A 60948-nucleotide genomic window follows, 5' to 3' on the forward strand; every position below is an offset into this window, starting at 1 on the left:
TAGAGCTCTGGTGTATAGTGACGACTGTTTTCATTGTGGCATTCATTGGCTTGATCGTCCTTAAATTCTTCAATGGAAAATTCAGAACTTGCATTATTGGAGAACGAAATCACTCCCCCTTCCTTCACATGTTTGCTGTAACGCTTGGAGAAACCATACCAACCGTTCCCAGTCGCAGCTTTGCGAGAATAACGCTTATGTTTTGGATTCTGGCAACGGCTGTTTTGAGGACATCCTACGAAGGCGTGCTTTTCACATTCCTTCAAAAGAAGGAGTATAGACATTCACCAAGTACTATTAAGGGTATGATTGACTCAGGATACATCCCCTATGTACCCCCTTCGATTGATTACTACATACCCTCGATTGCACCAAACAGCAAGTAAGTAAGACTATGTGATTACTTTGTATGTTTTGAAAAAAAGCATTATTTTTCCAGGTACCAACTCATGTATGACAGCATCTATAAATACTACGATCGCCTGTATGACCCGAACTTCAATGGAATAATCCTTTACCCGCAGGTAGCGCTACAATATTACAACAGCGTCAACTGGTCAAGACCGGCGTTACGAACTTTGCCAGAAAAAGTCGCCAACCAGCCAATAAGTATACTCTTCAAGAAGAATTCATTTCTGAAGTCACCATTCGACGCTATTATATGGAAGATCAGGGACAGTGGCCTGGTTGAGTTTTGGGCCTCGAAAATGCTAAACCGCACTATGAAAAGTACTCGCTTTGATATGAACACCACCCCGAAGATTGAAAGCAGTGACTTAGAGGGTTGCTTCCGCTTCTGGGTGGTCTTGCTTCTAACTAGCGTTCTGATTTTCATAGTTGAGAAGTTGTCCGTGAGAATTCCTAGATTGAGGAACCTATTGGAGTTTTATTTGGATTAAGATGTAAGAAGAATGAAAGAGTTTGTTCAACATTTGCAATTTGAAGAGCTTGATGTGCACTGCCATCTGGTAACCACAAAATACAGTTTGTTTTATGGAGAAAGCGTTCTAGTTATTCCCTATCTTCTAACGTGATCCTGTAATGTCCTTACGATTCAAACATCAGCTTCTTCATCTCGTTCCCAGCGTTTGAATCAGTCAAGTCTGATTACAAAGAATTACCAGTAAGGAAAAAAAGTAGCAAGACTTATATATTTCTTCTAACTTAAATTAATTGTGTTTTGACATTACCATAACTATGGCCATGAAATAATCAATAATCTATTTTAGATCCTTTTCATAAAATTAGATTTTTCAGAAGGGACGACTTGCAGTTTCTTCCAGGGCTGAAGCAATACATCAGATGCTGCCTCTGCCCTGAGAACAGTGGAACCCAAGCGGTTATCAGAAGTTTTTCACTCCTTTATATAAATTTGCAAACATGTGATGGGTGGGAATAATTTTTTCGGACGAAAATCGGTTCAGACTTAAGCCAGCAGAAGCAGAATTTAATTCGTTCGAGAATTGAAGCAATCCTGAAACCGCTATCCACTTCATGGCAGACCGGACCAATTGGGGAATAGCTTACTCCCACTGCTTATGGTCGCATATGAGGCCAGCTGTCCGGCCAAGACAGTCAAGTCATCAAGGGATGTACCATGGTGGAACAGGAACCTAGCCAGAATGAGAACGGAGGTACGAAAACTCTTCAACCGGGCAAAACAAAGCGAAACGGAACAGCTTTAGGGAATTCTGTGAAGGGATTGAACAGATCACAGAAGCAACCAGGCTGTACAAGGCTGTAGCCAAAGACGGGGGAATATCCTCTGTCTGCTTGAAAAAGGCAGATGGGACATTCACCGAGAATGAGGAGGACAGTGTACACCCGCTTCTCAGAACTCATTTCCCGGGGTCCTACCCCACGGTGGCAGGCGACAACAATCTGCCTGACACCCCAACAACGAATAAAAGGGGAAAGAAAGAGAGCTGGAAACTAGCAAAAGAGGTATGCTCAGAAGCTAGGCTAAGATGGGCAGTGGGAACTTTTCAACCAATGAAATCTCCCGGAGTAGACGGCATTTTCCCAGTACTTATCCAGAGAGGCCTGGGAATTATCTTAGAGTCTCTTCTGAGGGTGGTAAGGGGGAGCATAGCACTGGGTTACATACCAAGGGCATGGAGACGGGCAAAAGTGGTCTTTATTCCAAAGGCGGGTAAGAAGGATCCTTTTCACCCTAAATCTTTCAGACCAATCTGCCTAACATCGTTCATACTCAAAACGGGGGAGAAGGTCATAGACAACTATATTAGAACTAACGTTCTAAAGCGTAATCCCTTACATCACTGTCAACACGCTTACCGGGCAGGAAGGTCAACTGAAACTGCTCTGTATCAGCTGACAGACGTACTACGGGACGCCATAGAAACAAAAAAGAAATTGCACTGTGCACGTTTTTGGATATCGAAGGAGCATTCGACAACACATCGCACACAGAGATACAGGATGCCCTGAGCCGCAAAGGAAACACCCTGGCACTCTGGATGGGCAAAATGCTAGAAAGCAGACAAATAGAGGTACAAACAGGTACCAATTCTATTATCATGAACACCACTCAAGGCTGTGAACCAGAGGTCAAATATTTGGAAATCACGCTAGACCAAAAATTACTCTGGAAGATACATGTCGGAAACATTTGTCGAAAAGCCACGAGGGCTCTGATGACTTGCAGATCCATAGCAGGAAAAAAATGGGGTTGCAGCCCGAAGATACTACTTTGGATATATACTGCAATAGTAAGACCAATGATTACCTATGGAGTGGTAATCTGGGCAGAAAGAACCCAACTCAGCACACAAGCCAGCGAATTACATAAGCTCCAAAGGCTGGCTTGCGTGTGTATCATCGGGGCAATGAGGACATGTCCAACGGCATCCCTGAAGGTCCTTCTGGGATTAACCCCTCTCCATCTGCAAGGAGATCAATATTCAGGATGGCCGGGAATATGAGTGAGGCGGAGAGCTGCCTAAATCGAAGGAAGATTGATATCCTTTCTAGGCGGTATCCCGAATTACTGATACCGAGGAACAACATGACAACGAGGTTTCACTTCGATAAGAAGTTTGAAACACGTTGGAGTAACAAGGCAAACTGGGAGAGCGTGGCTGCGACATACGGCTTAAACCAGCAATTGATTACTTGGTACACTGACGGATCCCTCACAGCAGAGGGAGCGGGTGCCGATGTCATTGGTCCAAGGAAAATGTACTTTGAGCCAATGGGCAGGTACACTACCATATTCCAGGCGGAAATTTACGCCATAGACAAATGTGCCTCCTTTAATCTGCAAAGGAACTACAGGGGGCAGAACATAGCTATTCTCACCGATAGCCAAGCAGCGATCAAGGCACTTAGGTCCAACCAGGTGAACTCTAAACTGGTATGGGAATACCTTGAGAGACTGAATACACTCGGCTCGTCCAGCAAGATCTGGATACTTTGGATTCCAGACCATGCTGGGTTGGAAGGCAACGAGGCAGCGGATGAACTTGCCAAGAAGGGAGCAGGGATGCCTTTACACGGGCCAGAACTCTTCTGTGGAATCGGAAACGGTTTCATGGCTATGAATCTAAGAAACGAAGAGAAACGGTTGAGGGAACTATATTGCGCGGGCCTAACAGGGATGGAGCAGTCCAGGGTGCTTATTGGGGGATACGAACCCATGCGTACAAAGGATTGCTTAAACCTCACCAAAAAGAACCTCCGAATCATAGTGGGAATTCTCACTGGTCATTGTCGGCTGAACTATCACCTAGGGAAGCTAGGGATATCTACGAACACTGCCTGCAGGTTCTGTGAGGAGGAGGACGAAACCTCTATGCACGTCCTGGGACAGTGTCCGGCACTTGCGCAAAGTAGGTCGATACATCTGGGAGAACACTTAATACCAGATGCAAAGCTGAAACTTCTGGAAGTGGGGAACATACTAAAGTTCCTAACGGTTACAGGCGTGCTTGAGATACTATGATCAACAGGTACACTATAACCAGTAAAAGGTGCACAATAGTTCTTCAAGGACGCGGTGCGACTTTCCCTTAACAGAATAATAATAATATGGTCCCCTCAGATTCGGGCCACCACAGGTCGTCTCTTTCAATTTTTGTTGCTGTAACTCCAAACAAAACTTCTGCGTCTGTGACCAAAGAACATATATATATGTTCTTTGTTATTATATGTATGTTACTATTATGTAGTAAGTGAGAGACCAATCGCCCCTAGGTCCCGCACTTGTCCATTCCCTGAAACGTCCTTCATATTCCTTCAAGTCTCCAAGAAGCTTGTATTCCTCCTTAACTTTTCTGCAGTCTTCGGGGCGAGTCTCTTACGTATAGTGTACGGTTCAAATGACTATGGGATGGGTCCAACCCCACCGTTCATATGAGTTCCCTTTATATGATCATGACGTCATTCGTCTTAGATTGCGATAAATTCACATGAAATACAAAACTTTGATTTTCTACAACCTCGTTCGTTCGTGCATTACATCATTAGCTACCAAGTTTTGTATATCGCAAATGAACCTAAGGGGGGTTTTCGGGTAAATTTCTAAAATATGGTAATACACTGTTATTAATTTTACTTGAGCTGGTAACTGAATGGGATGTATTTTGAAGTCTAAATTTTGTGTATTTTGTCAGATTTTTCAGTAGTATAAGTTCTGAGAACGAGACCTATTGCAGTTGTCAGGCATACATTTTGAGCCCTCACTCCTCTAGGTTTCACCTAATATCAGAAATAAGTTTCGAAAAGTACTATGGGAAGCCCCCTCCTTAAACTCAACACAAAATTGCGCCAACACGGAGGGGGGGGGCGGATTCACAGACCATAGGTCCTTACTATGTGACAATAGCCTTAACCATTTCCAAATAAATCGGGTATAACAAACAGACAACATTGACCTATTTCTAATAAGGTTTTCTTTTGCACAAAACCTTAAAAATGTGCGGTAGCTTGGTATTCCTGTCCCGACAATTTTTGGCAGCGCAAAAGCGGATTCCCAGACATTAATATTGCTTGATCAGATAGTTTTGGCTGTGGATAATTTGACCGGCGGGGTGTTCATTGCTCCTCTGCAGACCCATTTAGGAGTGGTCATTCAGATTTGAAATCTCTACGGATGTCAAGAGTAACAAAACTTTCAGACTAGGCTAGATCCCTTTGACAGGTAGCTACTAAAAAATGAAAAAAACGTCAGTCCTATGCGAATAACTTGTTAGAAACAAAATTTGTATACCCATAAATCACCACTTGGTGTATTAAGGACAAGTTTGTTAAAGGCAACTGCAACGTACACCAAACCATAACAAATATAATCGTATATGAATTTGAGGAAGATTTTACGTTTCGTCTAAATATTTTTTTATTAGATTATCAGGCAGGTACAGTATCTCGGGGACCACTTCTCCCCTTTTTCCTTTTGTTTTAAAAACTGTACGGCCATCTTCAACAAATCACGGAAGGAAAGCGGAAATCTAAAGAAAAGCCGGGTGTGCTCTCTTAACTGTGAGACAAAACAATGAACCGGCTTCCCCTTGGGAAAAAAAGTGAGAAAAAAATGCGAATGTGTGCGAAGGTGGGCGAACAAGTTGCAGCGGCAATTAATATATTTCGGGGTCGGGATCCAAGTCGAAAATAAAAAAGAAAATAAAAACGAGGAAGAGATACTAATATGTCGGAAAACGGTTGCATAACAACAAAGGGGTCTAAGGTATAATCGCGAAAATTGAAATTTGAAATGAGCTATAGTGAGTGGAAACAGTCACAAGGCCACCCCCATTGTTGTTGTCTGGCACTAGGACAGAGTTGTACCCCCATAAGAAATTGGCGAGTAGCGATTGTACAGGTTCGCACGTACCTAAGAACATCACCTCATTATACCAAAAATTCAAAAGTCTACCTGTTACCAATCGAATTTGGAATGGCGGCAATGCTACACGGTGCAGCACCTTTGTTCACCCTCAACTGTCTTTTCTCGATTAGGCCACCAAAACCTAGAAGCATTGTCCTATCTGCAGTCTCAAAGTATGCAATTTCTTGTATTTGGTCTTTTCTGGGACGCGAACTGTTGGGGAAATCCTTTTGATTGCATGCAACAGTTTCCCGCGATTCATATTAAGATTCGAAAGCTCCAGTGGACAGATTATGTAGAGCGTATAGATGGCAAAAGAATTCCTAGGCGCCTACTCAAAATCAAAGTGGAAGGTATACATACGTCCACCTTGAGGAGTTCGAAACGCCAAGGATCGACATTGGATTGTAGCACCATAAGAAGAAGAGAATTCGCCTTTTACCTACTGCATAGCATTGTTTATCATTTCCATCATCCTATTTCAACCTTAATAAAAAAATGTCGGAATACCAGAAACTGCATGCTTCGGGTATAAAGTCTTTCAGTTCATCTTGTGTGAAAAACTTTCTATACAATTTTGCCACTAGATCACAGCTAAAAATTCAAAATATTTTTTGATATGTCTCCAAACTCCAAATCTGCTGTTGACATCAGTTCACTTTATATGATGATATCGATATATATCATAGACTGCAATAAATTCACGTGAAATACAAAATTTTGACCTTAAATAGTTGAATTTCCTTCAAACTTTTCAGAATTATGTCAAATATTATCGATTATGCTGATGCCAAATTATGCACTTTTAGAAAGAACTTAAGGCAAATTTCGGAATGAATTTTGAAGTCTAGATTTTATATAGGTGCACTATTGTGATTTTTTTAGATTTTTTAGTTGAATAGGTTCTGAGAGCAAGACCTTTTTTACTTTTTAGAACATACCTTTTGAAACCTCGCTCCCCTGCATTTCACCCAATCTAAGAAATAAAATCATTTCCTAAAAGTACTAATTGAGACCTTTCATTTGATACTCCACATGACTATCTTCTGTTGAAAAAAAATATTGCCCCACCCCCCCTGGAACTCAATGCAAAATGATGAAAGATCAAGTCCTGAATTATCCCGAAGCAATTAAAACCAATCGCCGGTGTTCAGTTTTCGGAAAAGATAGTTGCATCCCAAGAAGCTGACTGGTTCGCAGAAAATTTAAAAACTCTATTAATATACTATTATCGCTTCGGAACCAGAGATAGCAAGATAGAGGTATCATCCTGATTTAGCTTCTGAAAATGGCCTCTCAATTTAAGTGACCCCTTAATCCCCCGTTTCGTAATCGGCTTAAAAACCAAGACTTGATTTGGAAAGTACTAATCGAAACCTCTCATTTACCCCACGTAATTATATTCGAAGAAAAAATTGTATACCCCTTTCCGGATATATGGGGACCGCCCCTCTTAAATTCCACATAGAACGATGTAACTCACAGCATGCATAGGCATTCATAGTTTCCACCTTACCGCCAAATTTGGTATCAATTCGTACAACAATTTCTGAGAAAAGTACGTGTGACTGACACACAGATAGTAAACCGATTTTAATAAGGCTTTGGTTCGAACAAAACCTTTAAAGGGGAAGCTAGAAGCAATTTGGGTAGCGTGACATCAAATGCTACAAGTGATTTATATTTCGAGAAAGAGGTGTACAGGCGAAGCAAGACCTTGCTAAGAACACCAATAACAACAATAATGATGGGCTGAAGAAAGGAAATCGCTGGGCCGCGAAGGCGGTTTCAACACCCGCATCTGTCCAAGAAAGACTGCTGCAAGAGAAATTCCAATATCAAGGGATTCACCCATTCAGGAGGAGCTGATCAATTCTCCGATCTCCACCAATGCCAAGGACAATCTGTCGCACGCGGAGAAACTAAAAAGGTCAAAGCTGACCCCGGCTTAAAGGATCTAGGCGGAAATGTCAGCAAAATCTAAAGGATCCAGAAAGGCGATATCATGTTTGAACTGAAAAAATCCGGCTGGGGCAAAACTTTCGTAACCAACTCAAGAATCTCACGGTACGCAGGAATTTCGATGAAGTAACATCCAGAGATGATATTTTCTCTGCTTTGAAAGAGCAGTTTAAATTGGACGAACTGGGTGAAGAATCTATTGTGAGTGTGAGGACCTATGGTAGTACTCAAACTGCCACAATGCGACTACCAGTGGAGGCTACGCAGAAGCTTTTATCGGCAATTAACGTTCGAATCGGATGGGTTGTCTGCGCCTGCGAGAACGAATTTCATTAAAGAGGTACTTCAAGTGCCTCATGTAAAGACACTTTGCGAAGGCATGCACCAACGGCATCGAACTGTCCGATCGATGCACAAGGTGCCGTGAAAAAGGCCATATTGCCAAGGAATGCAATAGGCACCCCAAATGCGTATTGTTCGAAGAAAAGAAGGGACGGAATAATCGCCATATTAGCGAAAGTAGTAAATGCGCGCAATTCAGGAAAGCGTTGAATGCAGTGAAGAAATGAGGTTCATCCAAATTATCCTCAATCATTGCAGGGTCGCTCAGAATTTATTTGAGCAGACCACCCACTAGTCTGAGATAGAAGCTGCCATTGTAAGTAAACCATAATATAAATAAATAATACAGGAACTGCCACAGGGGCGCGTGGGTCACTGACTCGACTGGTCGAGTGGTGATATGGGCTGGTAGTAGACAAGCTAAACATTACACCATGAGTCAGTCAGCCAATGGCTTTGTGTGGGGAAGCATGTGTATGTGTACAGCTGCTGCGGCGCACCCAGTCTGACATTGTCTGAGTTTGAGGACATGTCCGGCGGTGATTGCCAATGATTTTAATAAGTGGGCTCTATAATGGGTAAGCAGGGAGAATAACACAAAGGACTGAAGAATATTAGAGGCTTTTGAACCGTAAGATATTGTTCAACAAAGGTAACGCAAATACCTTTCGGAAAGGAGGGTTTCACCTTTGTTAGCCCCGCATTGACGCGTTATATTTGCTGGTACGTTAGCGAGGACTATATCCACAGCAAACTCCAGGCAATTATTTTCGAACTATGGAGGCAGCCACACGGTGGGCAAATAACATACCCAAAGCCGAGAGGAAGATCAGGCTGGTCCGCAAAAGCACTTGATGAGCAGACCTTCATCAAACTGGCCTGCCTTCGATCCGCCTGCCACTAAGCCAACGGCCAGAACGGCTTAAAGAGCGGTAGATAGGATCAATCAGATGCAAAAAGAGCATGCACGTAAGGAAGCTTACACAAATCTCAAGCTAACTATCCAGCGGAGCAAAAGGAAATGTTTAAAGGAGCTCTGCTCTGAGGAGGATTAGAGTTGTGATGGGACAATTCAGAGGCCTGTCATCTCCACAGGTCATGTATCCTATTCTCTTGTTGGAAATCATCCAGGAGTTATTCCCTCAGCAAGGTAAGGACACTGACACTATTCAGAGAACTGTGCATGCGGCGGCAATTCTGACAGTAACCACAGACGAGTAGTTGGAGATCTACAGCAGAATAGCCGCGGCCTAGACGGAGTACCTAATAAAACCCTTCAGCTCGCCGTGAAATTCATACCGAGCATGTTCGCCGAGTTATTTTAAGCATCCGAGGGGATATTCCCTACAGTGCAGCAGAAGTTAGTATTGTTGCCTAAGGCTTACAAACCTGCAGGTGAGCCATGCTCCTATAAACTTACATGTATGTCTCCTGGACACTATAGGAAAAATGCTGGAGTGGGTAATCTATAGTAAATTGCTCCCGATCTTGGAGAGCCAAGGAGGACCCTCAGATCGACAGAAGCCAGATCAGTCATTGATATAATCACATACCGGCGTGTCCGGCCAGTGTCTTTTAAAGATTTCCACCCCTTAAAAAAAAAGTCGGACAAACAAACAGCAAACCGAACTCAGGTCTTATTAAGAATTGTTTTACACAAAACTTGAAAAAGGAACACCAACTTGAATAAATAAAAGGAACACCAATTTGAATAAATACCAGGCATGATGAAAGCTTCACGGTCTCGATGGAAAGAAGATAAATCATTTCAAGTGATCAATCAAATCGTTCGTTTGCTAACAAAGTAGTATCCAAGTCTCTTTTGTGGGCCTGCAGTTAGTTGAGTAGAGGATGACCAGTTTTACATACAATCAGATATTCCTCTGGCTTCGTAGTTAATAATGTCGCATTGAGCCTTTCACTCATTCAATCTGCTATTTCCTATATTTAACGTTAGCTACTCCAAAGTAAGATATTTTTTCGTTCGTTCCGCACTGTATTATTCCACATGCTGAAATGATGACAGTAATAACTAAATGGACAATACTGTTCATCCTATCAAATGAATACTCCAGATAATCCGCAGACATCATACACAAGTTCATTGGTCTGCACGGGTGATTGTGAAAAGGATACTATACTACAACGTTACTATCACCTAATAATTTATAGCAACATATCCTAGAAGCATAACTCCAAACAAAAAATACTAATCATTCGCTGTTATAACTAAATTGTCCATAAAATTCTTTCCACCCCGACAAATTCTACTCAAACCGGCCCCAAAATGCCAAGTGGATAGTTAGTATCTTACAGTGACACTATGTCGCCATTTGTAACAACCAATTAATGGCAAAGTCTTCCAATGAAATTAATCCAATCGAGTCCGAAATGAGTGTTTCTTGCCAGATAATCGTCTTCTTTTAAGAGCCCCGAGTTATAAGGTTTTAATTGCTATTTGCTCCGTCTTTTTGCAGGACTTAGGTCATACTATCGCTCCGTAGCCAGCGTCTGTTTCAGTGTCTTCGGTTCGTGTCTTAAACCCTTTTAATGAAAAGTTTTTTTTCGTATCGATAACGACAACCGAAAGGAAATAGTGGAAATGTCCGCCCTGGTCGAGGTTGTAGCTTGGAGTAAATTTTATAGTTGAAAAGCTGGGGTCGACGATAATAATGGTAATTGAATTGGCAATATGTCACCGCTCCAATGCATTCCAAGGAAGACTTAATTTAATTAAATTTCGATTTTGCAATAAAGCGGCAAAATTGAATAGTTAACTATAAAATTGAGCAGAATTTGATGAAATGTTTCAGGAAGTGGGCCATCAAATGACAATTTGGGAGGGCGAATACTCTAACTCAATGGAGACACATGACCTCTATCCTTTATCTGCAGGAAATTTGTATTATAAAACAGAATTTCTACGTCTATCGAACAGGTCAGAAAGGTCTATAAATCGGAGAAGTTAATTTTAATTGTAGGGGGCCATATATATTCTTCTAAGTAATTACTCAATCAATATCTAAGATAATTTTGCTAATTGGATAAAAATGATAAAAATAAGAGGCTAAGGACTGGCAAAAGGAGTAGGCAGGTAGGTAGGTACCTTTGTAAAAATGCAATTTTTCATGTAGAATGCAGAAGCTTTTATTATTTAACAATACTAAAACCATTAAGTGTATGGCTGTCCCAGGACTCAGTTTCATTCGGTCAACTAGACAGTTTATCCTATGAATATAATTCGCAGCTATGACGTGCTTGCGGATTAATATAAGGGAGCTAACCACATCTAATAATCACTTCAATCACACTGCTCCCAGGGCAGAGGCGAGATAGCGCCTAATAAGTTATCTGCCTCATAGACGTGACATTAGCACACCGCACCCCTTAGGCGGTCGCAGCTCTCCAACCGTTCCGGAAGTGACAGACGCAAAACGCAAGCGAACGTAAGCTGCCATCAGATGGTGATCCCTTTGGAGGCCTTGTTACGCACATCTTGGAGATAAATCCTAAATGTATTGCTGATAACAAAGTAGTCAATCTAATATCTCGTACAGTGTCGGTCATATGGCAGGCTCTAAGCCCGAACAATATGCCGTTAACGAGGGGGCGATGGAAGCTGCAGAAATCCGCAAATCTCCCACCATTATTGTTACGGTCGACAAGACCGTGTTTCTCCATCACATGCCCCAGCCAAATGTTGTCAGATCCCACCTTGGCATTCAGACCACCCATTACTACCACCATGTCACCTTTAGAAAACCGCCCCTGAACTGCACGCAATCACTCGTGCATAGCACTGTATGTTCCTTAGCCTGGACCAGAATTTTGTGGTCAGATGTCTCTCAGAAACCAGCAATAGGGTCCAAAAATATCGACAACGGATGCACGTTTGCTACCATTTGGCTTTCCAAAGTGCAAAAGCACATTGTCATAAATGTAGAAAGAAAGAGGAATACTCTCCAGAGTTCCAGCATTTGACTTTGCTAAGGTGCAGCTGGAATTCTTGCTAGATACCATTATCAAAGTGCAGAGAAAAGTGCCAGAAACCAACCATAGTCCGTTTTCCAAAACCCAAGTGATTTGGCGTGAGGTCAGTTCCAATCCGAGTCGTTGTTGAACTTTCGATAGCAATAAAATATCAAAATTTGCAGGTTGCTTGCCCACAAATTTATATCCCTTTTAGTCGCCTCTTCCGACAAGCCAGGAAGACTTTGAGTATATTTTTAAGCCCCAACTCACAGAGCAAAATAATAGAGTTGCCCGAATTCATAAAAGGTAAACACAGTGTGCTCCAGGCTGTTAAAAACATAGTATCATGGTAACATGGTTCATGGAGACAGAAAATGTCACCCCCACACAAATAACGTATTCTCACAATTCAAAAGAAGATAACTTCATAAACTTCGCGGGACTTTAAAAGGGTTCTTAATAGAAAAAGGAAACCCAAACATAGAGGTCATAATAACAGAAACAACGGCGAAGGCTATAATGTGTACGAGAGGGTAAAATTGGTCCAAAGAGAATAGTGACACCCAAAAGCCCTAAACGAGGGGTCCGTGGACCAAAAAATGACGGAGTAAGTCCCCATTTGGTCCGGTCCGGCATCAAGTTGAAGCGAACTTAAGACCCCGCAATTCCCAAAAAAGATATTTTCAGCTCTGGCCGAGCTCTGATCAATAGTACGGGCGGATTTGCGCTCAATAGATTTCGTAGTCATGTTGTGTTCTGCGAATTATATAAAGGAGCACTTAACATCTGCGAGCCCCTTCGGTCACGCTGCTCCCAGGGCAGAGGTGAGGCAGCGTCTGACGATTTGCTTCTGCCCTGATAAGAAACCGTAAAGCCGTCATCGCCTAACATTGTTAAAGTTTGGGTGCTAAGCCCTAAACGAGGGGTCCGTGGACCAAAAAATAAGGAAGTAAGTTGCTCCCCATTTGGTCCGGTCCGCCATCAAGTTGATGAGGACTTAGGACCCCGAAATTCTCAAAAAAAAATATATATAAAAAACTGTCTCACAGTCGGGCCAAAGCTCTTACTGTATAAGGCAATGATCTTTCCAGCCCTCATTTATTCCTCGGAGACTTGGGTTCTTAACAAGAAAAATTGCGAACTCTTGGCCGCGTTCGAGAGAAGAATCCTCCGAAGAATTTTTAGCCCTACATGAGGATGGATGATTCCATAACCTACATAGCGACGAAATCTATGAGTGATACCACGACCGTCTGGCTGTGGATAAAATCCGGGTTGCGTAGGCGGGTCACTTAATCCGCATGGATGAGGATGATCCAGCCCGGAAAGTCTATAAGAGCAATATCTGTGGTAGAAAAAGAAGACGAGGCCGACCCTGCCTGAGATGGAGGGATGGGGTAGATCAGGACGCCAGATAGCTTTTAGGGATATCGAATTGGTGGACCTCGGCGCAAAACCGGGGTGTTTGGAGTTCCTTATTAAGGCAGGCCTATACGGGATTCCGGTTGTTGCACCGTTGATGATAATAATACAATGTCAATTATTTCCCGACATATTGATTGGTATCTCGAGTATATTTTACAATTTGTTCAGCTCAAAATCGTCGCTCATTGCTGAACTGCACGGCAACTTATTCGCCCATTTTCAAGAAAGGTGTTTTTTCGGTTGCGACGATAGCGGGTTGAAACAAAAGAAGTAAGAGGGTAAACTAGTCATTGAACAAGGATGTTGCATCGGCAGTGCAATTGTCGCCAAACCCATTCCGTAGACGTGAAAGCATGTCTTCAGGCATAATATTCTAACTCTTCGCATTGAGGCGTGGATTCAGTGACAACATGGCGAAATTAACTAAGGCCTCCCAAAATTTCTGATAGGCTAGTATGGTCACAGGTAGTAGTAATATCTGTAAGAATAGCAAGTTCGACGATTCTCTCTTTGGAGTAGGTAGGGAAATTGAAATCAGGGAACCCATTATGTGAAAGGGAAAGTATAAGTACATTACAGTGTACATACATATAGTTTCAGCATGGATGGATTTGTCATGTTAGTGAACGGACATCAATATCCACCGATTTGCAAATCATGATATTCGATTCCAGTAAAAAACATGGAGAGGCGGCAAGTGACCGAATCTCACTTTAAAACTACACCTAAGGATTTCTTCAAAGCATTGGAGGACCAAAGTGACCTATCAATAATTGTAAAGGCCACGCGGGTTCACGGTAGATAGCATTATTTCTTCCGATTTGTCACAATCTCGGTAGATGCCGGATTTTACCTAATACTAGCACTACGTGACAAGAATTTAGGCTCAGGCGAACCTACCTATTTAAAAGCTAAAGGGGGGCTGGTGGTGGCGGCCGGCTGCAGATTAATGGGAGAATCCGTCGAGAACTCCCCACAATATCGAGCACGTATGCAGAATTGTGTACTTCTGCATTGTTTGAGCCAGACAGTGTGAGAATTCCAAGACGTCAAGGCAAGTCGCGAGTTTGAGTTTGAACTTTTCAGGAGGTTTCGTCAAGAGTTGCAGCATAGAGTCTGAATCGACTTTCATTTATCGATCTATTTCACCATGTTACCTTGCATGTCAATCTCTCTTTTCAAATTATTAACTAATTAACAGCCAAGGACCCAATTGATAAAGATTACTGCCTATTAACTATGAATATGATTTATCTTTCAAGGCTGATTTTCTTACCAGCTTTCATTCGGTCCCAGGTTTTTCAGTGCACCTGAAAAATAAAGCAAACTAATAAATGACAAGAGTGCATAAAAGCACTCTTATAAACAACGTCAGGATATCTAACCTAATCTTATTTAATAAGAGATATCAGAATATTTAACAACTGGGAAGTAGCATTACATTTTTCTTAGTTAATTAGGATTTCTTGGCGTAATAAGCATGATTTTTAGATATCTTAATAAAAGTAATAATAATGAGAATGAGATTTGTGACAATCCCACCTCCACATAAAAGAACAAGCGATTTTGAACGAATGAAATTTGAAAGCGGCAGTGACAACTGTTGCTAATTAGCTGTGTCCTTTGTTTAGTCCCTGGACTTAAACAATATGTCATTATTGTAGATTACGTAATTTTCTGAATGACTCCACATCCGACTGCAGCGAACAAAAGAGTTAATTTTTTGTCCTTCGGTTCTGAAGTAGAAATAGTAATAAAAGAGATTTGTATCTTCTGAAAAGTTATAACAATACAAAAGTAACTTAATTAGTCAAGGGGAGTAACGTATAAAAACCAGTCCTTGTTCGCTATGTACTTCAGAACGGCCCTAAATAGTTGAAAGAATGCTGAACAATAAGAAATTACCGTTAATTTTAACAATTGTGCTAATTAAATTTAAATTTCATACTTGTCTCGAAGTGAAAACTTCGCCGTCTATCAAGATACTTTCGGAAACTTTAATTAAAATCATTGAGGAGTTCTACAGCACACGTACGTCATCGATAGATATTAACTTCGGATATTCAGATACCGTCGGAAGATTATCGACACGTGATATCTTAAACAAAGTTTTATATAAAACGCATGATGTAATCGCGTCCCGAATCGAGCACTCCCCAAAAGCAAACATTGATGTACCACGGAAATTTAACATATTTTTGATAGACAGCCTGGAATCATTCGACCGACTTAGTGACAATATCAACAACAAACTGTACAATCTCGAAGGATATTTTCTTATTGTGGTAACAAAAGCGGTTGTGGATCGGTTTGAGTTGTCCTATCATATCTTCCAAAGGCTTTTCAATTTATACATAATAAATGCAAATCTTATTTATGCAAGCGCAGACCAGGTGGATATCTATTCCTTTTTCCCATTCACCGATCAACACTGTAACAAAGTCATGCCGGTTCTGTATAATTCTTTCCGGAATGGTAGTTTTGTGCGAAATATAGATATCTTCCCCGATAAGCTGACTAATTTCTACGACTGTAGAATAAATGTGGTCACATGGCCATTTGGTCCTCATATATATCTGCGGAAATTAGAGGATGGAACCATAACACCAGAAGGAATAGATGGATTCATCTTACAAGTACTACAAGCGGATCTCAATTTTTCCGTCAACTACATATTGCCACAAAATGCAGATGATCGTGGGACTATTTTCCCCAATGGAACTGCCACAGGAGCCCATAAACTGGTAAATTTTAAGATTAGAAACAAAGTGAATATTTGTTTCTTTGTCTCTTTGTTTTTGTTTATGCATTGGAGGATCGTAAAGTCCGTATTCACTTGATCACCACATGAAAAGTAACTACCACTTTTCTTTGGTCTATGGACCCTTATTCGTGGGAGGCAGAGGGAATTAATCAAATGCTGGTATGCTGGTATACCCTCAGCTCCCACCTTAAACGTCAGGTAATAAATATATTCTAAATTCAAAAATTATATTTTAATTTATTTTTGGCAAGCAAAGCCTTTTTGAAATCGGTTTATTGGCCGTCTCTCTTTTTTTCAACAGTGGAAATCTTCAAAAGGCACTAACAGACTTTTTCCTTTCCTAAACTAAATTATAAATCGAGGCTTAAACGGAATCATCATAATCAACAGTGCAACAACCGATATCCGGTCTAGGCCTGCCTTAATAAGGAACTCCATACATCCCCCCTAAAAGCTGTCTGGCATCCTGACCTACGCCATCGCTCAATCTCAGGCAGGGTCTGCCTTGGCTTCTTTTTCTACCATAGATATTGCCCTTATAGACTTTTCGGGTGGGATTATCATCATCCATAGGGATTAAGTGACCCGACCACCGTGACTTATTGAGCCGGATTTTATCCACAACCGGATGGTCATGGTATCGCTCATAGATTTCGTCGTTATGTAGGCTACGGAATCGTCTATCCTCATGTGGGGGACCAAAAATTCTTCGGAGGATTCTTCTCTCGAACGAGACCAAGAGAACCCTAGTCTCCGAGGAATGCATAAGGACTGGCAAGATCATTGTCTTGTACATTAAGAGCTTTGACCCTATGGTGAGACGTTTCAAGCGGAACAGTTTTTGTAAGCTGAAATAGGCTCCGTTGGCTGACAACAACCGTGCGCGGATTTCATCATCATAGCTGTTATCGGTTGTGATGTTCGACCCTAGATAGGAGAAATTATCGATATCGAATGGTCTTGAGAGTGATCCTGCTGCTTTTATCTGGCCTCGCACATTGGTCAGAGTCAACCTAGTCAGTCTTATTAGTTTCGTCGGGATACCGAATTCTCTCATGGCCGTGTACAGTTTTACCCTGGCTATGCTATCATAGGCGGCTTTAAAGTCGATGAATAGATGGTGCAACTGTTGTCCATATTCCAACAGTTTTTCCCTCGCTTGCTGCAGAGAGAAAATCTGATCTGTTGCTGATTTGCCTGGAGTGAAGCCTTTTTGATATGAGCCAATGATCTTCTGAGCGGCTTAGCAAGATAGTGGAGAATATCTTATAGACGGTACTCAGCAACGTGATACCTCTATAATTGATGCACTGTGTGATATCTCCCTTTTTATGTATGAGACAGATAATGCCTCGTTGCAAATCGTCAGGCATTGATTCACTCTCCCATATCTTGAGCACAAGTTGATGAACCGCTTGCTGCTGCTGTAATTCCATCGGCTCCTGGCGACTTATCATTTTTTAGCCGATGAATTGCACGGACTGTTTCTTCTATACTTGGTGTTGACAGTATTGTCCGTCGCCTTCAGCTGGCGGGATCTCCAACTCGCCGATGTTCTGGTTGTTCAGTAGCTCATCAAAGTATTCAGCCCATCGCTCCAATATGCCCATTCCGTCGGAAACCAGATTTCCCTCTTTGTCTCGGCAGGATGAGCATCGTAGTGTAGAAGGCTTCACCCTGCTGACTTGTTGGTAAAATTTGCGCGCCTGGTGCGGTTGCTTCTAGTTCACAGACTTGTTGGTTTTCCCAGACTTCCTTTTTCGTCTGTGAAGTCGCTTCTCCGCTCAACGGAGTTCGTGATAAGTCTCTGCGCGTGCCCGCGTTCTTTGAGAATGCAACATTACTCGGTATGCAGCATTCTTCTGTTCCGTTACTAGCTTACATTCATCGTCAAACCAGCCGTCCCGAGTTTTTTGGGGCTGGGTCCAAGTATCTTTGTGGTTGTGAAGATCATTTGTTGATGCTTCATCTCCAGGACCTCTGTTGACTGCGGTTATTGCGGCATCCATTTCCCTCTTATAGGTGTCGCGGAGGGGTGTGTTGTGGATGGCATCAATATTCACTCTCACCTAATTGTCAGAGGGGATTGTAGGTGGTGTCCTAATTCGAGCTCGGAGCACCATGTCAACGAGATGGTGGTCCGAGTCTATATTTCCCCCCCCCCCTCATATGTTGAGACATTCATCAAGGCTGAGAGGTGGCGGCTTTCAATCAGCACGTGGTCAATTTGGTTGAAAGTGGTCCCGTCTGGAGAGGCCCACGTATGTTTGTGAAGCACTTTCCGCGCAAACCAGATACTTCCAACAACCATTTCGTGCGATACTGCTAACTGAATAATCCGCAATCCGTTATCATTGGTATCCCTATGTAAGCTATGGGAGCCAACGTATTGCCTGAATACGGGCTCCGTCCCTACTTGACTGTTGAAATTTCCAAGTATGATTTTGATATCATTGATTCATTTTTTCGCTGACTAAGAAACCTACTCCGGGCACATGGTTTACTGGATGGCCACTATAATATATGGTGTAGCGGCTCTTCTCCAGGAAACCGGTCCCTGTCCATCGCATCTCTTGCAACGCTGCTACATTAGCTGCTCAGCAGCATTCAGTCTGTACAGGGAGCGCACCTTCCATGAGAAAATGCGCAAATCTTTAATCCGTTGTCCGAGGCTCCTTTCGTGGCTTCGTAACATCATCGATTTCTCGTAATCCCCGAAGGATTGTTTACCTAGTATCGGCGGCCTGACTCTAGCTAGAGCTGGGCAAACACAAAGAAAATGCCTGAGAGTGCCTTCCTCCTCTCCACAACTTCGGCAATATGAATTGTAGGGCATGCCGAGTTTGGTCATTGTGCCTGTCTACATCGCTGTGGAGGTATATGCGTTAAAAAGTCGCTACTGCGCCAGATGCCAACGGTGTGTGGGATTCGGACCCACTAAAACCACCCCATTTTTTCATATCCCCTCGAGATCACTGTAAACTATTACTCCGCGGAGAGGGCTCCAGTCTACATCAAAATATTCAGATCGGGCGTCCAATGCACACTTCACGATCATTCCAGTTCTTACAGTTTCGCCGTTTCCTTTCTTTTTTTCCGGCGGTTACTACGAATCAATTCACCTCAAACGATGACATCTCTCCAAACTTGCGGACCCGGGAGGTCAACCTTCTACTGTTTTCTATGAAGTTCGGGCAATGGAACAGAACATGTTCCGAGTCCTCGGGTGTAGCAATGAATTCAGGACAGTCGGGAGACTCGTCCAATTCAAAGCGATGCACTTCCTGTAATCACCACGGAAAACGGTGATTAGTGCCTCGATTATTCGCTACAACCTACTAATCCATTCGGGTGATCAGTGTATGGAACAAACGACCTCTTTCGCAATCATTCCACTGTGACTATCATCTCCAGTAGAGCTCTTCCCTAGTGGCTTTTTGGGAGCCCCATACCTCAGTGGAATCGGCTTACTTTTCTGCTAGAAATAGTGCGCCTCATTCACCAAAAAGTCCAAAGGATTGTTGCTGCCATGACACACACTGCTTCATCTGTTGTAATCCTATAAGTACTGCACCTCGTCAGTATGATTAACAGGCACGTTACATCATCCTCCTTCAGTCCAAAATATTACCTTATTCTCCCAGACAGAAGCCGAAACATTGAGTAGCAATTTGCAGCAGGTAACTTACTCTAACATTCTCTGAATTTCCCCAATTGTCCAATAAGATAAGGTTTGCATGAGAAAAAGTTTGCCAGCTTTAGACAATAGCGTTTTTATAAGGCGGCAAAGATTTTGTATACCAACGCCATGACGCCAAAGGTTTCCCGATTATTTCCCAGCACTCTACAAACATCCAGCACTTTTTTCACCGTCACTGCAGATACTACCTCCACGTCTAAAAGTATGTAAAAGTAAATGAACACTGAGCGATGTTCAACAGTCGACCGAAATATGTGATCTATGGAGAGAGGTGACAGTCACATCTTACTCTCTAATCCGCTCGTTCGGCTTGGTGACACGCCGACTGAAGATCATACATTTCACTATTTCACCTGCAGTTGGGTCACCTATGCGGGATGAGTGGCATTCTGTGGCGGTACACTCCGTCGTCTACTTCTTCAGCCTTTGCTCCATTCGGAAGTGACCAGCTGCGCTATTCTCCTCGGTTATAGACCTAATCTAGATAGAGTCAAGCGGCTGTCAAATCATCATTTTGCGTACCAAACCACCGTTGTTTCGGGCAGTCTTTTGGATGTTTCCCATAACTTCGATGTCCAGACTAATCTTAGCAAGAGACCATTGAGAATGCGTCTCTCGCAATTTCTCTGGGCAACCCCATATCCATAGTGGAGGTCCCCACTTCGGATGTGATTATGGCGTGTTACCTCATTAGTCCAAAGCAACACTTTCGTCTCCATTACCACGAGATATGGTTCATTGTCTTTTATCCCTGCAAACTATAATTCCAAACTAGAATCCTGCTGTAACTCTTTTTGTCAAGCTTACAGAATCTGAAATAATCTGTCTTGAAATTAAAGCTCATTCTGTAGATTTCATTATTTATATGCTTACTTTTCCTATTTCTCTTTATTTCGTTAAGGTCTTTTGGATCACTATTGCTATTGTTCATATGCTCCGTTTTTCTCGTGAACGACCTGTAAGTAGCCAAGGATAACTGCAGCGGGATAGCTGAGCGCACAACCGTCTCGAAGGATTTCCTAATAAGTTCCAATTGTCCAAGCAGAAAGCATTTCATACAATAATAATAACGGCAGTTCAATAATTGGCATATATTGCGTTTATAGGCAACCCAATAACCAGTTTAGCGTTGTCTGTTAATGTTGCTGCACCTTGATAAAATGAACTTTCACAATTATCGTGAGGAGGTCGGGACATGATTTGCAAACTTGTCTGACATTTGAATTTTGTTATTGCAGCCCTTTAGACATCTCTTCACAAAATGTTGTCCACCTCTGCAGAAAGTCGCTTAAAGCAGGCTCCTTTGTTTGAGCTTTCATTAAATTTCCTTACAGAAACTTTACTTCATGTCCTAGTGAGTACTACCTACTGCTCTCCGGACTGGACGTCTACCGTCGAAATACGCCAACCGAACGTCAGACAATTCATTGTTTCATCAGGAGTTGCGCGTGGGAAACTATGACGTCTAGACATTGATAAGTCGCTTCGCGGTGTCCTGGACCAGCCATGCCTCCATAAATATATGGCCGTCATTTGCGTCTATTGACCAACCTATTGTGCTCCTCATTCTTGAATGAGCAGACCCCGATGCGTGGTGATCACTGTTAGTATTGTATGAGGATAGTGATCACTGTTGTATTATAGTATTTCCTGAAGTTCCAGTAAATATGGCAAACTATGGAATCACTAACGAAAGTTAAATCGATAGACGAACCGAAACCTCGCCTCTGCTAGGTATTGCCCGAACCATCACCATCAACGACGCACCATCCGGTGCTCAGTCTAGGCCTGCCTTAATAAGGACCTACAGACATTCTGGTTTTTGCGTCAACGTCCGTCAGTTCAATATTTCCAAAAACTGTCTGGCATCCTGACCTACCCAATCGCTCCATTTCAGCCAAGGTCAGCCTCATTATCATTTTCTATCATACATATTGTCCTTATATGCTTTCCGGACTGGTGGTATCGCTCACAAATTTTATCGTTATATAAGCTACGGAATAGTCCATAAACGAATTCTTTGGAGGATTCTTCTTTGGAGCACGGCTAAGAGTTCGCAATTTTTCTTGTAAGAGTCCAGGTCTCGGGGGAATGCATGAGAGTTGGCGAGCTTTGACCCTATGGTGAGACGTTTCGACCAAAACAGATTTTGTGAGCTGAAATTGGCTATGTTGGCAGCCAACAACCGTGTGCCGATTTCATTATCGTAGCCATATACAACGATATCAAAGTTATAGTCGCCTATCGTCATTTCTCTCATTAATGTAGAACTCAAGACCTCGTGTCGAATGCCGCCTTTTAGATCTGGATAAAAGTAGATCGTCAACATAAGTCAGCATCACGGATCACTTTTTCCAGGGACAGGTAAAAAAGGATGTATGATAGGGCACTTTTTCCATCGCTGATCTGTTACTGTTTTGCCCGAATTGAAGCCTCTTTATTGTGGGCCTAATATGTTCTGGACTTATGGGGCCAGCCGGCCTAGCAAGAGAGTGGAGAATATCTGATAGACTGTAACATACTCAGCAACGTGATAATTGTCTTATTGCTACACTGCGTGATATCCTCCCTTCTATATATGAGGTAGATAATGCCGATTACCAGACGCCAGGCACTGATTCGCTGTTCCGCACCTTAAGCATCAGTTGATGAACCAGTTGGTGTAATTGGTCACCTCCATATTTAACCAATTCGGCTCTAATTTTATCGGCACGTAGCAGATTATAATTTTCAAGCCGGTGAATTGCATGGAATATTTCTATCATGGTTGGTGGTTCCTAAAAATACTCAACCCATCGTTCCAATATGCCTATACGGTCGGAAAATAGATGTCCCTCTTTGTCTCAGTAGGATGAGCATCGAGGTATATTTGGCTCTGTCTTGCTGATCTGCTGGTGAAACCTGGTATGGGTGCTCCCTGTACTTCTCGACTTGTTGGTTGTCCTAGGGGTAATTTTTCTGTAATTCCCATTTATAAGTACTTTGGAAATCTTTTGTTGTGAATGATTTTGGAATTCACCCTTACTTGATTGTGAAAGGGGTTTCTATGATAGGTGGTGTTATAATTCGAGTCGTGGCACCATGCTAACGTGATAGTGATCAGAATCTATATTGGCCCCATTATATATTCTGACGTTCATCAAAGCGTAAAGCAGGTACTTGGGAGCACATGGTTTACCGCATGGCCACTATTATATGTGGTGAAGTGGTCTTCTCCAGGAAATCGGTCCTGCGCATCTCTTGTAATGCTTTTATATAAGGCTTATATTGGGACAAAGTATCGGAGAACTGTTTGGCAGCTCCTTTTCAGTACAGGGAGGACACACTCCTTGAGAAAATGTGCAAATTGTTTGTCCGTTTTTGTCGCCGGTTGTAGAATCCGTCCAGCCCGAGACTCCTTTCGTGGCTCCGTAGCTTCGGTTTTCCGTGTAGCGTTTTCAGCCCCACCTAACCCTCAACCTAGAGGGCCAGGTTGTATAATTTCTCCCGTTTTTAAGTGCGGGACATCCTCCTTCATTTGTCTTCGTCTGCAGTTTTTCTTTAAGAAAGAACTCCCAGCGATCATCAAGTGGATTTGGAAGTAGGGTTTGGTAGTAGAGCTACTGGTGGCTACATCGTACACGTTTCGCCCTGGGACCTATGCTACTCTTTGACCTAAATATGTTTAGCCAATATGATGGCTAATTGCGTCACGCTTCTTAAATGCAATTCTCTTGGTATTTGTCAGTGAACCTTCCCATTCTGTTGCCCACCCATTACAATCACTGGCAATGATTTTTCGTTCTATTTGAGCCAATAACAGGCCGATTGCCTTAAAGCATAGGGAAATTTGCTCACCAAGACGATAGACGACCCATCCGGTATGAGCCTTCTCAACGTCTAAAAGCTTACGCGCTGCCTCCACTTTTTAAAGTTAACAATAGATGTCCAGAACTCGTCTAGGCACGATATCCTCTATCCAGTGCAGACACCACCATCCAGTCTCGTCCCTTCAGCAGACACCGCTACACTCTCGTCAAATAAATTCTCTATTTGGCTTCACCTTTGTCCACTCTAGGGTTTTTCAGCTCCAACATACGATCTCCTTGTTTTTTCTTCTAGATGTTGCTAGTATTTTCGCCAGATTTTAAACGTCCAACATTTTTTCCATATATTTTGACGAATTTTTCCAATTTGCCATTCATTTCAGATGACCGAAGGTGATGGAAACTTCACAATTTGTGGATATGCATACACAGACTACAGGTCCACATTCCTGACTGCAAGCCGATACTATTATTACACATCAATTGTTATAGTGAAGCCAGGTCAACCTCTTTACACCACCCTAGAACGTCTATTTTTCCCATTTGATTACATAGTTTGGTGGTGCCTTGGATCCATCTTTTTAGCTAGCTATGTGTTGAGTGGAGTCCTCAAAGTTTTTAACGAGAAATATTTAGACTTCTTGGTCGGCGTAGGAAACGATTCACCAATTCTTCAAATGTTCGCTACAGCAATTGGGGAAAATGCAACAATTTTACCTAAACGAAACTTTGGTCGTACCATTCTCAGCATTTGGTTGTTGGCAAACATCATAGTCAGAAGCTCGTACCAAGGACTACTCTTTGGATTTTTACAGAAAACCCAGTATAAGAAAATACCACTAACTCTTGATGGCTTATTAGACGAAGGTTACAAGATTTACGCACCACGGTCATTCATTTCCATATTTGAAGCTGTTGGAATCCCTCCTGAAAAGTAAGTATATTTTAATTTTGAACTGAACTGAATCGAAATCTTTGATACAAAATGTCTTTCAATTCCTCTAATTACAGATGCGAGACAATTAAACTGCCAATTGAACCGTACTTCAGAAGGACGCAAGACCCGCAGTGCAAAAGGACTTTGATAACCACCAACTTTCAAATCATCATATACAACAGTGAGAATTGGTCCAGACCAGCACTGGATCTTCTACCGCAACGAGTATTCCAATTACCCATGGTTATCCTGTACAAGAAAAATTCCTACCTTAAGGCTCCTTTCGACAGGACACTGCAAAAACTTATTGGCAGCGGCTTAATTGACCACTGGGCTTCTTTGTACATGAACCGGACAGCAAGTAATGACGAATTGATATCTGATCCCAAGGCAATAACTGTCCAGGATTTCCTAGGAACTTTTATGCTTTGCGGGATACTCCTAGTGGTTGCATTATTTGTATTAATAATGGAATTGGTTGCCTCGAACTGGGTCAGATTACAAAAGATTATCGATTTCCATACTTACTGAAACTTGCAAAATGAGCTGTTTAAGGATTAAAACGTGAAGGAATTCTCGGAAACATTGTTCTTTATCGATTTATTGAAGAAATCATTGGATAAACAGAACAATTACGTGTTAATTCGGCAATTATATGCACAAGGATCTTTTTATATTCTGTCAGTATATGCAAATTTTAACACATTAAAGCTTCAAGTGAATAAAAACTTTCCACACAGTTTTCAGATTATGATTCCTTATTTATTTAGTTTTCAGATTATGGTTCCTTATTTATTTAGTTTTCAGATTATGGTTCCTTATTATATTGCATTGCATTTATATTGCATTTTATCGTTTGTCAAATATCCCAGCTTTGCGCCATTGTCAATTCAATACCCTTAATAGCTGCCTAGTATCCCGGCCAACGCCGTTGGTCCATCTCAAGCAGGATATGCCTTGTCTGCTCTTTTTGCCAAAAATCTTGCCCCTACCGATGAGGAGAACCACCTAACACAAAGTGTTGAAACTCATTTGATCCACAACCAAAAGGTCGTCATGTACCACATTAAATTCTCCAACGTGCTTTCTTGCTGGGTGTCCAAGTTCCCGAGTACTACATAAGAACTGGCAAAACCTTTATTTCGAATCAAAACAGTTTTTAAAAGCTGAAGTAGGCCCTGTGACGGCCTACAAACAAGCGCAGGTTTCATCATCGTAGCTGTTATCGTTTTGGCGAAGGAAAGCGGAGACAGGTAGAATACTTCATGGGGGGAAAGTCCTTCTTAAAAAAGATCGGGTGAATTCACGTTGAACTTATTTTAGGGCAAGATAGCCGCATTTGCGGGAAAGGACCCAAATGGCGAAATAATACTGAAGAATACTTCTAACGAGAAAGTTAAAGAGGATTAAGGCGTATTGGGCAGAGCCAAGAAACGAAGCGAAACATTCTGGAGGTATGGTTAGTGACGTACAGGTAATGTCTGTCGGAGCAAAGCTTATCGTCGGAGGTTAAGCGAGACCTTTGTAAAGGTCAGGTATGATTCGTGGTGAAAGCGAAAAATGTAGGAAACTATATTGAGTGAGGATTTAAGAGAGGGATACACCGTCGTATTTGCTGACACTTAATGGCAATTCGGTAACAATAAACCACTAACCCAGAATGTCTATGTTCCACTGTAGAGACGCGCAGTCTATTGGAGAAACTACAGAAACAAAGAGGTTAAGGTTATTGGCGTAAAGCTAGCGAGGGTAAGGAAGGGAAAAGAATGGATTTTGTGACATACCGAAGAAAGGAAAGAAGGTAGAGGTCAAGCCATATAACAAACAATAAGGGAATGTTTTGTTAGGCAGAAGTATTATATGATTAACGGGTGGAAAGGTCCTAGTGAAATCTGTCTAGATAACGAACACTTTCCTGCCAAGACTCAGATACGAAGTCGCTGAAATTTAGTAGGTTAGTAGCAGTGGACCGAGGTTTTACAAAGCCATGTTGCCCTCTGGTTATATAGTGGCCCAATTGAGCGATCAATTACTCGTTGACATATCTCTCAAGGATATCTAAACAAAAAGAGTGGCTAAAAATGTGATGGTAAAACTTTCGGCGATAGTATGGTTGCCACTTTCAGAGAAATAACACACAAGCTGTGAAAATGACAACCTTCAAGTGGTAGTTTATCTCCTGTTCACTCTTTTATGGAATATAATGAGCTTGTGTTTCAATTTCATTGTCGTTAATCCTGCGTAATTATAAACCTACAACACAGTTGCTTCATCGCCCTTGCAAAAAAAAATGATGCGAAGAGGGAAAGCCGCGTCGGATGGTGATTAATCGCTCAGCCATCACTTCATTTCGAAATTCCTGGGCAAACATCCGTTTGCTCTGAAGTCTGTACATCACATGATTTGCTGAGAATCACATCGGAAACTTGGAACTCGGCGCTTCAGGTATGAAAGGTTTTGTTTGTTTCTTATGTAAGTATATTTGAGTGCAGAACTATCCCATTTGTACGTAGCGCGTACTGTATATGTATATTTAGCTTGTCAAACTACTCATTTTTGTGGGATACTGATATTAAGTATTTTCGTTTGCAGTAAATTTATTTTTGAGCTACTGTAACTTTATCAGTAATGGTATGATTTTGACCTTGAGGATACCATGCTTCATACGATAGTCTACTACACTAAGGACGATTTCTAATCAATTTCCAAAAACATAGTAACATACTATTCTTCTTCTTTCTTTTTCTTCAGCCTTTGTCCCGTTCACAATCGAGGTCGGCTCGTAGTGATCGGTTTCGCCAGTTGGCTCTATCGAATGCCTGATCTGGGTGCTGGCTTTCAAATCCCCATCCAGCGTATCAAGCCACCGTTGTTTCGGCCAGCCTTTTGGTCGTTTACCATCAACTTCGATGTTCAGACCAATCTTAGCAGGAATTGCGTGATCATACCATCGAAGACGCCTCTCTCGCAACTTTTCCACCATTGGTGCAACCCCATAACGATCGCGAACATCCTCATTTCGGATGTGATCAAAACGTGTCACACCAGTAGTCCAACGTAACATCTTCGTTTCCATTACCGCAAGACGCCGTTGATTGTCTTTTATAGATGGCCAACACTTAGAACCATAGAGAGCGACAGGACGGACGCCTTTGCGGTAAATTTTAGATTTGAGACGTTCGTCGATACGTCGATCATAAAGAACACCCGTTGTAGAACGGAACGCCACTTCATCCAGCTTGCCTTAGTTGCAATTTGATAACGCAGTTCTCCATTGGCTGATAGCGCTGACCCGAGGTATTTAAATCGCTCAGTTCTGAGCAGATCACTGCCGCTGACAGTGATTGTACCTGTTTCATGGGGATCGGTCGTCAAAAATTCAGTTTTGTTTAAATTTAATCTTAATCTGTTATGCAACAGGCGATCATTCCATTTTTGAACAAGTTGCTCGAGATCATTTTCGCTATCAGATGCTAGGAAAACATCATCTGCATAAAGCAGTGTGTAGGGCGCTGAACGTTGGATATCCCGTGTGACGGTGTTCATAACAAGGACAAAGAGGAGTGGTGAGAGGGCGCTTCCTTGATGAACACCAACAGAGGCACGAAGCGGTTTTGATATACCCTCCATACTTCGAACTTCACTTTTCGGATCGTGGTAGAGCAATTGAACCCAGCGCACGAGTTTTTCTGGTACTAAGTGTTGTCGTAAAGCATACCAGATAAGTTCGTGTGGATAGTAACATACCATTGTTAACTTGATTTGAGCAGACATCGGTATAGAGGCTATTTCGGAGTCTAGGCACCATATATTGCAGCTTCATGATTTTGTCAGATTATTTAGTTAGGAATGTTCTGAAAAAGGTTGTGTGAAAGAAACAGCCTCTTTTCACCCCCGCCATCCCCCTGGCGTATTAAATGCCTATGGGGAACGGCGCTATGAAATTGCTTCACGCATTAATGCAACCTGATGAAGTGGCATTCCACAACTGGTGTTTTTTATGATCTAAGTATCAACGAACGTCTCAAATCTAAAATTTACCGCAATGTCGTCCGTCCTGTCGTTGCGTTGGACTAGTGACGTGACAAGTTTTGATCACATCCGAAAAGGATATCCGCGATGGATATGGGGTTGCACCGATCGAAAAACTGCGAGAGAGGCGTCTTCATGGTCACGTAATTCGTGCTAACAAGAATTCACTAGCCAAGATTGGTCTGAACTTCGACGTCGATGGTAAACGACCAAAAGACCGACCAACGCAACGGTGGCTTGATACGCTGGATGGGGCCTCGTGATTGCATCGAGATCAGGCATTTGATAAAATAAAATGGGGAAACCGATCACTACAAGCCAACCCTGCTTGTGAACAGAACAAAGGCTGAAGAAAAAGAAGAACTGTGACCAGCTTTTAAAAGTACTAACCGAAACATTTCATTTCCTACAACACATGACTAAATTTGGTAAAAAAAAAATGTACACGTCCCTTTTTCATGTATGGCGCTTCTCCTAAACCCAACATCGGATGATGAAACTCACTAAATGCGTAAACGTGCACAGTTCCCACCTTCCCATCAAATTTGGTGACAATCGGTATAACCGTTTCTGTGAAAAATGCGTGGGGCAGACAAACAGACACATAGTAAACCGATTTGACTAAGGTTTTGTTTGACACAAAACGTTAAACTTATAAGTGACCCCAGACCCCAAAATTGTTCCACCGATCGCCACGAAAATTGGTACGCTATATACGTTGGTGCAATTCACCACTAGATGGCGCTAGAAAGAATCAATTTCAACATCGTCCATTAAATCGCCATGAAAATTGGACTAAAGAAGGGGTCATGAGTCATGAGCCCACGGTGGTCACCTCACTTTAATAAGCTTATTGGTAAGGTAATCATCGTCGTTCACCTAAGTAGGTGAGGAAAAAGTAGAAAGTTGAGGAGCAGCCCTCTCAGCAATGGTTCTTGCACATAGTAACTTTGATTGCTTTACCAAGCAGCTTAATATTGTTACAGAAATAGCCCTTCTTCAGGGCACTATAACGTTTTAAGAAGCGGTGACCGTTATTAGTTTTTAGCGGGAGTAGAAAGTACTTTACTTCCTCCCCTTCCGGTGGCGGGGTTGGCAAGTTCCACTCTACCATAGTGATAACAAAATATTCTAAAGGGGTGTCCACTACGATTTTACCAGGAACGAGTTTTTAGCAGATTTGAAGAGGGGAAAGGTCCCCCTTCCTCACAACATGGATGCGACTGAAATTGATTGAAAATGCCAGCCAAAAAATGAACATTGGAAGATAAACTAAGCATTCACGCAACTGCCGATCAGCTGCTGAAATATCTGAGGACCGAGACTTGCAGTTGAAAACAGAACGAATCAAATGGCATCGTTTAGAGCGACAAATGTTCTAAAATATTGTAATTTCATACCTATTTTTAGGTGAACAGACAAGTGTACATCAGTTTGGTTTACTTTTTCCAGTACTTGAAGGAAATCCGCAATCCGCAAGATCTGTCGGGTTCAGCTAGTATTATGTAAACAGCAACTCCCTACCCAGCCAGTTGGCATGAAACTGCTACAGAAAGTTGTTTAAACTTAGACGCAGGTCACAAAAACAGCACCAAGAGGCTGCATTTCGGTCTACTAGGGGTCTGGCTACTCAATGGTAGGCCCTGAATCTGTGTTAGCGTATAGTAATCCACTGTTAAATCTGTTCCATAGAGCAAAGACCTAAGAATGTACGCAAGCAAATGGTTAAAACAAAAGGAAAAATTAAAAAGCATTTCCTACCCAGGTGGTTTTTCACTGCAACCTTCTAATACTTTTGCATTTTTTCTTATCTTCCCTTTACTTTAACTACCTCTAAATATTGGCTTCATTTTCCTATTCCCTCTTTTTAAATCTCCGGATTTTTTACGCGTTTTACCTTCTCTTCCACTTCTTGTATCTCCCATTCATGCCAGTTCTCAGACGGAAAAGGTGCGATAAAATACTTTCTTTTTTGCCATGCTTCTGCAAAGTTTTTAGTTTCGGCCCTGGCAAGATACGAGTACTTCCGAGCGTTCCGAGCATACTAGGTATTTCCCTCCTTCTACTTGACTCAAAAAAAGTTCTGTACGTCTTGCTCGGTTCCTTTTACTGTTAGTATCACTTTTTCTTACTGAACATGCTGTGACCTCTGGTTTCGAAATATAATTAAACAAGTCGGAATACCGGAAGCTCGCGCTTCGGATATAAAGGTTTTGTGTTCATCTTATGTAAGAAATTTCTATCCGTATTTAGCTACAAATCCAACATAATCCTTCATATTTTTCCAAACTACGGGACATACGTACATATTACAGCCATAGATATTACGCTCACCCTAAACAAACAAACTGCCTATTTCCGAATACTGTACACATATATGCACGTATATAAATTGATCGTACCCATATTTCGGATTTACTTCTTATATCTATTTGAATTAGGCACTACCCGCAAAGTTCATTAGCACGCATATATTATATACCTACATGCACACATGTCTGGCTGGCAAATAACTAAAAAAACTAAAACAAAATAATTGTCTGCGACCCAATTCACAAGAACTTATTTCGTTGTGGTATTGACGAATTGATATGTGATGATGACGTCATGCAGGGTGTAGAGTGCACGAAATTCACAAAAAATTGTAAAGTTTCACCTCCTATAACTTTGTTAATAATAACTGGATTTTCTTCAAACTTGACCAAATTGTGCATTATGTTCTTCATTACACGCATGCCGAATTTTGTACTTCTGGGATGAACATAAGAGGGGTACCGGGTAAATTTCTAAAATGTGGAAATATACTATTATTAACTTTATTTGTGCAGATCTCGGAACCGGATATATTTTGAGGCCTAGATTTCGTAGAGATGCGCCACTGTGATTTTTTTCAGATTTTTGGGTTGGATAGGTTCTGAGAACGAGACCTGTTACACTTTTCGGGGGTCATATTTTGAGCGCTCACTCCTCCATGTTTCATCCAATATCAAATATTGCACCAGTACTAATTGAGACCTTTCATTTGATACCCCACATGGCTACATTCTGTGAAAAAAAAATTTGCACCCTCCATTCACATGTATGGGGAGCCCCCCCTTAAACTTAACACAAGATGGCGCCACTTACTGCATGTAAAGGGATCACCAGATTACATACTCTCACCAATTTTCGTGACATTCGGTCCAGCCGTTTCCGAATAAATCGGGTGTGACAGACAGACAGACAGACAGACAGACGGACAGACGGACAGACAGACACCGTCTCGATTCTAATAAGGTTTTGTTTCACACAAAACCTTAAAAAGGCGTTGACTCTCAAACAGTTACTAATGCAGGCCCTCAAATTTGAAGTGCTGTTTGAATTTTCCAGCCCCTTCCTCGGTCTTTCACTGGACAATTTCGTTTTCCATTATCTGTTAAACGAATAAAATACAATCACGGCCGAATATAGGTAAAAAGCCAGTAATTTGGGTTTTCCTTGCGGACCAGAGATAACGACAACGTACAAAGCAGTAAGAAAAGCCACTGGAAAAATAATAATTGATCTAGGTAGTTGTTTAGGATATGCGGGATATCGGGAATCCACATCCACATGATGGTGGACCGGACTAAATGAGGAGCAACTTACTCCCACGTTTTCTAGTCCATGGATCCCTAGTTTGGAGCATAACACCCCAAGCATTAAAAATCAAAAATCAAAAAATGACTGACGGTTTCGTCCAGGGCAGGGAGCGTTTTTCCACCTGTTGGCACTTCCGGTCACGCTGCTCCCAGGGCAGAGGTAAGGCAGCGTCTGATGAGTTGCCTCTGCCCTGGACGAAACCGTCAGTTATTTTTTGATTTTTTGATTATAATTGATGTTTGTGCAACAACTCCCTAGTGTCATCCATCCTCTACTGATCTTGCCTTAACTCAATCCTGGAAACATAAAAGTAGGCGATACTTCCTCATACCAAAATAGAACCATCGGTGGAAGCAGAATGCCCCCAGGATGGATAGTAAACAGAACTGTCAAAATCCTTTTGAAAATTTTGTTTGTAAAACAACAAAATCGATTCAATGTCTGTCTGTCTATTACACGCGCTTCTCTCAGAAACAGTGATACTTGTTGACACGAAAGTTGGTGAGAAGGTGGGAACTCTGAACGCCCATGTATGCAGTAAGTTATATATTTCAACGTGGAGGTTAAGAGGGATCCTCATACATCAAAAGGAGGGTGTGATTTTTTTTCACCAAATATAGTCATGTTGGGTGTCAAAGGAAAGATCAAGATTAGTTCTTTTCGAAACCAGTCTTAGTTTTGACATCTGTTGGAAAGGCAGGGAGTGCAGTGAGTCCTAAACGGACCCATTCTCAGCAAATACCCAACTAAAAATTCTAAAAAAAGTCACGAAGCTACGATGTCTAGGCCTCAAAATACTCTCCATACCGAAATCGACTTAAATTAAGTTATTAATAGTATCTTACTACCTTACTTTTGGAAAATCGACTAAAAAGCCCCCTTAATATTATAGAAATATATAAATTATTGCAGTAGTATAATTAACAATACAATTACAGTAGCTCAAAGATATTATTTCATCATTGATGATGTGATGAGAGCTGAAAAATGAAATCAACTTGAAATGATTGGGCATTGTGAGGATGCCTCTCGGGGATATCAGCGTTAGGTACAAGACTTATTGTAGCGTGGTTATTTAATGCCGAAATAATATCTATGAACCTAGCAACTGCAACTCACTTTGACCTAAATTTATCATTACAACCGCAGTTTAATGCACTTTCTGAGGATACACAAGTGTTATTGTTGCATGACTGTTGGAGCATGTTCCCGCCTTGGCCTACAGGTCGTGCTGATCGTTAGTTAGTTTAGCCTATGCAAATTAAATTCCTATCTTATTATCCCAATTTTCCTATCTCCTTTTTATCAATCACTGCAGCCAGTTACAACGAAAGCATTTGATAAATTATGTACAAATTTGTTATACAACATTGCCTAATGCATCTGGCAAAAATATATTCAATCATGTTTTTCATTTGAAGACTAACCATTTTTTAAAAGTGAATTAAAGCAATTCTCTCTAATAAAACGTTGTGAGCAGGACGTATAGCTCAACATACATAATCCATTAGTCTTGCATGCTGTAAATATGATAGTAAATAGATAAAACCTGCACATCATTTTTGAACTTACAACATGCGAACATTGACGGGGAAAGATACCTGAAAACAAACTTGTCGTGGTTTCATTTAAGCCTCATGAATTTTCATATTTATTTGTAAACAAGGAAAATCCCTTCAAAATAGCCTGGTTATAATAACCAACCACTATCAATCAATCAATTTAAAATCGTACTTGGATCGTTCATCATCATCAGCAACGGCGCAACAACCGGTATCCGGTCTAGGCCTGCCTTAATAAGAAACTCCAGACATTCCGGTTTTGCGCCGAGGTCCACCAATTCGATATCCCTAAAAGCTGTCCGGCATCCTGACCCACGCCATCGCTCCATCTTAGGCAGGGTCTGCCTCGTCTTCTTTTTCTACCATAGATATTGCCCTTATAGACTTTCCGGGTGGGATCATCCTCATCCATACGGATTAAGTGACCCGCCCACCGTAACCTATTGAGCCGGATTTTATCCACACTCGGACGGTCATGGAATCGCTCATAGATTTCGTCGTTATGTAGGCTACGGAATCGTCCATCCTCATGTAGGGGGCCAAAAATTCTTCGGAGGATTCTTCTCTCGAACACGGCCAAGAGTTCGCAATTTTTCTTGCTAAGAACCCAAGTTTCCGAGGAATACATGAGGACTGACAAGATCATAGTCTTGTACAGTAAGAGCTTTGACCCTATGGTGGGACATTTCAAGCGGAACAGTCTTTGTAAGCTGAAATAGGCTCTGTTGGCTGACAACAACCGTGCGCGGATTTCATCATCGTAGTTGTTATCGGTTGTGACTTTCGACCCTAGATAGGAAAAAATGTCAACGGTCTCAAAGTTGTATTGTCCTATCTTTATTCTTCTTCGTGTTTGACCAGTGCGTTTTGATGCTGTTGGTTGATTCGTCTTCGGTGCTGACGTTGCCACCATATATTCTGTCTTGCCTTCATTGATGTGCAGCCCAAGATCTCGCGCCGCCTGCTCGATCTGGATGAAGGCAGTTTGTACGTCTCGGGTGGTTCTTCCCATGATATCGATATCGTCAGAATAGGCCAGTAGTTGGGTGGACTTGAAGAGGATCGTACCTCTTGCATTTACCTCAGCATCACGGATCACTTTCTCGAGGGCCAGGTTAAAGAGGACGCATGATAGGGCATCCCCTTGTCGTAGACCGTTGTTGATGTCGAATGGTCTTGAGAGTGATCCTGCTTCTTTTATCTGGCCTCGCACATTGGTCTGGGCCAGCCTAGTCAGTCTTATTAATTTCGTCGGGATACCGAATTCTCTCATGGCCGTGTACAGTTTTACCCTGGCTATGCTATCATAGGCGGCTTTAAAGTCGATGAACAGATGGTGCAACTGTTGTCCATATTCCAACAGTTTTTCAATCGCTTGCCGCAGAGAGAAAGTCTGATCTGCTGATTTGCCTGGAGTGAAGCCTCTATTTATAGGGTGTAGCTTTGACTTCATGATTGAGTTAAAGTAGCTTAAGGAACCTTTCTGATCTTCTGACAGCTTAAGTTTACTTCTGGCTCGAATTTCAAAAGAAAACGAAAAGAGGAAAAACCATGTGCCCTAATTTAATGTCCCATGTGAATAGATAGACTTCGTCGTTATGTAGGCTAAGAAATCGTCCATCCTCATGTAGGGGACCAAAAATTATTCGGAGGATTCTTCCCTTGAACATGGCCAAGAGTTCGCAATTTTTCTTGTTAAGAAGCCAGGTTTCCGAGGAATACATAAGGACTGGCGCGATCATAGTTATATAGTAAGAGCTCTGACCCTATGGTGGGACATTTCGAGGTGAAATTGGCTCTGTTGTCTGCCAACAACCATACACAGATTTCATGGTCATAGCTGTTATCGGTTGTGATTTTCGACCCTAGATGAAAGAAATTTTCTACGGTCTCAAAGTTGTAGACTCCTACCTTCATTGTTTTCATTTGGCCAGTATAATTGGATGGTGTTCGTTTTTCCTTTTTGGCGCTGACGTTGCCACCATGTACTTCGTCTTGCCTTCATTTATGTACAGCCCAAGATCTCGCGTCGATTGCCGCCTGCTCGATCTGGATAAAGGTAGACTGTACATCTCCGGTTCTTCCCATAATATCGTCAGCGTAGGCCACTAGTTGGGTGGACTTGAAGAGGATGATGCCTCCCGCATAAACATCTGCAGCGCAAATTACCTTCTCCAGGGCCTGGGAAATGAGGACGCGTTATAAGGCATCTCCTTGTCTTAGACCGTTCTTGATGCTGCATGGTCTCGAGAGTGATCCTGCGATTTTTATCTGGCCTCGCACATTGGTCAGGGTCAGCCTAGTCAATCTTAGCGATTTTGTTGAGATACGGAATTCTCTCATGCCGGGTACAGTTTTCCTCTGGCTATGCTATCATAAGCGGCTTTCGATGAAAAGATGGTGTAACTGATGTCCATATTCCAACAGCTTTCCATCGCTCGCTTGCTTGTTAATAAGAGTAGGATTGTTATCAAAATTTCCAGTATAACGCTTCATATTAGAACTAGATTATTGCAACGGATCTAAGATGAACTTAACAGTAGTTTGCAATCAGATTTCAAAATATAATAATATATTATTATTAGCTTTAACTTTGTGCAGCTATCGTAAAAGAGAATATTTCGGAGATTAGATAGTAGCATGGGCTACCATAATGTTTTTCAGATTCTTTGGCTGGATAATTTCTGAAAATGGGCCCTGGAAGTAATTAACCGTTTCGGACCCCCACCCTCCTTGCCTCTGCAACCAATGACAAAATTGGAGACCACGTTTCAATGTGCAGCAATGTAATTCGCCACATGTGTGGGGGTTCACAGTTTCGACCATTCTACCAAATTTCATTTTTAATAAAGTTTTGTTTTCAACAAAACCTTAGAAGGCAGGAGATGACGGAAAACTAATTTCTTAGCTAGTAGCTGACCGATGCAATCAGAGCTTCAGCTTGAGAGATTTGCCATCCGTTAACACAGAAATGGAATAAACATTCACAAGGTCTGAAAGATCTGGTTTCAAATCCCAGTTGAGAATATTGAGGAGATCAATTCCAACGATTATACATTTTCATCGGCCATGGTGCTAAATAAACATCTCCAAAGCTGACTGCCCATTTGGATATGTCGAGTTAACTCAGCCCCAAAAGCTCCATCGAAAGTTTGCTACAAAAGTATTTTTACCTAAGAAAATTTTATTTTAACGCGATCCAAAAAGCAAAGTTGTAAGTATATTATGGTATCGTATATTAAAACCGCTCAGTGAGTTCGTTGATACTCATGTGCCCTCTCACCACTCCCTTCGTTTTTGCCATAGACACTTTTAAGTAGTATCTATACTTGAGCAAGTAACAAACTATTTCTAGATTTTCCCTTCGTTCGCTAATCGGTCCAGGTTACAAAAACTGTTTCGCTTGAAACGTCTCAACATAGGGTCAAAACGTTTGCTGTACAAAATAACGATCTCGCCAGCCCCCATGTATTATTCGCAATCCTAGGTTCATAGCAAGAAAAATATTTTAGCCGCGTTCGAGAGAAGAATTCTCCGAAAAAATTTGGAGGATGGACGATTCCGTAGCCTATTTAATGATGAAATCCATGAGTGATACCACAACCGCTTGGTTGCCAGTTGTTGCGCCGTTGATGTTTATGAATAAAGGTTACCCTAGAGAATGGGAGAACTGAAGTGTCAAATAAACCCCCTCCACCAGATTCTCGAGGCCGATTATCAGAGAAGCGTGTACGTGTGAAGTATCACCACTTCTAGATAAAAATGGTCAACCAGGATGGTCATTTCCGCCACTCCAACTACAAGGATCATTGCCCCATCAGGGGAGTGGCATGTTTTTTCATTATCTCTGTAGGTTTTCGTCAGTCAGCTTCATTGATCATAACTGAGAAAATAAGACGAGAATATCTTGGCTTTCACCGAAGAGCTGAGAAAATTCTCTTGAGCGCAATGTATGGTGTAGAAAAATATTCTCGATCCCTAAGTCCCAGAAATTTCATGGTACATCCATTTCAGTAAAAAATGCGGGTTTCTCTAGTCATTGATAAGACCGTCAAACAAAGTTTTACACTTCGAAGTATTTGCTCAAACTATTATAACTTAACTAGATCGTTACGCTGTATGGAAAAATAATAAATTACCGACTACGATGCTTTTAAAGATGCTGACAAGACCTCATGTTACCACTTGTTCATTTTTGCAGTGGGTTGGTGGGTCAATTCTTCAAGTGTTAGTGTCCAGAAGGAAACAATTGATTCTCGAAATATGATATAGTCAAAAAGACATATAAATTTTAAGCAAGGAAGAAATATATTCCTTGATTCACAGGAGATCCTAACACTTTTCTAGGGCATGTGATAGGGGAACCTCGTCATTGGCGGCACAATGTTCGGAAACCCAGCCGGCCACAAGTGCAATTGCGTTTCAACCGACCCTCAACTCACTTTTCATCGACTTTAGGAAGGCTTTCGACAGCGTCAACAGGGGGTGTATCTCGAATTTTCTATGCAGGAGAAGCGTTCCACATGCTTCTCTTAAAAGAAAAGGAGAGAAAGTTAGGGAGGATTAGACTTATTGTTAATCCGACGAAAGCAGGATGTTTGTAGAAACCTTCGGCTAGTACCACTATAAAAGGAAGCCTGAAGACAATGAACCAGAAATGTCTTCGATGCGAAAAACCAAGGCTGGCGCTATCCTTGTTAAATTAAGTCCGAAGACAACCGACAACTATACTTTCTATAAGGGGGTTGCTGGGATTGAAGGCTATGATTTACCGTCTAGAGGCTAAGTGCTCTTTGGAAATCTGAGAGCTCGGCTGTGGTATCGGAAAGTTCAAAGAGGCCATCAAGAGTGAATGCGTAGAAATATACCTGGATAGGATCTAGGGAACAAATATATGTAGCCCCCTCAAAATTTTACAGGTATTTAGACTGTAATTTGCCAGCCATCTGATGGAAGGCTACCCTGTCGTAGATGTAGGTAGGTAGATCACAACGCGAAGATTTGCAACGAAAAGTAGAGTAGGCATCATAGTGCATCGGTGAGACCGTTGCACATAGTACGGTCCGGTCTATGTAGAGAGCGGTATGAGCGGATCTTTCCAAAAGCAACTTATAAATCAACTTTTACCAGTGTGCAACTGCTTGCAAGTTGCTAACGCAGTTAGCTATGGAGGTAAAAGCTGACCTAGTGATAATCAGCTTACAATACTGGGACAAGGATCTAGCGTCATGGTATCTCAACTCACACAATCTTGTTTTGGGACTGCGGCTGATTTCGGGTTAGGGCCCTAGGCTAAGGGGTTGACTTTATCTAGGTCCGGTGTGTACGGTTAATGTTTTTTCTAGTGTCTGTGTAACACTGAATGAGACGGTTAGGTCTCTTACTCTGGAGACCACGCCACTTGAAGGCCCACACTGCGGCAGAACTATCTCTGATATAACCATCGTATCAGAATTACTGGGTTCGTCTGTGAAAGGGAGACAATCTTCAATACATCGCATTCGAAGTGATCCACGGTACCTAATTGCGTAAATTAGTCTGGTTCTCTATCTACGCACGGAAGATTTGCGCTTAAGAGGGGTGGAGAGACTGGAGCTGATAATATGGAAAATCCGTTTATGAATCTGTTAACGATGGCCTGCCTGATGACTGCCTAATGCCTGCCTGTTAACTGTTTCGCAGTTTGGTACAGCATTCGAACAATGACAGAGAGCATGGATATTTGTCTGAGTGAAATTATGCGGTGTTTCCAACAATTAATTATTTGAAATAATAAAAACTTGTTGTTTCTTTTTCGTTGGTGTGAATTTTTATTGTTGCAAATACCGACCACTTGTTCAAGTTTCAAGAAACTTGTTAGCACTGATGAAGGGTACAAGTGGTTCCCGAAATATCGGTATTTGCAAGAATAAATATTCACACCAACGAAAAGGAAACAACAAGTTTTTATTATTTCAAATGGATATTTAGTTGGGCGACCAGAAAATCGAGGCTCTACAGAAGCCATGTTCACTTAATGCGAAGGGGATAAACCGTGGTCTACGAGTATAGTTCAGGTTGACGTCGATAACGTGAAAGGTGCCGAATGGTGTCCATTTTTCACCATGATAATAAATAAGAAATTGCCAGGATTCAATGGTATTCCAGCACGCATACGAAAGCTGGTTTTCCGGCATCGCCCCGATCTACTGTATGCCATATTTCACACTGATTTGAAGCATCTTTCCTTGTCGCTGGAAGGTAGCTAGCTAGGTATCTTAGGACTAGACCGATAGGACGCTTCCGACGATAGAATCAGCAAGCCAGAAAAGTGACACTTAATCGGCTGTACAGATGATGTTGCGGTAAACTCAACCTTGCGCTAGAAAACCCTGCGTATCTTCGCCCTAGATGATCCAATTTGGGATTGATACTCGATTCGAAGATGAACTTTTTATAGTAACTTAAAACAGCAGTGGGCAAAGCTGCAAAAGGGGTTTCGGGGAAAGAATACTCAAGGCCGGGAGGCGATATACAATTTAGGGTAACTGCGTTGAAAATGTGCCTTCAATCTAGCACATCATCAGAGACAGTATGTGTCATCGCAGAAATGGTCATTATAGATCCTCTAGTGTTTGTGGTGTTCCTTGAGAATAAAAGCAGTTCTATTCAATGTAAAAGCGGATTTCCTAAGAGTCACTAGTAAGAAATTGTATGGAAGATGACAACCAGGATGAGACAATTGTTTAAAAAAATGTTGGACCCATGTACCGCACATTTATCATTTAATGAAAAAGACTAGAATTGTAATGTACATTTGTAATTGGAAGTAACAACTCCCGATTTTCATAATTTCATAAACTTCGAACTACTTCGAAATTTCCCATTTCAGGGTCCTCTCCCATTTTTGGCAGCTTTACAAGTCAAAAATTTGAAGCTTACCGTGCGTAACATGGAATCTATTCAGTCTTATTAGTGATTTGAACCAAGTTCCATTACAAAAAACATGCGTCTCTTTAACTTGGTGCTCTTTCTATCCTATTTGTTAGTGACAAAGCTAACTTCAACCTTTCATCTTTCTGAATTTCCCAATACATTAACGATATCTGAAGTGATAATTCAAGTAATTCGAAATCATATGGTTCCTTGGGCCAACCCCATAAATATTGTGTTTGAATCCCAAAGTAGAAAATCCATGCACGACCAAAGCGACATAATTAATAATATTCTCTCCAGGAGTGACAATTCCAAAATGTTTTGTATCGAACAATCAGACTATATAGAACACTACCAAAGAGCTTACAACGTACTAATAGTAGACACTTACGAGTCCTTCATGCGACTATACCGCGGCATGAATGAAACTACCTTCGTTCTTGAAGGACTTTTCATTGTAGTGATAACAAATACCTCATCCGGGAGCCTCGACACCATGCGGAAGATATTTCAAAGGTTTTGGAAGATTTCTGTAGTCGATGTGACCCTGATTACTCAACGGAAATTCGGGGACGTCATTGACTTTTACACCTACTTCCCATTTACAGACACCCATTGCCGAGAAGTTGTCCCGATTGCCATTAACTCATTTAAGGAAGGCTCATTTGAAAAAAATGTGACAATTTTTCCAACAAAGTTGGATAATTTTCATGGTTGCCCTTTGAATGTGGTCACCTGGCAACTTATGCCATTCGTGAGCCTTACGCATTTCAACAATGGCAGCATCTTTCCAGACGGAATAGATGGCAAGCTTCTAAGAGTATTGTCGCAAATAAGGAATTTCTCAATATCTATCCAGATACCCCAAGGCGATAGTAAGCGTGGAGAAGTTTTTAAAAATGGAACCGCAACTGGTGCCATACAAATGGTGGGTTGATTTTCATTCATTTTTTTTTAGCACAGTACACATCACCATATATTTTTCCCTCACTTCCTTTCCAGATTATGGAAGGAGATGGAGATTTCACAATATGTGGATATGGAACAACCACTGAAAGAGCTTTGCATATGTCAGCTACTGTGAGTTATCTGTCAGCTGATATGGTTTTCGCAGTGTCCCTCCGTGCTCCATATTCATCCTTTGAGAAGCTCTTTTTTCCATTCGATCCTCTAGTTTGGACGCTTATCTTTACAACATTAATGGTAGGACTAGTGGTTACAACGGTGCTTAAATTGTTCGGAGAGAAGTATCTTGAATTCGTAGCTGGTCAGCAAAACAGATCGCCGAACACACACATGCTCAGTATATTTCTCGGTGGAAATATCCCAAACACCCCGCAAAGAAACTTCGCTAGGACTTTGTTAATTCTTTGGATTAGCGTTACTATTGTAGTGAGAAGCTCATACCAAGGGTCAATGTACAAGTATTTGCAATCCAGGGAAGTTCCAAAAAAAGAAAGATCACCAGAACAGTTAGTCAATGACAGCTACAAGATATACTTTTGGGGTCATCATACCTTCATAGTCGACACAATGCAATTGAATGAGGACCAGTAAGTATGAAAAACTCACCGTCCTACCAACTTCTCATTGTTTTGTTTCATCAGATACGTTCTAATGGAAGGCGACACTTTAAAGTATTACAAACTTCTCTACGAGCCTGGATTCAAAGGACTTATTCTGGACACCGAGTTTGGTGTTCTGTACAACAACGCTCTCAACCGGAATAAACCAACCATAAGGCCATTGGAGAAGCACATGTTTGCTTTTCCCATGACTATCTTTTGCAAGAAGAACTCTTATTTCCCTAAGGCGTTCGATGGGGCTCTACTGAATTTCATTGGGAGTGGTCTCGTACTCAAATGGGCCGCGGAGATATTGAACCGATCCTACGATGATGCAAAACTACTGAACACTGAACACAAAAGCATTTCTTATAGAGATTTGGAAGGATGCTTTCAAATATGTGGAGTCCTTGCTGCTACTTCAACTTTAATTTTCATAGTAGAAATCAACGCAATGCGATGGAAATATTCAAAAAGATTAATGGACTTTTTCACTTACTGAATTAATGTTTTTTTTCTAAGGAATGTACCTATGTAGCTAGTGTCAATAATTGAATCCATCCCTTCCCCTTATATTTCACCACAAAGTCGAAACTGGAAAACACATGGATATGGTAAACACTCGCTACTCGTGAATATCTTTCAGGAGAACTGCTACTCGTAATCAACAACCCGTACTGAGGTGGGAATTATAGGAAAAGTCCTTCAAGTTGAGGGTTTCAGCCCACGTTTAGTCCGAGATTTGGAAAGAGCATCCTTAAACGTCCTTGATGACAATACTAAGCTGAATTTTAAGACAAAGTTCAACGGTAGAGAAAATACACCAGTGATGCTATTCATCTCGCCTACAAATACAAGAGGACCAGATTATAAAACAAACTACGGTTTGCTATGGAGTTCTTCAATATTTGAGAAGTTCGCTTACCGAAGTTGAACTCATGGAGGAGCCCTGAAATTGTAAGACGCGGTACATTCCTTTCTTCAAACTAGTGAGTGTAATACCATCGTAGAAGCATAAGTATGTTTTGGTTTTCCGCGGCTTGGCGTTATAGGTCCATTGCACATTGTCGAAATAATCTACACCAGCAGTGTGTAAGAAGCCAGGAACCGAACGGGAGTAGAATTTGTCCTTAAAAAAGAATACACGGACTGAATCTTATAGGTAGTCATTAGATACCTCCCAATACCGCGACTTTAAAAAGAAGCATAAAACTATCTAACATTATGGTCCTGGAGGAGAGTAACTAAAAGAAGACAAAAAATCGAAGGATTGAAATTGAAAAAAAAGAAAAAGGATTGAAAATGTGCAAACAAAAACACTCACTCACTCAATAATACGTAGATTCCAGCACAAATACCTGAAAAGTAGACGTAGTACTTTATTGGCGAAAGAGGGGGTTCGTGAGGTTTGGAAAAGCGGTTCGAACTTATTGGAATTCAAGAGTAGGCAAAGGCGCTACGCAAAGCCTATGGTGGGTCACAAATCACCAGCGTTTATCTACCAGTGGAGGCAGCACTCAAAGTGTTGGCAAGAGGGTGAGAAAGAATGGGCTGGGTTATGTGTCGTCTTAAGGGCCTTTTGGTTGATGGTCGGGATTTTTAACTCACTCCAACGTACACCGGAAATCTCCTGTAATTCGCAGTGCGGTTGTTCCCGCAGTTACCACATTTCTGGCCAGAGGGATCTTCCTCGTCTAATAGGCATTTAGCTGTGGGATGAAGGTCGCCGCATTTGACGCATACAGTTGGAAGGGTACAGTATGATTTGGTGTGTCCCAACTCTTGACAAGTAAGGAATTGTATAGACCCTTTTCGTTTCATCGGTTCCTCAACTATTATCCTTTGCGTTCACTGTAGACCTGAACTTTTGTCTGTGTCCAATCTCCGGGGTTAAGGAATTAACTAACGTGGAGCTATTACGCTTACGTAAGTAGATTCGCGGAGGCTTCATTAATTTTGTATTTTCAGCAGAATATCCACTATCTTTATTCTCAGCAGAATGTCCAGTATCTTTATTAGGAAGAATGCTGAATCGATTCTGTGAGTACTTAATAATAATAATGAAGTGTGTAAGAGCACTTTTTTCTTCGGTACACTACAGGATTACAATACCCCGTAGGAGGCAATGTGGTCAGCATTGTGCTCGCTCGAGATTATTACCCTGATTTGACTCAGGTACTTATTCACAGCTGAGTCGAGTGGTATCCGACATCGAGTCACGATAACAAATCCCTCTGCACCAGTGAGGTTTGAACCGCGACCTTCAGCTACGACAGCCACCCAGATCATCATCAGGGTGTGGATAGCATCCAATGCCACAATCCCCAGAAAGCAGCCAACTGGGCCAAATTGAAAGTATAGGTGGTGCTGAATATTTGACGAGTTTAGTCGGGAATTACATCTCAGAGAGAACACTCTGATGCAAAACGGATAAGGGTTCCAAAAAGTACATCGTCACAGCACCGGTATCACAGGATTCGGCACTGGGTCTCTTGCTGTGGGTTGTCATGTGTATATTGGAGTACTAATACTTACCATCCCAACGGAGACTACGATTGTAGGCTTTGCCAATGACCTGGCTGTAGTTGTTTCAGCGAAGCACCTAGAGGATGTGGAGGTTTATGCGACGGAGATGGTGATGGCGGTAAAGACCTAGCTAGAAAAATCAGGATTGACCCTGGCAGATGAAAAACCGGTCGTAATAAGCACCGTGAAGTCGAAGTTGGTGGATATATGGTCGTCTCTAGGTGAGGAGAGTAATAATGGACCCCAAACTGAGTTTTAGCGAGCACCTAGAGTATTCTCGCCCAAAGGCAGCTAGTACCAACAAAGCACTTGCAAACATGTTGGTAGGCTGAAACACCGTAGGAAACTGCTCTCAGCCGGAGTGGTGCGATCCATACTACGTTCTCTCAAAGGTGGACAGGTGAACTCGGTTTATCGACTGACGTTTTTAGAACCGCATTAGATTAGGCAGCACTGGTGGTGGACATGAACCCAGTTAACATTCTGGCGAATGAAATGAATGTGCTACACCCTGAAAAATGCATGAAGGCACACACGCAACGCAGGAATGCGGCAAGCTCAGCAACTAATTACCACGTTTCCCAGTTGCTCACGGGACACGGTGGTTGCTACAGGCAGCCTTAGGCTGGATGATTCGCCGAATTGTTCTGCATGCAAATGTACACCGGAGGACACACAGCATGTGATGTTTCATTTCCAAAAGTTCATGACAGACAGAAGAAGCTTGAATCGAACGCTGGAAAGGAACGTGAGCCTGTAGAGTATAGTTACGGAAATGCTGAGGTCGAAGGAAAAAAAACTGACTTCCTGCCCCATTGTAAAAATTCAAAATGAGCTGGTAAAGGAAGGAAGAAGGAAGGAAGCTCAAAAAATGCGAATCATGAGTGCCTAAAAGCAAGCCTACTCTGCGAAGTAATACACAATGGTGCTCCCACGAGACTGAAGTTGGAGAGACCGGGGGTGGTTTTTAGCGAATCTTACACGTGCCGTCGTTAACGCGGCAGAGCTGGAGCGGACATGTCTTCCTAAAGTTTTCCACCTCCGTGCACGGACAAAAAAAAGAACCACTAAACTATCTAATCTTCCATATGCTACTGGAGGAGAATAACTGTGAGATAAAAACGGTAGAAAATGAAAGCAAAAAATTGAAGGAGGGTTAAAAACGAAAAAAAAAAAACAGAAAGAAGGAAGAAAAGAGTCAGTGCTCACAAAAGTACTCGAAAACTCGATAATATGTCGGTTCTAGCACTATTACCTGAAAAGTGGAGGTAATACTTTATTAGCGTTGCTGTTTCTCACAATAGCTCTCTTAAGCGGAAGAACACTGAGGTGAACTATAAGGTATTGGCTCTGACAATTAAAGAAATTTGACATGGTTGTATCTTTCCTGGTATTGTCAACCGACGGCTTCCCTAGATTTCCAAACTGAAGGAGTAGCTCATTAAACGCCTATCGGTGAAACGCATACCGCTGCGCGAAATGAAACATTTCAGTGGTAACAAAATCAGCAGCAAGCTGCTACAGTGTGGCTACAGAGACTTCCGGAGAGCATACAGGCCTTCCTGGCATGTCGGGATCTCTGCACAAATTAGCCACCATCGTTGACAAAATTCATGAGATCTACGCGCGACCCGTGTTTACCACGGTATCGGGTGACTGGTGTAAGCAGGTGGCCCGGCTGCATCAGACGGTGGCAGCACTAACAGCATTAAGGTAAAATCTTCGAGGGTTTTGAGGCTCGAAACGGAATCCACCAGGGTTGCATCTTGTCACCAATATTATTTCTCTTATTATCGGTAACGTTCTTCGTGCTGTCTTGTTTAGGGAACGTATAGAGGTTCAATGGACTATGACATCTGTCCTCACGCTCCTCGACTATGCCCATGATATCTGTTTGTCCTCTCAACCATTCCTGGACCTTAGGTATGAGCAAATAAGGTCTGACTGAAGATAAACACCAACCAAACTTCCTATCTGGCCAATACTGTTATTCAAAAGCTCAAAAGCCTTCGTCATGCAGCGAAATACACTATACCAATATTGTCGAAGAGGGGATCTCCATAGAAGCACCTTCCGCAGTACAGTAAAGGAGGAGCATATGTCAACGAACTGTAAACAATGACACTTAAGAGTGGTTGGCGCACCACTAGTAGTGTATGTGAATGGCAACCATATATATAAGTATTTACGGGAAATTTGGGAAACCTTTCCTGCTGTGCAATCGACACAAGCTCAACGGAAAGTCACTTCTTCGTCACTCATTCACAAATACTGGGAATTTCAGGGTCATTCCAAAAAACTAATAGTTATTATCTTGCTACCACTGCTACTACTACTTGAACTCGCGCCGTGCCATCAAGAGACCATATATAATGAAAAACTAGGTTGCCATGCGACCCAGATACCCGCGAACGGTTTGATGAGAGGGCCAAATTGACAATGGCGAGAGGTTAGCCATTGAGCAAGAGCAACAAATCCATTGATAGTTAACCCATGAAATGCAATTCACTATATTAGTACTGTCCACGAGTAGGCCACTCTAGAGCTACGCGGCGTCAAACAGTGAAGGGCGAGTACAGGCTTCTCCGAAAATCGTACAATAAACTGGAGCGCATTGTTAGGAAAATACCGGATAGAACGTAGGTATTGCAACTCAGTCCCGAAAAAAAGCCAGAACGACTGGTTTGCTGCATACCTTTACTCGCAAAGAAAGCGAGTAGGCGGAAGCACCTACCACGTACTTTGTCAAGCGGAGGAGTGACCTCATAGACAGAAAAAAGAAGCTAGGAGGAACCAACAAGTCTGTAAACTTAAAGAGTACAGGGAGCAACCACATCAGGCGCAGAAGTTTAATTTTAAGCAGAAAACGGTAATATTCAATCTTAATTGTGCGTAGATCGCGATAAAAATTGACGTGAATTGCAGATTACTAACCCAAAACCTTTACCCCTTTTAAATTTCTTTTACGACAAGCAAAGGACACTTACACTCTTCTATTCTCGCTCCCTTTAATACTAAGGACCTCCGGCAGGAGGAGGGTAAGTTTTATTATCTTACTAATAATAATAGTTACTCGCAACGCTGAAACGCTTGAAATGCTTTTGAAAAATCGATCCTACCTACATTGCTGTAAGTCTACAGCCTGGCCGACCTTGCACCCTCAATTGTCACCTCTCTCCAATGAATCATTTTGGCTTACATGTCGTGAACCTTTCCTACAGTATACCGGTGCAGAGCCGAGATACCTTTCTGATTTTTCGACCTCGGTACCACAACGGGAGATTTCGAACGGCATCAATATTCGCGTCAGTTGCGCTCATCGTTGAGTAGCGATGTCGGAGCCAAATATCAATCTGGTAAGGATACGGGCCCTACCAGGAAATTGTCCTCGAATTGAAACCACTCCCTGCCAACTTACGGTTCCGCTGTTATTCCATAGAGGATTTTATAAGCAAATTCTGTTCACTGTCCTTATCTAACCTTTGGGACCATATTGATTTTTTAAAATTCCTGTTTATTACTCATAATCGATAATATTTAAATGTCTAAAAGCTATTTATCGATTTAAATCTTTCTGATATCTGAGTGTAATTATGGGGTGTTTCCAGCGATCAATTATTTGAAATAATAAAAAAAAACCTGTTTTTTTTTCGCTGGTGAGATATTTATTCTTGCAAATACCGATATTTCGGGAACTACTTGTTCTCTTCATCAGTGCTAACAGTCCTTTCTGATTATTTCCTTATACTACCGAATAGAATATCCTATTTTAAAAAACCTCTCGAATACGCAATTTTCCGTTTACACTTTCAATAATCTTTACATTATCTTATAATAATTTCAAAGAAAATCCTTGCTTGCTCGAAATATGTCGAGAGCAATTCCAGCATAAAAATCACAAAAGCAACTCCTATCAACGCTCCATATAATTCATAAGCCCCGGCGAGTTGCTCATTGCTAAATCGTCTTACGCTAGGCCGAGATCCATCAAAGGTGTATTTTGGTTTCGTGAAGTCATCTTTCCACTTATCCAGCAAACCTCCGCTCCAAAACCTCCTAATAATATCATTAAAAGGTCTGACGAAAAAAGAATATTTCTGAAAATAGATGCAATTTGGCTGGACCAATATTCTCTCTTTCAGGATATGGAGAGGTCCGTCCTTGTAGTGCACATTGTTGAAGTAGGTTACATAATCACGGGGACACAAAATACCCCTTTTTTGCAAGCCTCCTTGCAATCGAAGTAGGAATGCATGCTGGGACTCCACAGAAATTTCGTAAATATTTCTGAGACCTCTATTGGATTGAGCAATATCCTTTGTGGGCGGATCTACGTGGATAGTATAACCAGCATCGACTAGCTCTTCGAGCGAATCCGGTAGCTTCTTTTCAGTATTTGTCCGAATGAAGTCATAAAGTACTGCCTGATAGGTGCTACGAAGTACCAAGGCCAGAATTAGCCATTTCATGAGGATATACCGAGCAAAGGTGTGTTTCGGTGGATGATTAACCTGTCCTCCGAGAGCACTGATCAACATGTTGTAAATGGGAGTTTTGTTGTTTGATCCCATGATAAAAAATTCTGCATGACGTTTAATGAAATATTTCAAAAGGACTATGACAAGGACAGCCGAGATGGAGATAAGTAAAACTCCAAGCCAAACTGCATCACTGAAGGGATAGAAAAGGCGCTCCAAAGCTGTATAACTTAGTCCATGAGGTATGGAGACAACTATCGGTACTTGGTAGTAGGAATAAGTTGTTGCAAAGTGTTTCGCTCTCTGTTCCGAGTATCGAAAACATCCTATCGTGAAGTCAGCATTCCCTCGCCTCATCTAAAAAGAAGCTTTATTAATTTTGTTGTCAAACATCAACAAGCAAACACTAACTATTTCAAAAGTTCCAGTCATACTTCCATTATCAAAGATAAATCCCCGCGGATTTTCTGCCGGTGCAGATACATATTTGATGGAAAAGTTAAACTTCATGGCCAATTGCTCCAGTAAAATTCCTTCATCTCCATAGAATCGTACAGAACCATCCGATTGATTTTCCATGAGTATGAAAGGTGGATTCACCCACGTTATCACCCTCAGCGGGCATTTGTGCAAGTTGATAACTTTATTGGGGAATATATCAACTCCCAAAATCATAGTTTCATTGACAAAGCTATGGACTAATTTTGGCCTGGTGTCATTGCAAGAAAATTGGGTGTAAGGATAATAAGTGTAGAAATCGGCAGTTGCCTGTTTTGACTCAACCAGAATGTTCACATGAATTAAAGCCAGTCTTGAGCAATCGACAAGGATTCTTTCAATGGTCGGGAAGTTATTTTCAACGTTGTTTAGAAGGACAATTAGGTAATAGCCCGAAGAATAGTAAACGTGCGTAATTTCGAGTTGATGCAACATAGTTCTGTAAGAAAAATAAAATAGTCAATTAAATTAAATTAAATTCAATTAAGTTCAAAACTTGTTCCTCCAAAGTTAAGGCTAGAATTCTAAAATATCGTCCTTAATATACCGCAATGTAAAATATTCATCCTTTTGGTTTTCAAACACAATTCAGTTTGGAGGAAAAGTACTCGTTCAAGGCACTTACCGTTGACTCCTTATTGAAAGACTACCAGATAATGTTTTGCCAACTTTCATTATAAACTGGCCATCAACGTGCGAAACACTTTAATACAATAATGCAACGAGAAACTGCCAACTGAAAATTCCGTTGGTGTTTTATCTCATTGCCCTAGAAGACAGAAGCAATTATTATAGAAGTCAAGGGGAAAACTCCCTGATGGAACCAGGTTGCAATTTGACGAATTTAAAAATCTGGAAGGTGAGACTACAGAACATATCCCGAATACCCAGTTCCCCATCTGAATAATATCAAAAATTGCCAGGACATGATCCCTCATTTTCTTGTAGAGTTCTTAATGTCCTTCCTAGTCACAGTTTGACGTCAGTTTTTTGCTGCCCAAACCCAATAAATTGTAATAGCAATTTTGAGGAATCAAGCCGCGGTCGAGGCACGGTTTTGGGCGCCTTATCATATTCATGTTCCCTCACAGAGAAATCTGTAGACGACATTCTCCTCCTTTCAGTGGAAAGTCTACAGCCATCATCAATGGTGCGGTTAGACAGAAAGGAGAACACAGCAACTCCGATAATAAGGGGAACTGGAAACCTACGGCCGATTTGTTGGGGATTCTGTTGCCTAACTCTTTGACAATCTGAGAGAGCAAGGCTCGAAAGGAACTTCAATCTTAAAAGAGAGAGGCACTACTGACCAAATCTTGCTTGTTCAGAACCTTTCTAACAGAAAAAGCGGAAGAAAAGAACAATGTATGGTGAACGCAACTGGCCTAATGCCGATATACGGAAACGGATCCATGCAGACTCGAAAAACGACATCGAAAGATACTGCGAAGGAAAGCGAAGTCATTTGGAAATAAGCACATAGGAGTTGCTGCATCACCAAATGTGGCAATACCTAAAGCAATTAGGCGCAAAGAAGCGGTATTTACGCGATAAGGTTGTTCGGACTATATGCTATGCCAAAATTTTATCATGCGTTACTACGGGCTAGATACTCAAAGAATTTAACCCTCCCCCATATCATACACACACACCTGGCATAGTGGTATCTCCACTCCGTCTTCCATGTAAGAAACTGATTAGAAATATGGATGCATTGGACAGAAATAGGTTCTCCTGATTAGCGCTTGAGGCTGATTGCCAGTTACTTCTGGAGGAAAACTCTTTCATATGTGACTATGTTATGTTCAATCAGCGCTGAGACAAGCTACTCCCGTCTCTCAAGAGTAAAGCAAAAATCTCGTTCCCTCGTTTGCGTAAGTTTTAGGTTTTACGAATAGTACTCATAACTAAATGCCTGGTAGAAGGACCAACATCTTAAACGTAAACCAAACAAAAAAAAGGAAGATGTTGAAGTGATGGATGAGATGATAAGAGGCGGTGCATTAAGCAGCGAGCAATGCAATTGTGTAACCTATCCATTAACATCGGTGGTCAAAGGGTGGCATAGGTACCAGGGCGAAATGTGGATTGGTACCTACGATGGAGCATAAAACTTGGGAAATGTCTGTTGAACCAACACCAATAACTACACTACCAAATCCTATTTTCACCTCCACGTGGTGACCGCTGGGAACTCATTATTGACAAAAAGCTGGAGACGGAGAAGGATGAAAGCGAGTCTTCCGCGCCTAAAAACGGGACAAATTGTACCAACTGGTCCTTTAGGTTAGAGGTTGGGTAAGGCTGACAACCCTACATGATAAACCGAAGTTACGAAGCCAAAACGCGTGCCTCGAACTGATAATACAACGACAAACTCGGCACCGACAACGGAATGACGATCTACACATTTTCTCATGGAACGTGCGCTCCCTGTGCAGAGATGAGCTGCCAATCAACTAGCCAATACCTTGTCCCAATATAGGGCTGATTTAATAGCGTTACAGGAGATGCGTTGGACAGGGACAAGTTCTACACAATATATTATAGTGGCCATCCAGTAAACCATGTGCTCAGAGTAGGTTTCTTAGCCAGCCAAAAAAATGAAACCTGCTATTATCGGCTATGAAAACATAAACAAACGGCTGTGTACTCGGCGCTTCCGATGTAAATTTAGAGCTCTTCTTCTTTTTCTTCAGCCTTTGTCCCGTTCACAGGCGGATTCGGGGCGTCGTGATCGGTTTCGCCATGTAACTCTATCGAATACCTGATCTGGGTGCAATATCAAGGCTTTTAAATGCCTATTCACCGTTGCAAGCCACCGTTGTTTCGGCCTGCCTTTTTTTCGTTTACCATCGACTTCGATATTCAGACAAAACTTGGCAAGTGAATTCTGGTTAGCACAAATTGCGTGACCATACCATTGAATACGCCTCTCTCGCAATTTTTCCACAATCGGTGCGATTCCATAACAATCGCGGATATCCTCATTTCGGATGTGATCAAAACGTCTGGCGCCACCAGTCAAACGCAACATCTTCGCACACCACAAGGCGCCGTTCATTGTCTTTTATAGTTAGCCAACATTGAGAACCATAGAGAGCGACAGGACAGACGACATTGCGGTAACTTTTAGATTTGCGACGTTCGTTGATACGTCAATTACAAAGGACACCAGTTGTGGAACACCACTTCATCCAGGTTCTCCATTGGCTGATAGCGTTGATCCGAAGTATTTAAATAGCTCAGTTCTTGGCAGATCACTGCCGCTGATAGTGATTGTGCTTGTTTCATGGGGATCAGTCGTTTTGTTTAGATTCAATCTGAGACCGTGTTGCATGAGGCGATCATTCCATTTTTGGACAAGTTGATCGAGAACATTTTTGCTATCAGATGCTAGGAAAACATCATCTGCATAAAGCAGTGTGTAGGGCGCTGGACGTTGGATGTCCCGTGTGACGGTGTTCATAACAAGAACAAAGAGGAGTGGTGAGAGGGCGCTTCCTTGATGAACATCAACAGAGACACGAAACGGTTTTGATACACCCGTCCCACTTCGAACTTTACTTTTCGGATCGTGGTACAGCAATTGAACCCAGTGCACGAGTTCTTCGGGCACTAAGTGTTGTCGTAAAACATACCAGATGAGTTCGTGTGGCACACGGTCAATCGCTTTCTCTAGATCCAGAAATGTAACGTAAAGAGGGCGATGCGACTCACGGTGTTTTTCCATGAGTAACCGCGCAGCGTGTGTTACGTCAGTAGTTCCACAGTTTTTGACAAATCCGGTTCGATTCACGGTTATTTGAACAATTTTGCGAATACGGTTGTCAAGAATGCGTTCAAAAATTGTCATGATAGGGAAAGTAACCGGATCGGACGGTAATTTAAAGATTCTGCTGGATTACGTTTCTTTTTCCATATTGGAACAGTGGTACTTTCTTGCCAGTCAGATGGTGATCTTCCTTCCTCCCGATTAAAGAATTCACTGATCCTCAGTGTAGTAGTAGTAAATGTAGTTAGGTCCTGTGGCCTTCCCAGATTTCATGCGCTTCACAGCTTCCTCGACTTCAGTTGCGCTGACAGATGGAACTACTCCAAATGTTTGCAATGATTGCGGAAGTGGAGGATGAACAAATGTCCTTTTTATCGTAAAGATTTTTGTAATGGTCCGCTCGGGTGACAGCGATCGCTTTCTTTGCTTCCCGGTTGGCGTTCTAATTAATTTGCCAATCGGTCAGCGTTTTACCGTCGAGAAACTTGTGATAGAGGTGTTTCTTTTGACAAACCTTCATTTCAACATCGTCATTCCATACCGAAGCTAGATATAAACTCGAAACTAATTTTAGGTTCCTAGACGATTTTTGAAGTGATTAAAGATCTGCCCCACATTCTAATAACTACATGTTAATGATGCTGGTCTTGATATATTTGCCCCTGAATTGTGCGTCAATCAAACCTGGCAGCTTTTCTTGGAATATATTATATATTTCAGCCTGTAAGGCAATGCTATTTTCTATCAAAGAAAAAGCTCACCTCTAGTTATTGTTTAGGATAAGTGGGGGATCCTAAGTCCACAACCACTTGCTGTTGGGCCGGACCAAATGGAGAGGAACTTACTCTCAGGTCCTTTTGGTCCACGCATCCCTCGTTTGGGGCATGGCACCCAAGCATTCAAAAAATATAGGACAAACGGTTTCGTTCGGTTTATGGAAACCGCTAATTCTATCCTGTCCAATTCAATCTCCCGAATGATGTACTTCCAAGAATATTGAGTATATTCTCGATATAATGAAAGCACCATATTGCTTTCTAAGAGTGGTTTAACTTTTAGTCTTCATCAGTAGTATTTTTACAAGCTCGATTCAAACGACATCTGGTTTAGTTCTTATTTCGCTATTTTCCGCAGCCGAGCAGGCCTCTTCAAGAGTTTGATTCAGAGTTCCCAATTGTGCTTCTTCCGCCAAATGAGTCCTTAGTTGACTATGCAGATGTACTTTACTAATAAGAAGCTCACACACTTCAAGGCTCTGATCCAATTGGATTGTTGATTTCTCCAGTTTACTACAGCCAGACAAGACACAAGTCTGATCCTGATCTGGCATCAACTCATGTCTTCAGCTCTTCTCCCTCCTGCTCTTTCGATTGAAGATTTTTGAGAAAACTTTCACAGATACAACTAAATCCTACCTTCTACATCAGTGTGAACAAGGCTCCTGTATGAGAAGGGTCTAAGAAACTTGAATTTTGTCAAATGACGAAGACGGGTACTTCAATGGCTCTGCGGTAGGGCATTGAATTAAAGGTCTCGATTAGTACGCTTCGGACCCGATATTAGTTTTGACATTGATTGAAAGAAGAGGAGCGGAAGGGTCTGAAAAGATCAGTTACTTTAAGGCCCCGTTTATAGAAACTACGCAACCAAAATATATGAAAAAAACATGGACATGGTATGTAGGCCTCTATCTAACGTCCGGATGGCGCAAGTGGTTGTATGTCAGATACCAGTCGACTCAGCTGTGAATGAGTACCTGAGTCAAATCAGGATAATAATCTCGGGCGAGCGCAATGCTGACCACATTGCCTCCTACAATGTACTGTAGCGTACCGTTACGGTCTTGAATGAAGTGCTCTAACACACTTCAAGGCCCTGATCCAATATGGATTGTTGCACCAACGATTATTATTATTATAATTGTATATGAACATCTTTAGTTTAAGTACATTTTTTAGAAATTGACTGGGAACGCCTCTGACAAACTAAATGTACAAACATTAAGAGCTACGTAAAAATGGGACAAATAAACATTCAAATATGCTTTTATAAGCAATACACAACGTTTCATATCTTACAGAGTGTGCCCTCGAAATTGACAATAGTGATTGAATGTTTGCTCATCCTTCAACATTTTCGTTCGTTATGCATGACTAGATAAATTTATAATAAATTTTCAATCCTCCAAAGATTCGTAAAATAGTGTGTTGCATCAGTTAGTATAAGTTTAAACGAAAATATAATATTCTGGAAAACTCCGCCAAGTTACTTACATAGTATGCTGGTCTCAAACCCAGGTAAAGGAGGAGGGTTTGAGGTAACGTACAAAAAATAAAACGCTGAGATCTGGGAAAGAAATAAATAAAGTATAGTTTAAGTTATTCCACTATGCTAAATCCTACCTGATCTCTCTTTTTGAGTGTCCCGCGAAAGGTTGACCAAGAAAATGCATCCAATGTCGTTAAAAACAAAATGATCGGATTGAATAACAATGAACCTCGGGTCAAAACCAGGGCGTTCACCTCAATCGACGCGGTAGGACGAGCCCCGGTCCTGTCGAGAAATGGGTAATGGTTCTTGATGCGTGCACGGCGTCAGAACGTAAGTAAATTAATCCAAGTAAAACAAATACGTGTCTGCTCGCTAAATATTGGCACCCTGACTAGAAAGACCGAGAAACTCGGAGGAGCCCTTCAGAGAAGGCGCATCGATACCTACGTTCTACAAGAAACCCGATGGTCTGGTTCCAAAAGCTGCGACATAGAAAGCGAACGATGCAAAAATGGTTATAAATTTTGCTATTTTGGTAGCCCAGACACTCAATACGGTGTTGGCATTGTCATCTCAGGGAGTTTGCGTGGTGCCATTAAAGAATTTTACGACCAGTTGAAGAAGCTTACCATTATATCAGCTGATTGCACTATTCAACTCTTCACTTACGCACTACAGACAGGCCTACGTGATGCAGAGAAAGATGCCTTCTGGCAACTTCTCGATAAAAAGACCTGCAAAGTGCCTGTTCATGATTATGTCATCATTGCCGGCGAACTTATTGACCATGTGAATGAAAATGGCTGTCAGTAACAGGTGCCATGGGGCCAATTGCTCTGCCATGATCTGAAAAGTAAACTTCGAAATGTGTCGGGTGTATCAAAACCATTTCCTGTCTCTGTTGGTGTTCATCAAAGAAGCGCCCTTTCACCACTCCTCTTTGTTCTTGTTGTGGACACTGTCACATGGGACATCCAACGTTCATAGCAAAAATGGTCTCGAGCAACTTGCCCATAAATGAAATAATCGCCTCATACAACACGGTCTCAGAATAAATCTCAATAAAAATTAATATTTGACGACCGATCCACATGAAATAGGCGCAACCACTGTCAATAGTAGTGAACTGCCCAGAACTGAGCGATTTAAATACCTCGGGTCAATAATGTTAATCAAAGGAGAATTGCTTTGTGAAACTGCTTCAAGCATTAACGCAACCTGGATGAAGTGACGTTCCACAACTGGTGTTCTTTATGATCGACGTATCAACGAACATCTCAAATCTAAAATTTACCGCAGTATCGTCCACCAGTCGCCCTCTTTAGTTCTGAGTGTTGGCCGACTATAAAAGACACTGAACGGCATCTTGCGGTAATGGTGATGAAGATGTTGTGTTGAATAAATGGCGTGACAGATTTTGATGACATCGGAAATGAGGATATCCGCGATCGATATGGGGTTGCACCAATCGTGGAAAAAATGCGAGAGAGGCGTCTTCGATGGTATGGTCACATAATTCACACGAAGGAAAACTCACTCGAAAGAACGGTGGCCTGATACGCTAGATGGTGATTTGGAAGTCTTGCGGGAAAAGGTTCAAGAAAAGAAAATGATATTCTGGAAAGTTTGGCAATAAGGTCGACAACGACAGTACGATTAAGAAACAGGCGATAGGACCCTTCGACTACAGGATCTAAACTTTTCGAGAAGAAAGAAGTTTAACAATACTTTTCTGAAAGCAATGAAGGTATCATTATGTTTATCAAAAAAAATTAGGAGAATGAGGATATTAAAAATTATTGGAAGCAGTGAAGATAAATTCATTAGAAAAGTTTGAAGGAATGATCCGTTTGTGAAGTGATTCGTGTTTATTTAGCAAGCTCTCTCCCTTGGTCTGTTCATAAAATTTTGGTAAATTATTTGAGCATGCAATAGATCGCCACACGCTTATTCCGAGAGGACTGAACTTTAATCATAAGGAATTTAGCAAAAACTTCTTTGTAGAGATACTGAACCACATTGATCCTTCACACCATTCCTTCCTTTCTTCTTCGAAAAAATATAGGACTCCGAGGTCACCACCATATTCACCAGGACTGGAAAGAGGAAGAATTCCCAACAAATTTTCGAAGAATTATGAAAGTGATAGAAAGGAAATCTAAACGCTAAAATCTGGATGAACTATATCCAACGATATTTAAACTTTTTGAAGCCAAAAGTTACTTACCTAAATGCTTCGTACGAGTCAACCAGGATAATATTATTTCGCCTTAAACCTTTTACTTCCAACCCATCATCATGATTCAGATACCGAGGATTATAATCGATTTCAGCCATAACTTCATCCAAAATATCTTTTTGAAGGTATCCTAGACGATGATCCACGGCCATCGTAGAGACATAGAGAATGGTCTCGTTGAAGAACTGTTTGATAATATGGGCTATTGCCTGCGCCATAGGACGACCTCTATTCAGATGAATTTCACCATGAAGCGAAGAAGCAAGAATATTACAAAATATCGTATTTTGTAGGAAATATAGTAGAACTGTGGCTGAGTTCATACTTTAAACTGAGCCTGAGCCATTAAGGATAAAACTCTCTTTTGGTTCGTTATGGAACTTTCCAAAATTGCATAATGGGTCGACTAATGGATGGAGCGCCGTAAATATTTTCCAGCTTTCGTGCACGTTCAATTACCAGGAATATCACGATTCGAGAAACAATTTTAAAATTTAAATGTACACCTTTGCAAGGAAATTCTTCTATCCACGTTTTCATGTTTGGAATTGCATATTAAACATGACCTTCTAGCATAACTGCAATCCCCAGTAAATATCATATGGAAAGCAGCTCACAAATGTGTACAATAAATGAATGGATGTATCCAATTTACCTGTGATGATAGACTTTAACTGGCACCGAATTATTCATTTCGCTAAATATGTTATTCTAGAAAAGCATCAAAAAGTGAATGTGGGGAACGAGACAGAGCGGGTATTAATAGACATGGAAGCGCACCAAACCAAGGGAAAATTCGAACTCGATTGTTCTTCCTTGTTTACTTTAGATATCTATTTTAGTCTTATTCTTATGGGGTCGAGTCGAAATGTTGAATTCAAAGTGACTGCCCACTTAAAAGAAAATGTATATATATTATAATAATGACGTCCCCGAGAATTCCGGGACTGTGATGTTATCACTCAAATAGCAAATGATTATACTAAAGAAAGAATGTACTACCACAGTGTGGCAATATTCAGGAGCTGCCTAAATCGAAGGAAGATCCATATTCTTTCTAGGCGGTATCCCGAATTGCTGATATCAAGGGATAACATGACAACGAGGTTTCACTTCGATAAGAAGTTTGAAACAGGTTGGAGTATTCGTTTTAAGAACGATGGGGTCCTAAGTCCGCATCAACTTAATGCTGGACCGGACCAAATGGGGAGCAACTTACTCCCTCTTTCCTGGTCCACGGACCTCTCGCTTAGGGCTTGCACACAAACTTTTAAAAAAAGTCAAGCGACGACGGTTTTACTGTTTCTTACCAGGGTAGAGGCAAATCGTCAGACGCTGCCTCACCTCTGCCCTGGGAGCACCGGGGGGAGCTGCCCGACTCGCAGATGTTGAATGCTCCCTTATATAACTCAGCTCTGGCCAAGCTCTGGTCAATAAGGCGATAATTCGTAGGCATGTCGTGTTCTATGAGTTATATAAGGGAGCATTCAACATCTGCGAGCCGCTACGGTCACGCTGCTCCCTAGGCAGAGGTGAGGCAGCGTCTGACGATTTGCCTCTGCCCTGGTAAGAAACCGTAAAGCCGTCATCGCTTGACGTTGGAGTAACAAGGCAAACTGGGAGAACGTGACTGCGACATACGGCTTAAATCAGCAATTGATTACTTGGTACACTGACGGATCCCTCACAGCAAAGGGAGCGGGTGCCGGTGTCATTGGTCTAAGGAAAATGTACTTTGAACCAATGGGCAGGTACACTAGCATATAGGATAGGACAAAATGCACCACCAAAAATGAGAAGAAGAAGAAGTTTGAGGTCCGGTACGGATAACCGGCAGGAGTCGTCTGACTTGATGACTGAGTCGGGCTCTCGTAATGGACAGCACGGCGTCGAAAGCGCTAGTCGTGGGGCGGTTCAACGTCTAGGCGCCACGACGACCAGGAGCACAGCTCCGCCTGCTGCAGCTGTTTCGCCACAATCTGTGGCGACCACTTCAGCAGGTTCGCGTAGGCAGCAGATGAAATGGACTAAAGAAATGAATCTCTTCATCATCCGCTCCTACTACGAAATAACGGCGGGGGCGAGTACAACATCTTACCGCCCCTTGTTGCACCAGAGATTCATCGAGCGTTTCCCGCAATTCGCGCACGTGACTGTGCAGCGAGTCGCAGACCAGTACCGCTTTATTACTCGCAGCGACACAATCCCGGCCACCATCAGGGAACCTGTTCGACTTGAGGTCATCGGGGAAACTGGTGACCGAGAGTCGATGGGGGCAGAGGCGGCGGCATCAACAACACCACGCCGCACTGCAGGCAACAATTTCGGTACTCGCCGAAGCACTCTTCTCGACCGTCCAGCTGAGGTTTCCGCTGAGGTTCGGGACGAATCCCAAAGAGCGTGCATAGAATTCTCGGATATAGATCCTTTGCATAGACCAGGTATTTCCAGGCTCTATGCATCTCCAGCAACTCCGGGAATTCTATCTCAAGTCAATGATGAGATTCCATCTCGACTGTATGCTGATATGTCGCTGCTGCAACTGCAATCGCTTGTGTATTGTGGTGCTGTTACGGCTATCAGATTGTATGGTCAGAAGATTCGCTTTCGTGTTATTGGTTTGAGTGACCAAAGAGATCCACCATGGAAAATTCGTCTGGAACGTTGGTGGAACTCACTAAGGCAGGACATTGCTAGACTGATTCAGATCAGC

At 41.9% G+C, this 60948-nt stretch overlaps 3 protein-coding genes across 3 annotated transcripts; 2 read left to right on the plus strand and 1 right to left on the minus strand.

Moving 5' to 3' along the window:
* Window positions 1-15429: 15429 nt before the first annotated feature.
* LOC119658091 lies at window positions 15430-25284 on the plus strand. Its single transcript, XM_038065355.1, has 3 exons — window positions 15430-16290; window positions 24200-24750; window positions 24828-25284. The coding sequence occupies exons 1-3, from the start codon at window positions 15430-15432 to the stop codon at window positions 25282-25284; spliced, it is 1869 nt and encodes a 622-aa protein (XP_037921283.1).
* Window positions 25285-41199: 15915 nt separating this feature from the next.
* On the plus strand, window positions 41200-42950 carry LOC119658092. The gene is made up of 3 exons (XM_038065356.1): window positions 41200-41811; window positions 41886-42436; window positions 42491-42950. The coding sequence occupies exons 1-3, from the start codon at window positions 41200-41202 to the stop codon at window positions 42948-42950; spliced, it is 1623 nt and encodes a 540-aa protein (XP_037921284.1).
* Window positions 42951-48798: 5848 nt separating this feature from the next.
* On the minus strand, window positions 48799-58387 carry LOC119658093. The gene is made up of 3 exons (XM_038065357.1): window positions 58224-58387; window positions 49864-50389; window positions 48799-49809 (listed from the first exon to the last, which is right to left on the minus strand). The coding sequence occupies exons 1-3, from the start codon at window positions 58385-58387 to the stop codon at window positions 48799-48801; spliced, it is 1701 nt and encodes a 566-aa protein (XP_037921285.1).
* Window positions 58388-60948: the final 2561 nt, after the last annotated feature.

The sequence above is a fragment of the Hermetia illucens genome, chromosome 5, assembly GCF_905115235.1.
Source record: "Hermetia illucens chromosome 5, iHerIll2.2.curated.20191125, whole genome shotgun sequence".
NCBI classification, from domain to species: Eukaryota; Metazoa; Arthropoda; class Insecta; order Diptera; family Stratiomyidae; genus Hermetia; species Hermetia illucens.

What these genes read in the sequence shown, in the direction of transcription:
- LOC119658091 (XM_038065355.1), top strand. Translation starts at nt 15,430, where the DNA reads ATGCTGAACAATAAGAAATTACCGTTAATTTTAACAATTGTGCTAATT. An exon ending in CCACAGGAGCCCATAAACTG is followed by an intron (nt 16,291 to 24,199) that starts GTAAATTTTAAG and finishes CATTCATTTCAG; the next exon opens with ATGACCGAAGGTGATGGAAA. An exon ending in GTTGGAATCCCTCCTGAAAA is followed by an intron (nt 24,751 to 24,827) that starts GTAAGTATATTT and finishes CTCTAATTACAG; the next exon opens with ATGCGAGACAATTAAACTGC.
- LOC119658092 (XM_038065356.1), top strand. Translation starts at nt 41,200, where the DNA reads ATGTTTTGTATCGAACAATCAGACTATATAGAACACTACCAAAGAGCT. An exon ending in CAACTGGTGCCATACAAATG is followed by an intron (nt 41,812 to 41,885) that starts GTGGGTTGATTT and finishes CTTCCTTTCCAG; the next exon opens with ATTATGGAAGGAGATGGAGA. An exon ending in ATGCAATTGAATGAGGACCA is followed by an intron (nt 42,437 to 42,490) that starts GTAAGTATGAAA and finishes TTGTTTCATCAG; the next exon opens with ATACGTTCTAATGGAAGGCG.
- LOC119658093 (XM_038065357.1), bottom strand. Translation starts at nt 58,387, where the DNA reads ATGGCCGTGGATCATCGTCTAGGATACCTTCAAAAAGATATTTTGGAT. An exon ending in GACTCGTACGAAGCATTTAG is followed by an intron (nt 50,390 to 58,223) that starts GTAAGTAACTTT and finishes TTTTTCTTACAG; the next exon opens with AACTATGTTGCATCAACTCG. An exon ending in TGACTGGAACTTTTGAAATA is followed by an intron (nt 49,810 to 49,863) that starts GTTAGTGTTTGC and finishes GCTTCTTTTTAG; the next exon opens with ATGAGGCGAGGGAATGCTGA.